We start from the raw sequence: 72089 nt of genomic DNA, 5'->3' as shown, positions 1-72089 counted from the left end.
TGCACCTCCGTCGTGTACCGTATACAAGGATGTTCGCCATTCAGATGGAGCTGGAACTCTTCCATGAAACCAAATGACAAAAGCGTCATCAACATACCGTAGTCAACAGCTTGAGTGGAGAGGAGAGGAGAGGAGGATAGTGCTTTATTTTCAAAATAATTTCTTTGGAATATTGAGGAGGTATTGGACAAACAATGTTTGATGAGCGAATGATAATCTGGCGATGTGGTGACTATTTTCCAAGATAGACAAAGTGTCATCGATGAGGATGTTGGTAAATAAGGAAATAATATCAAAGCTGAAAAGAATATCAGTAGGAGAAATATCGCAACCTTTGAGTAAGTCAATATAATGGCGAGATATTTTGACAAAGTATTGGGATTGTTCAGCAATTGTCTGAAGAATTTCAACAAGATGTCTGGCCGTGAGATCGGTGAGGCAATTTAATGCACTAAATTGGGACGCAGTGGAAGATCGGGTTTGTGAATTTTCGGGATTATTTTCCTCGAGGTATGAGTAAGGTTTTGATGTCGTAAAGAAGTTTGGATTTGTTAATACGAATTTCCGTTGTCTTTTACACTTATGAGGTGGGGTCGTTTATAATGTATTAAAAACATTACTCATCTTATCTAGATAAGGAGAGGTATTGAGGACGACTGTGGAATTGCCCTTGTCGGCTGAAAGGACAACAATATCAGCATTGTTATAAATATCTTTGAGAGCTTGTCGCTCTTTGGAGTTCAGGTTGGAAGGAGGAGGTTTTGATGTTCGGAGAACCTTGGCAAAAATTTTCCTAATAATTTCGGTTTGGTTGGGAGGGAGTTCAGAGATGACATCCTCTGTTTGGGAAATTATGGTTTTGATTTTTATGGATTTGAACGTGATAGTGTAGATAATCCTTTGGCAAGAGCTTGTTTGGCATATAAGAGATAGGGGTGTCGGAATAGTTGTGGACAAGTTCGTCCATATCAATAATTTTTGAAGGAGAATAATAAAGGCTTGACCTGCTTAACATCTAACGATCAAGTCCAAAACGTATTAACATAGTAATAGAATAGTTAATTCCAGTAATATTTCTGAATTTCGTTAGCCACCACAGTTTCTTTGAAATTCGAGTTAATTCAATAGAAAGTTAGTTCAAGTCGCTACGAATGATTTTGAATATTATTGGTATTAAAGCACCAGCTCGCCTTCCACGTTCTCTATGAAAGTGTTTCCATTAATTATGAACCTATCAAAATTTTGACGATGGAGACGTATATTGCTCAAAATTATCAATGCATTAATAAGAAAACTAGTTTAAATAATCTAATCATGCACATATTTAAGGTTTTGAAAAAATAAATTCAACAAAATATATAATTAGACAGTCGAAGTAGGTACTATAAGAGATAGGAAATGGAAAACCCCTTCAAAACCTTATAATGCCATTATAGAATTTCGTTAGCCACCACAGTCTCTTTGAAATTCAAATGAATTCAATAGAAAGTTAGTTTAAGTCGCTACGATTGATTTTGATTACTATTGATATTAAAACACTATGAATCTGTTAAAATTTTTAAACCTCTTCAAAACCCTATGATGCCATTAACCATCAAAAAGAGAAACTATTGAACTTGAATGCCAATCATTTTAACAGTTTTCTTTCCTGACAACAACAAAAAAAATGGGGTAAGTATGATTCAATTAGCAGGTAGCCGGTTTATATAATAAATATTTACAAAACTTGATCTCTCTTTTTCATAATTGATTTTTAATGACGGTTGGTATCAACTATGTATATATTGCAGATATTTGTGATAAAAGTAAAGAATAAATTGTGAATATATAATCCTTTTGCTTTCAATTACCTGCTCTTACCCCACTCTTAGTATAAAAATATGTCTTAGTTGTTCAAATAACTTAATAAAGTATGAGTCGTTATTTTAGTGTTTATTAATTTTTTAAATAACTAATTTTTTAAATTTAAATTATTTCCAAAGTTGAAACAAATATATTCATATATAATTTTTTTGTGCATGTGAAAAGCTTTACATTCAAGGAAAAGGCATCCTGACAAAACATCCATATCAAGCAAATTTATTTTCTATAAGTAATAACAATTCTGATTAATTTCGTTAGGAGACAAACATTTGAATGAATATTATCGATAATCTCGTGGGGCATAGCATAAACAAGGTTGAATAGTTGTAAAGATCTTGAAATCTTTGTTTTTCTATTCAATATTTTAATATGAATATTTTTACTGTTTGGAATTACTAATTTCTCTCCATTCAATCACAAACATTTCGCCGCTTCTAGATATTTGATTCAATTTATGTATTTATTGTTAATGTCTATCTAAAGACAATTTTTCGGAATTATGACAAGATTTATAGTCTAATAGTCTAATCTCAACTAAAACTCCTGTTTCAAATCTTTCTTAATATTTCGCTTCATTAAACTTCATATCATTTTTATTATTCAATGTACTAATTTGGAGATGTACAAGATTTCCATTTAAGTTTAATTCGTGATTATTATGTCAATATATTCGTCAATATTTTTAGCTTTATTTCTAATTTTTCTATTTCATTTTGAATTATTTTAAATATCAATAATTTTATTTTATTTTTATTGTCTATATAGTGTTTATTTGTATATAATTGTGTCGTAGTGTATAGTTATTCACTTTCTTTGAGTTTACTTCATTAAAATATTAGATCAACAAATGAACCACATTTGACAAATTTCAATTCGAATTTCGTTTGCCTAGGTAATCCATCATCAATAACAATGACATTAACTGCGGAAGAAAACGAGTTTCTAAATTCTCTTATGGATTTAGATCTCGAAGTAAATAGATCTTGCAGTGAAAGAAGTGATGAAGTGAGTGGAAAAGACAAGGGACTCATGTGAAAAGGATTCACGGTCACCGAGTCTTCGGATGCCATTATTGACATGCTGAGCCCATTTTTAAAATTTTCCAATGAGCCTGTCACGAATTTATTATATAATAGAGATTCCACTAGAGAGATACAAAGAATTTGTGAATATCAGGTGCAATTGGATATTTCGAGTAAATGATTTAATCACGGCAACGTAGACAAATTCATTTATGAAAATGGAAATATTGATTTAAGTGAATTAACTAGCAAATCAAAAAAGATATCAGAGAAAGTGGTATTATAGAAGAAAATAAAGAAATTGGACGAAAAAATATCAACCTTCGCAAAAAGATGTACTAGAAAAACTCCAAGAAGTTTGTCATAAACAGGAAGTAACCAATATCAATCCGCTTGCTACCTTAGATGATATACAGCATTTTGGTAAGTTTTATTCAGTTTTAATGTTGGTATACATCATTCTCATAAATGCATATACTTTTCAAAATTGAGTTGAAATTTTGAGTGTAAATATTACTTATCGAAATTGATAAAATTTATGTAATTCATTCAAAATTTGTACTGAAAATTATTCATTCTTCCTATTATACTGTTAACATGAGATTTAATTTTCTTTTGAAATTTTCTGGATTCTATAAATGTGGAATTAGACTCTATATCAAAACAGGCTATTTATGAAGACAAAACAACTGTGTGCGGCATATTATCCGATTCGGGACTTAATTATGAGCAACATTCGAAAAATATCAAGTACAACGGAACTTGAAGTGATTTTTCCCAGTCAGGCCCTCAAAAGTCATCGACAAATTTGTAGTATGCTATAAATAATTCATCATCAGAAAAAAAATTTCCTACTAAAATAAAACTTACAGACAGTTCTCAAAGGGAAACCAAAAACGATCTTGAATATTCTGAAGAGATTCAGGCTTCTAACAAGTGGATATGAAACTCCTTCATATAGTTACGATCGAGGCAAGGTAAGAAATTGTTTCTTTGCGTGAATTATTTATTCCTAAAGTATTATTTCGTAATAAGTTGTAGTTTTTTATGGATATAGCTTGGATATGTTGGTTTCCTTCCAAAATTTCATAATATATTTCAATAAGTATGATGTCACTTTTTCTTAAAAAAAACGATTTTTTTGGTACTTTCTTCATTTTATTAAAAAATAACTATTGATATCAATAATTTCGAATCCACGTGATAAACCGGCTTCAGTGACTTAACACTATGTTCTCTATATTTTAAAAAATTCTATGGAATTGAACTAAATAGTATAGAGAAATATGTTATCCAACAGTGAACTTAATCATAAAATATGAATTTCCACCATTATATAAGAAATTAACTCCGCCTGCATGATTGTGGGTGGATTGAGTAGCTCATAGTCATGCTGCCGGTCCTAAGCCCGGGTAAAGGAGGAGGGTTTCTAGGTAGGGGTAGCTTCCTGCTTTAAGTAAAAGAACAATCTAGCTCACAGAAAATAGCCTCGGATGTTGGACGGATTAGGGAACAAACGACAATGGCAAGAGCACAGAAACGGAAAATGTATTAAGATTTGCATGCTGGAATATTAGATCATGGAACAAGAGACACCAAGAAATCATAATCGAACTAAATAACCATACTACCATAAAATAGATATCTGTGCTCTATCGGAAACCAGACGCAAAGGAAAAGGGACCACACAATATGAAAATTACATATTATTATATAGTGGCATAGAGAAAACCGATAAAATAACAAATTCGGGAGTTGGATTAAGTACGTAAATGATAGAATACTAATAGCAACATTGAATATCGAAAGAACATCAACGATCTATCGACTATATCGACCTATGCACCAAATGCCGCCAAACCAGCGGGAGAATATGTAGCCTTCTGCGACCAATTACAAGACGAACTTAATAACATACCATCTAAAGACAGAATAATTATCATGGGAAACCTGAACGCAAGAGTGGAAAACGAAATACTAGATAGAGTTAAAGGAAAATTTAATGAAGATGTAGTAAATGACCGAGGTGAAATGCTAATAGAATAATGTGCACACAACGAACTAAGAATTAACAACACGTTCTACCAACGCAAACCTCAACACACATATACTTGGGCAGATACAAGAGGAAGGAAATCCGTAATAGATTACATGATAACTAATAAAAACACAGCCCAAGAACATACTGGATGTTCGAGTACTATCCTCAGCCAACATAGGATCCGACCTTCAATTAGTGTTAAGCAAAATAAGACTACAGAAAACTAATATAGAATCACTAGAAACCGAAAGTACAAAAATCCTGTATCAAAATAGACTACTTAGAATTAAAAATAGAAAACGAAACGATGATGTAGAACAATGCTGAGAAAGAATAATCAACAACAGAATAACAGCTTCAAGAGAAGCACTTGGAACAAGAAAGATAAATGTAAATAATAAAAAAAGGCAACAAACCCTGGTTTACAGAAGGGGTAAAAATCATATGCAAAGAAAAAAGAGACGCACACTTAAAATATAGAATTAACAAAATACCCGAAGAGCACGCAAATTATATAGCAACAAGAAATAGGGTGAATGCAAGGATAAAAACCATCAAAGAGGAATATTGGGAAAGATTCACGAAAGACATCGAGCACGATTTTTATCGAAGTCAAAAAAGAGTGTGGAAACTATTACGATCAACTAAAATGAATACATAAAGATTAACTCAAAAAAAATGGAAGAATGCACAAAATACTTTGAAAATCTATATAATTCAAAAGAAAATAATGCTCAAGACAAAACAGAAACAATAGGCTCAAATTGGGTAATAGCATAAAACCACGTGAAAAAAGCAATACGTGAACTGAAAAATCGAAAAGCACCAGGAGAAAATACGATCACAAACCAACAAACTAAATATGGAGGACCAAAGCTAATAAAGGAAATAACAAAAAATTTTCAATAAAATCATTGAAGAAGAAAAGATACCTCTAGAGTGGAATAAAAGTTTGACTACATTAATATTTAAAAAAGGAGATTAGAACAAGTCATCAAACTATAGGGGAATATCACTGCTAGATACAATATCGAAAATTTTCACCAAAATCATAGCCGAAGAACTAAGAGCAACAATCCCAATATGCGAAGAACAGCAAGGTCTTGGAAAGAACAGATCAACAACAGATGCCAACAATTTGCCAATTAGTGGAAAAGTCAATAGAATACAACAAGCCTATCTTCATGTGTTTCGTGGACCTAACAAAAGCATTCGATAAAATACGACTCAATGACATAGTATACTTACTTAAAGAAAAAAATGAATCTCCTAAAATAATAAAAATTATAGATGAGCTCAATTACAACTGCTCTACTAAAATAAAAGCTGAGGGAAAGCTATCTGAAGAAATAAAGGTGAGCACAGATATAAGACAAGGAGACAGCTTAAGTCCATTTCTATTTTACCTGATTATGGACAAAATGACGTATGCCATAGAAACCAGAGCCGATACAAAGAAAACAAAACAAACACTAAGAACAACTGAGATGAAAACATTAAGATGCATAATAGGAAAGACTAGACGAGACCATGTAAGAAACGAAGATATCCGGCAACAATGTAAATATTCAGGATATAGTAAGAAGGGGACGAGAGAGAAGAAGAAATTGGAATCAACGAGTAACGAGAATGGAGGAGCACAGACTAGCAAAGAGCATAAGAGATAGAAAACCCGAAGGGAAAACATCAAGAGGAAGACCACAAAAAAGATGGCAAGATAGCTGGTCATCAGAATCACAAATAAGATTAAACATCACCCAGTAAACACAAGTCATTGGACTTAACGCAGGAATAAGAAGAAGATATAAGAAATTGGGATTGCATTTTTTTGTTATAATTCTCTTTTAATTTCAGGAAATATATCTGAAGGGGAAGAGGAGTCCGGATAATAATCAGATATCAAAAAAGACTAAAATTTCGACGACTTCGAATGAAAAAGTAATTGAAAGACAAATTCCTGTTCTCAAAGTGGAACCTAATAAGCAGTATATGGTGATATCGATAACGCCCAGTAACCAAAATACGGATCAAGATTCTTCCGGTCTGTCTCACAACCACTCCAATTTATTGACTAATTCAAGTGATCAAATATCTTCGAGTAAGTGGAAACTTTCCATTTGTTGTCGAGTAAATTTTATTGATAAAAACATTCGAATTTTGAAGTTAAGGGAAATTTGTTAAGATTTTTCAATATTGAAAGTAACACTGGTCAAAATAAGAAAAATTTATAACATAACGATTGTAACATAAATTCCTACTGTTTTTTATTCATCCTGTAGAGTTTGGAAAATATTCTTGTGTAAAAGTTGATCTCAATTATCCAAAATATTTTCAATTATATATTTTTAAATATTGTGAGAAAAAGAGTATTGAACGTATGTGTTATAAATATAATTTTGACCAGTGTAACTTTTAATTCGTATCAATTTGTAATTGAATGATGTCTTCTCCAATTGGGATATTCGACACCTACGATTTCTAAGGGTAGACAATTACAGCATTACCCCAGTAGTCGTTCGAGGTATGTAAATTTTTACGTATCAGATTTCTTGAATTATTCTTATTCCTCCTTCTCCTACCGCTTCCACAATTTTTTCCAATGTATTTTCAATGCTTTTTCGGTCTTTTGCCATTATTTGTTTTGTTTGGATAATTATGAATATTACATCACATTCCCTTAGATATTATGTCCATCACCACCTCACTATATTCCAAAGTTTATTCCCAATTTTATTTTTCCTTTTGATTTTTTCCTCATTTTAACCATTATTATTTTTTTGTCTGGTTTTTTCATGACCTTGCTAATCGGCCTGCCTTTCAAACAGTTTATTTAGTGTTTGAAAATGATATTCATGGCTAATTTACAAATTCAATACTGATATTGAGCTTTTCACTAATATACTTACGAGACTTTTTGAAATCATACTTGATAAAGCTTCAAAATTGCTCTAAAAACTGAAAAAGAATTCAAGGATAGGGGTGGTAGCGGACAAGGTTGATACGTTCAGTTGAATAGAAAAATGTTTATGAGAGGATATAACGTGTACTATTCTGGAGAAAGACAAAATTTGAACGTGCATACTTTTGGTTTTGTTATAATAAATTGTTGATATTTTTTTTTAATTCTATTATTACCAAATTCTGACGGCAAATGTACCAACTTTATCGACTACGACCCATATAATGTCCTTATTTTCCACTATTCAGTGTACTTTTAAATTTTTATAAAGGGTGATTTTGAAAAAAAATTTTATGAAATCTGCTTCTAACACTATTTGTCTTGTTGTTATTATTACTGTTTTCATCATTTATTGTTTAATCTTTTCCTCCTTATGTCAATTATTTGAATTGATATACTCATTTTGTACCTCCTTCTACTTACTTCAATAATTGTTTGTGCAGTATTTGAGTTCCATGTTCCGATTTTTTTATAATATAGGCATTTCTGTTTTTTATTACATATTTTTCCACCAGTATCATCAGAAGTCCGATTCTTCACTGATATGTATTATAACTAAAAACAATCTACTGCCCGAAGAAAAGAAAAATAAAATAATGGAAGATCTGAGGATTTTCGTCCGAATGCAAGTGGGTAGGGCCAGAAAATATTACAAATCTGATATCGATTGGTTCCAGAAAATGGAACCATACGTTTCTGACGAAAACTTATTTTGAAATAGAAATGACCAGAGATTATAATCGTATAATTATAAAAAAATGAATCTGTAATGTTTTGATTAGAGTTGAGAAAAAGTACCACGAGTGAAAACTCACTAACTTTATTAATTAAAAAAAAAACAATTCGAAATTAATATTACAATGAGTTCAATCTGACAACAATGTAATCGATGTTAACAGTTCAACGATTCGAAGAAGAGAGCAGGCGAACTCCTACTACAATAAGGAAACCGTACATGCATACAATAAAAAATAACTCTTAAACGCCTGCGTTAAATATTCGAAATATCGTAAATATAAAATTAAGAAGAAGTAATAAGGGTTGCCTATGCTTATTGGAACAAATTTAATATTTAATGTGTGATACATTACAGAATTGAACTTCAATTTACTGCAAATATCACCAAGAAGATTCATTCGAATTTTTAGAACTCTGTACCTTGGAGGTACAAGGCGGGAGTATAATTGTATAATTCGTTTTTATGTCATTTATTATTCAATTTGACGAAGCTATGTGAAATATACAAAGACCAGTGTAGCTTTCAATTCATATCAATTTGTAATTGAATGATGTCTTCTCCAATTAGGATATTCGACACCTACGATTTCTAATGGTAGACAATTACACCATTTTCCCAGTAGTCGTTCGAGGTATGTAAATTTTTACGTATCAGATTTCTTGAATTATTTGTTTTAATTTAATGCTGATGAATATCACATTACTTTCCCTTATTATGCCTTCCACTGCAATGTTAAACAATACCGCTGGGAGTAGATACCCTCGTGTTGTACGTTACCATATTCCAGCGTTTCTTTCAAATTCAATTTTTCCTTTTGAATTTCTCATCATCTTAAGCATTATTATTTTTTGGTCTGGTTGTTTCATGTCCTCGATAATTGATCCATATTCCAAACAGTTTATTTATTGTTTGAAAATGATATTCATGGCCAATTTACATATTCGCCCTCCAATATTAATAATATTCTCATTAACTGTAGATTCCCTCCTGGCATTCTTCAAATAGATTTCTTATCCTATTTTTGCGTTCACATCCTTAATGTTTTTTTAGATATGTATAATTTTTTGCGACTTGTTCATTTTTTCAATACTTTTTTTGTCATAAAACTCATATCACTATTTTCTGGTCTCCCTTCTCCAATATAAAATCAAATATATTTTTATTTCGGTATTTGTCTTTCTCCTCTCTATCATATTTTTAACTGGCCAATACATCTATTTAGTATTGCACATTTCTTCTGCAATTTCCTCATCCGTCTGTTCTTCTTAATCATAATCCATACCATTGCATAATCGACTCTGTTGGTCTTTCTACGTGTTAGTACGTGCTGTTTTCTTATCATATTTTTCTCTCAGTTTTCCCCATTAATGCTTCTATTCCATGAATTTTATTGTTGACAATTTAATCTATGAATGTTTTCTTTTCATATACATATTTTTCTAGTAATTGTCATCAGACTTTATCAAATCGCATTGTTAGTCTAAATTTGGTATTCATATTCAACTACCTTCCCTGTTACCCAATCAATTGAATATGAAATTTTGCATGCTAACTTACTCCCGATTAAAAGACCCAAACCAATTGAAAAATCTACCAATTAATTGACCTATTAATGGAATTTATAAAGTTGATATATCATATGGACAAATTTGTTCGTGGTTCAACCACCTCATTGCGCTAGTAACAATTGTACTTTCTAAATAGATCGCAATAGATGGCATTATTGATATAAACAATCAAAATTCGAATTCTAGTTGAAAAATTTACAATAATTACTTACTTCATATATATGTAACTGCAATTGATTTTTGGAGCTACCTATTTGAAAAAAATAGAATTAGCCATTGTACAATAATTATAATACTTAATTTAAATAAGAATTTTTCCAAACAAAAATTTAGGAGAAAAAGCTCTTCATGGACGAAAAGAACTGAATGCTTGCTATTTGTGGCAGAGCTTTGGCTCATTTTTTATAAAGCAAGCAAGTTCATGGCCCTTTAATTTTTTTGTTGACATGAACATAAACCCTTTTGTGTTATAGCATTTCCTTGCTAACACGATATTTTGAATGTCCTCGACACTAAGACTATAGCGCCCATTATTCATGCTCCTCCTATCCTTCCTAGTTTGAAGTTACTGCCCAAACTGATCTTTTTTTGTTTTTAGATCCCATTTTGTTGCATAGCATCTTCGAATATAAAAAAATGCATTTGAAGAAAACATGATAGACCCTTACATCCAATTATATTTGAATATCTCATGGAAGCAAATAACTTTATGAGTTTTTCCAAACTGCGGTCAAACATTCAATATTCTTTGATTGATTTGACTATGTTATAAAAGAAATCTTTAGGAGTTATTTTAAGTTAATGCTTTCTTATAGAGATGGCGCTTGATTTGTAGAAATAGTAGTTTAATGTTCTATGTACATAGTTTTGTTTTTTGTAGTTGATTATTATTGAGAAAAGTAAGGTTAAGTGAATATATTGTTTTACCGGGTTTTTTAGCACATGGTTGGTTTTATAAGATATTAGTGATAGATGATGTATATATATGAAGATGTAAATAAAATGTATATAAAGACCTAGATTGATTTTAATCAACACTGCTGTGTAACAAATAACCACAGACCAAAATACAGCATTCTCCTGAAGAAAGAAAATAACCAGAATACGATGTTATGTTTGATCCTTTTCCTTGTTTTATTTTAAATATATTACTTCGATTATTTATATCAATACAATTTTCCTCTTTTGTTCTTTTAATTTCCCTTTTCAACGTTCCAAAGTTTCTGTAGTTGGTCCAATTTCATCTCTTGTTCATTATACTTAGTTACTTCTGTTAGTTTTTGACATCTGAAGCAAATTATATATACCTGTCCAGATATTGTACTTAGTAAGTACCTGTTTTGATAACGTCTCGTCTTTTCTCGTGGATTCTGTTATAATTACTAATTGATTCCTTCGTTTTGTTACTTTCTCTTCTTTATTATCGATGCTTTTTATATACCAGATCCTTATCTGGGTATCTTTAGTTTATTTTTTTTATTTCTTCAGTGACTTCCAATTCGTTCTCATTCTTTCTTTTTCATCACAGACATTTGCTGTCTGTGTAATCAGTTTACATTTTCTCTTCTATATCCAATGTTTATTCGCTTAATCTCTCAAGTTCTACAGCACATACGATACTGTAGGTAAGTTTTCCGTTAGTTTAACCAAATTTCTGTTAAACTGGAATCTGTCTTCAAAATTGACTCGAACAAAATCTTGATAAGCATCTATCTATACTACTCGTTAAAAATATTCGCTTTCTATTTGAATACAATGATCACTTACTGAAATTTTAATTTCAAATAAACAAAATGGCTGTATTAAAATGTTTAGTCATAGGCTACTACAGACGACCAATAAATGAATGCAACAGATCATTTAGATGGTCAGAGCACGCCTCCAATATAATGGCTGCGATCGTGGGGCGTGAAACAGGGCGTTCCACTAATGAGCAGGCCAGAGGTGGGCCATGACGAAATTTTTGAAAATGTCTCCCGGGTCGGATGACTAAACTGCATATTTGGTTTGGGTGGAGATTTTCCTTTGCAAAAAAAATTTTTTGACAAAAGTTTTGTCATGGGTCTACCAGAGCACAAGTTTTGTGCAGTAAAATATATTTTTGAAAGGATATATTTCATTACGTTCGGAATATATGGCTGTTGGAAATAATATACAGTAATATCCGCCAGATAGTGTGTTGTTACGATCACATTGCTTCGTATAAGTAGTGAAATATTGCGCAAAAATAAATAAAAATATAAGTAAACGAGCTTTCAATTTATACGGTGCTGCTAAAATTTTATAAGTACTATAGTCTATTTCAGAAATGTGTAGAGTAATAATATGGGTATTTCCGTCCAGTTCGGCTCAATTTGGGTGTCGGCCATAGGCGTAGGTCTTGAAATAGTATTATTTGTAATATTAAAATTTGAAGTAATTGCATAAGAGAATTAGGAAAAGTATATTTTCTGGCCTGAAGTGTCAATATCGGAATATTGTGTAAGGGTTACTTAGGTAGCAGATTATACTGTTACGATTTACGGTTAACAGGGGTACCGTTTAACCTTCTATTAGTGCCTCATTCTAATTCCAATCCTATACCTACCAGATTCGGCTTAACCATGCGCCGTAAGGGCAATAGTGCCTCACCCAAAAGTTTTAGACCTTTATAAGTATATTTGTTCAATTTAACGCATCACTATTTGCTGTAAAGCCGTAAATAGTATTATAAGATTAAGTAATAAAATGGCGACATTTGCACCGGCGAAAAGATGTTCCAATAATTCTCCACTATCAGTGAATGAAAAACTTATTATTTTAAATGTACACGATTGTATAAAATACGATTACCCGAAATTTACTGTACAAGAAACTGTCGACCGATGTTCCCGAATGATTGGAGTTGGAAGGTCCACCGTTTCCAAATTATTGCGAGGGGGAAAAATAGCAATAGCAATAGCCAAGTGGAACCTCCCAAAAAAAGTTCAGGTAGACCCAGAGCCGGACTTAGAGTCATGGTGGCCCCCGGGCCAAAATACTTAAGGGGCCTATGTAAGGCGGGCGTTTTACGTGAATTCTTATATCAAGTTGATTTTTCATTATAGTCAATTTATTCATTATTTCTAACTAAAAATAGTACAAAATTACGTTCATAAATTAAAAACATTTTTTTCTTATTTTACTACCTACAAATTCTTCAATAACACTAGTGCAGTCAATCGATTTCATTGATGCGAGTAGAGCTCGGCAAAATAAAACACGATCACTTGTTCCGAGAATGCAGTGTTTCCTATGTTTCGCAATGTGCGAGGTGATTTCAAGAAAGCCTAAAAAACAAGCGCTCGCGTACAGTCGTAAATATGTAATAAAATATCTACAGCTCATCCGGGGGAAGCGTAGTTTCTAACTCGTCGTTGTGATTTTAAAAAATAAATCAGCGATACCATGCATTGGACGCAACTTCGAGCTTTCATTTTTTTAAATATGATTTTTCGGAACTTTTAAAATGATTGCGCATAAAAAAATTTATGTTGATTCTGAACATTGGCTATGGATGTATTTTTTCGCTTGCATTCATATGTTTAAAAATCAATCATATGGCCCGCCGCACGCCCGGGTTGGCCCATGCCTAAGTCCGGTTCTGGGCAGACCAGTAAAAGTCCTTGATGAAGACAACAAAAGTGTAATTCGAAGAAAAGTTCACTCTTTTTATTTTAAAATAGAAAGATTTTAATGGAGCTTGGCCAGGATGACAGTATTCCGTTGATAACTAAAAAACTTTTATGGACCACTTTGAGAAATATGGATTTTGCCTGGGAAAAACATAACCGTAAAGCCCTTTTACTAGAAAGCGATGAAATTTTTCGCTTGCGACAAAAATACTTAAGAAGTATAAAGCAATACAGAACAGAGCAAAAGAAAATCTTTTATATTGATGAGACGTGGATTAATGAACGTTATACAGTACTAAAAATGTGGCAAGTCAAATTTATATCCAGTGCTCGCCAAGCTTTCATGAAAGGCCTGTCAACGGGTATTGAGGTGCCTTCAGGTAAAGGGAAAAGATTAACAATCGTCCATATTGGAAGCGAAGAGGGATTTTTAAAAGAAGATCTGCTAACCTTTCAGTCGTGCCATACGGGAAATTACCACGAGGTGGATTCGGATGTTTTTGAAGTGGTGGTTATGGATAACGCAAGTTATCATTCTCGACGCATAGAGAAGATTCCAACTTCATCTTGGTGAAAACAAGAAATTATTGACTGGTTAACCACCAAAAGTATTGAATTTGAAGATAATTTGATGAAAAAAGAACTTTTAGCTATAGGAAATGTACACAAACATCGTTTTATGAAATACGCCGTGGAAGATATAGCAGAAAAACATAGTATAACTTAGTTGCGCACACCGCCATATCGTTGCGATCTAAATCCTATAGAACTTATATGGGCGCAAGTGAAAGGATTTGTAGCAAGACATAACACGACATTCAAAATGAAAGACGTTGAGCTACTGTTCGATCTAGTCATTAAAGAGGTGACACCAGAGAACTGGTGAAAAGCAGTCCAGCATGTCATTAAAGAAGAGGAGAAAACGTGGGAGCTTGATCGATCTGACCGTCGACCCATTAATTATAACGCGTCAAGAGAAGATGAAAGTTCCTCAGATGATGAAGAATATTATGATGTTTTGTAATTTGATTTCTGTATAATGTATTTTTTTGTACAAGGTTCAATAAAAAATAAGTGCACCTTTTACTATGTACATAATGCCTAATTTTTATTCTGTTAAAATAAAATTCTTCCCTTTTCACGACTATCCTACCGGCACGCATTTGGAACAATATTTTCAGTGTTTGTGAATGGTCAACAATAGGTTAAATCCATATATTGATCCAACCCAGGTGGCACTGATGCTCGTTAAAAAAAATTCCAACCATTTTAAAATTATGCAAGAAAGAGATTTTCCGTTAACAATGAAGGCCTTTCAGTTTTCCGAACAGTTAAATATACAACACAAATTTAGTAAGTTGGAGATATGATTTACTTATGAATGCTTCTAAGTAAAAATCTCGACATCGTTTTGAGAGTATCTGAGGAGTATTAAAAGGCTTGATGTCAATGTATGAACCGGATGAAATGAACTTCCGTTTTATCTAGAAAAGAATTTTCTAGAAAATGATTCAAAAACCGATTGCATATTTAATAAGGACGAGACAGGCTCACAATTAACTAATCGTGCAGGACATGTGCTCGTCGAAAGAGGCTCGAAAGCTGTATCCGTAACGACATCTACTGGTTATATGTAAGATCACTTCATCAATATTCTTATCCTGGCTTAAAACTCATTTTATACCAAGGAAACCAGCTGATGAAGTTTTATTGTTGCTCGCTGGACATTCCACTCATTGTAATTCGGTGGAAATGCTTTGCTGATCAAAACGAAATCATTTCATTTTCTATGCCTAGCCACACCTTGCATCTTTAATTACCCTTTGACCGGACATGGCTGGATATGGTTTAATCAAAATCAAGATCGCCTTGTAACAATACTGACATTCTCTGCGAAATAATGTTCGGGGTACGGCGAATATACGAATATAAATACGAATTTTTCTTGAATAATACGAGGTGTTATTTAACACAATTAGGTACACTGTGTGTAGTATGTAGTTTTGGTACAAGTTTTTTTTTAAATCAAGGTCTCTTTAATATCTTAGTGGTGATCTAAAGAACTACCCTCAACATGCTTAGAATTTAATGATAACGCATCAATTATCCAAACCCACCGCAATGTAATATGCATATGCGTTTACCTCTTGTACCTAATTTCGTTTTACATTCCTAATTATCATTTGTCCAGCCAAATGATAGATTTGTTTCCCTTCATTACGATACCTACTCCAGAATTTTGGTCATATACTCATTTCTCTACTATATCAAACGACTAATTTCCATTACTAGGTACTTGCTCTTTACTCTTTAAAAAATGTTACCAGTGTTCGTACCGAAAATACCTCAAGGATATGTTTTCTTTCCAGTACTGTAAGAATACCTTGAAGTTCCGAAGCGAAGATATCGTTAATTGTTTCGCATATTGGAATTGATCTAACAGGTTTCATGTTGAAAAAACTTCCTAAAAAATTCCTCATGTTTAGTCAAAGTCTTTGACAGAAACATTTTTTACTATGTAGTACCTTTTCTGGATATTCCTCGACTACATATCAGTTTTTAACCATCTGTTGATAGATATTGCCGTTTTTGTTTAACTGTTTGGCATCTCTTTGTGCTAGTAGCACGTTTTTACCGAATCTGCAAATCTTGAAGCCACGGTTGCCACATATTGTTCACAAAATTTTTAATAAAGAATAATCAGACCTTAAATACACCGCACACTTGCACAGCTAACAACTAACTACTGACTGTGAATCGGAAACCCTACTAAAAGTACCTACCTGAAGGAAATAAAAAATATTCCGTATTATGGATAATACCCTATTTATGTTCATTGTTTTTTCACTTTTTTTGATTTAGGAATTCGAAGGGATTATTTTGTTGTGTAATGAAGTTGTTTATCTATACTTTTAAATGATTCACTTATTCTGAAAATTGAATATTGTAATGCAGTGGCGAAAAAGTTTTTTCAGTTTACAGTAGGGGTTTTTTATCTTTTTTTGCTTAGATAAGATTTTCGCTATTTGATGACCCGCACTATACTCGAGCGGAATTCTCTCGATCTTGCGCGAGCTCCAAGTTTCCTAAATGTTTATCTTCACATGTTTCTGACAAGACTGGTGGCATAAGCTCTTAATGATATGATTCATCGATTTCAGTAGATATGAAGCATATACCTACTTCTAGGTTGGTAAAGAATTATTTCAAATGGACTATACATGCGAATTTTTTTAGCCTTATTTGATTTTTCTGAATCTCTCCATTGCACAAATATAATTTAAATGAATATTATTTATAGAAAATGTATTACAAATATTACGAATTTTGTTTTCCTATTTATGTTGTTAAAGCAAGCAATTGGAAAAAGCAGTATTTTTCATAACGAGCGATTTTCACGCAAATTTTTTTTTTTTTTATTTTGAATCAGATGTGAGGGTTTGTAGATGTATTACTCACATCGCAGTTCTGTAGATTTCCAAGATTATATTTAGATTGAAATCTTGAAATCAGCTGAAAAGGGTGATTCGTTGGATGGAGTGAGAAGATTACGATCACAGATTAGAATCATTTCTTAGATCAACGAATGACTAATCTTCCTCTCTTCAAAATGGAAACCGAAACGTCGAAAAATTTCAAATTGCGACAGTGGAAAATAGTATAGAGAATTAAGAGAAGGAGAATCTTATTTGTGAGAAAAAGGGAACAAGTGTCTAGCTATTTATGATAATGTCACGCCACCCTTATTTAACGTATTTTGACGGCAACTTTTCATATGCACAGATTGTTCTCCTTCTTAATGCTGATCAGAAAAATATGTTGTCAGCTGCAGTCATACTTTGGATTTCTGGATTCATATGTAAATGAAATAAATGAAAGGTCCTGTTTTACACGTAAACGACTTTTAATTTCCAAAGTAATAAAAACTTTCCTATTCAGTAGGTACATTCAGTACATAATACGATATTATATACAAAAATTTTGATAATGAAAAAATTTAACCACGAATTAATTCAACAACATAAGAAAGAAGAATTTGCTCATCATAAGAGCTGGTTACTAAACTATCTTTTGGAACGACCATAATATCCTCTCCTACTTCTTCAGGAATGGGTAGTTCTTTAATTACAGGCAGGTGTGATGAGGAAATTTTTATTTTGAACGTACCCGCAAAAGGATTATTATTAAGTATTAGTTAAATTATTATTATTTTGAGTTTGTTTATTTAATACGCAATTAATGATGTTTTTTAACGCATTTCTTATTGGTACAATGTTGTATTCAATTGTTTTTAAAGACGCTGTTTGCAGTGCAGATTAAGCAGTTTTCATAAATATGAAGATGTGTACAGCAGAACCGGACTTAGGCATGGGCCAACCCGGGCGTGCGGCGGGGGCCCCCGCTGCGGGGGGGCCTCGCGACGAGCCATATGATTGATTTTTAAACATATGAATGCAAGCGAAAAAATACAACCATAGCCAATGTTCAGAATCAACATAAATTTTTTTATGCGCAATCATTTTAAAAGTTCCGAAAAATCATATTTAAAAAAATGAAAGCTCGAAGTTGCGCCCAATACATGGTATCGCTGATTTATTTTTTAAAATCACAACGACGAGTTAGAAACTACGCTTCCCCCGGATGAGCTGTAGATATTTTATTACATATTTACGAGTGTACGCGAGCGCTTGTTTTTTAGGCATTCTTGAAATCACCTCGTACATTGCGAAACATAGGAAACACTGCAAACTAAATCAATATAGCGTATTGTGTATTGAAAATGATCTACTGAAATCGATTGACTGCACTAGTGTTATTGAAGAATTTGTTAGTAGCAAAATAAGAAAAAAATGTTTTTAATTTATGAACGTAATTTTGTACTATTTTTATTTAGAAATAATGAATAAATTGACTATAATGAGAAATCAACTTGATGTAAGAATTCAAGTAAAACGCCCGCCTTACATAGGCCCCTTAAGTATTTTGGCCCGGGGGCCACGATGACTCTAAGTCCGGCTCTGGTGTGTAGAATAGATGAAGTATGATTTTATGTGAATCTGATATATTACTTATAGTTTGTATTTTAATTTTGCACTCTAAATAAATTCTTATTTTTGACAAATAAATTCTAAAAACCAAAAAGGTAATTTATTTCATCACAATTTTGATTTCCACTAGTAACTTTGATATTGACTCCCATTCATAAACAACAAAAAATATGAAAACACTGAAAATGTAATGAGATGTAGTTTCGCAATATTTTTGTGTCAAATATTAACAAAATATTTATTTTTCAATATTGATTCTCGTGGCTTCGAAATAGTAGATCATCAACTTTTAAGAGTGGGAAGAGAAAAGCGAAACACAAAATGAAACACTGCCGTTCCGGTGGCAACAAAAATTACAATTAACCCCTTTTGAAGGATATGTGTCAATTTTTAAATGAAGAAATATAAGACCAAGAAGGTAGTGCAAGTAGTTGATTGATTGATAACGTCATATCACATATTCGATGAAATTAGAGAATCTTCTCAAAGCAAATGATCATCTTATAATCCAACGATTTTTTTCAAATAAAAATAATTCTATATTTCTATAACTAAAACTACTGTCAACATTTGTGGAAGTGGTTAAACGTCGATCCTCTATAAATTATGAGAGAGGTTCATGTTGGGTTTGTCTTTTTTATTGATTTAGAAATGTTTGAGGTAGGATTTGATCAAATTTGGATGGTACAATTCTTTTCCTATACAGAACTTGTATTGGGATGTTGTTTAGCGTGTATGTTCCCGCAGGTTAGTTGCGTTTGATGTACTTTGGTTCTACTTAATTCGCAATCAACAGAAATCTTAATTTATCAAACGAAGTTTACATGAAAAGTGAAACTAGAAAAAGATCAATATTTCATTTATTTGATAATTTCGTCCTCATCATATCTCAACGATTCTCATAACAATTCGTTTATGAAATGAAAAATGACCTCAAATGACATGAATTGACGTCCATTGAATCCAATTGACGTCTATTGTCGTTTGATGTTGATCGATATGTTATGTTGTCAATTCATGTCATTTTGAGTCATTTGACCAATGGAATCAATGGGATCACATTTTAGTTGATTTAGTTCATTTTCTCCTAATCTCCTAATCATGCCCAAATTTTTTTCGCTTCAGCTCATCTACAGCTATACAGGAATTAAATGCAAAATTCCCGAGCTCGATAGATGCTTCTCGTGAGGAGATATCGTGGCTACAGATAGATTTTTTATAAAAAATGAGCTAAAAATATATTAAACGGATAGATAAGGGGGCGGGTAGTCGGACATTTGACTAATGAATGAGTTCATCAAAGAGATTTACAGTATTCTTGGTAAGGTAATTGTATTTATGGTTTTCACTGTGCTTTTGATGTCATCCGTATAAATTTTAGATAAATTTGACTGATAGATTAGTTTTAATACTAATCATTTCCTATGTTGATTTAATGTGGAAAAATAATTAAAGAAATTGTAAGCTACCTATACTTACAGGGTGAGTCGGGAGGAGCGCACCAAGCTCTGGGAGTGTATTATACACGTGAAAATAATGTGAAAAACTCATATGTTAGTGTTGCAAAATGCCAGATACTTATTCAAATTTAGAATATGCAAATATGGTTTTTATTTATGGTTTCTGTAATAGAAATGCTACAGTTGCTGCTAAAGAATATCGTCAACGTTTTCCACACCAAAGATATCCCGATAAAAACGTATTTATTAGAGTTTTTAACAAATTGTGCGAGACTGGTAAGCTTCTCAGTGCTTATATCCTTATCACGTACAGAGAGTACAGTACCTAAGTACAACAAGAGGATTACGCTATTCGCATGGAGTTTTGTCGATGGATAAATAATAATCATCGTGTTGTATCGAGTATACTCTTTACGGATGAAGCTACATTTACTCGTGATGGCATTAATAATACTCGTAACTATCATGTAGGTATGGTCGGACGAAAATCCCCACGCAACAGTCGAAAGCAATTTTCAACATCGGTTTTCTGTAAACGTGTGGTGTGATATGGTTGACAGTTATTCAATTGGCCCTTTCATTTTGGAGAATCGTCTTACAGGAGACGACTACCTAAATTTTTTACAAAATGAATTACAAGGCCTACTAGAGGATGTTCCTGTAAATTTTAGAAGGCAGATGTACTATCAGCACGATGGAGCTCCTGCACATGTCGCTCGTCAGGTCAAGCAATATTTGGACGAACGTTTTCCAGGGCGTTGGATTGGTCGTGGAGGTCCCATTAATTGGCCTACAAGATCTCCAGACCTCACACCATTAGATTTTTGTTTATGGGCCTAGATGAGAAATGAAGTCCACAAAATAAAATGAATTAATTGGAAGAGCAACAAACACTCTTCGTGGACGAAGTAGAAAATGTTTAGAAGTCAATGGCGGTATTTTTGAACATTTATTGAAAGAACGCTACGATTAAGAAAATTTTTATATAATAATTTGTTTTTTTGTTAATATGCTTTAACTTGAAAACAAAAGAAAATCGGATGAGAATATATGAATTTTTTACATTATTTTCATGTATACAATACACAAATAGAGTGTGGTGCGCTCCTCCCGACTCACCCTTATATTATCCCAAAATTACTTTATCTCATAGAATGATGTGTAAGTGCTTATCAACTTTTAGAAGTGGCCTTGTGAACCTCTTTCAGGTAGACTAAACCACACTAAACAGACTATAATATAATCAATTTACGTTAGAATGAACAAATGATATCGGATGGGGTCTTTCCTAACTCGACAAAACTTAAAAAAAAAAATATTAATGAAATCTTATCACAGTAAGTTAGACCAAACAATCTATTTTATTTTAGTTAAAGAACTTAGATAAAGATATTTCTCAATATGCCAAGTCATCAATATTATTTATATAAAATTACCAAACTAAAATTATACAACTCAGTCTCACTTCAGTCTTGGTTTCGTTATATTATTGATAATGTGTACTTTCAAATTACGCCTTCCATAATGAAGATAAAGGGCGTTGAAGAAAAAAATTATACATATATAGCTAATACATCCAATCCAATGAATTTGTTATAATGCCTGACTCTCATAGAGGGCGCTAGTTACAAGGTTCGTACCATGTAGTATTGGACATAACTTTTTCAATATCAGATTTATTAAGCAAAATTTCAAATGAACATCAGTTAATTTTACACCAAAAAGGTATTTTTGATAAAACTCGATACTGTGTACTGTATTCGGATTATTTTGATTTAAAAATTATGAAGTAATGCTAGTATAAAGTATTGATAAAGTTATTAATTATTATTAGTATTATTCAGTAAGCCTTATGTGAATCGAAAATTTTTTGTCGCGTAAATGAGACCTCTTGGATAAAACGGATACATTCTAAAAAATTGGGACTGATGGCTTTTGTTTCTTGTAACTTTTCACAAAAATCCAGTCTAACCAGTATAGGATCTTGTATTTCAAAGTTAAATAAGTATTGGCACTGGGCTATTGGAGGCCTTAGTATGAAACACACAGCAATTTAATGATCACCTATTGCGGTTCTGGGACTCAAACTGTTTAGAGCAAGAGCCCACGACCGCCAGACCTTCTTTTTTTATAAAGGCTGAAAATTTGTCTATTTGTGTCCTCTATACAGGTAAGAACGACCAGCGGCTATAGGGCTCCGGTCGCGGTTACTTGGGCAGGTAACAGGTAATAAAGGTGTATAAAATAGTATCTTACTTTCCACTAAGTATAAAGCTTAATTTTTTTTAATTTTCTTCGGGATAGCTGTAGAAAATTCGTCATCCACCGCCGGAAACTTATGACAGTTGCTACCCCTGCCAACGATAGGAATAATCTTAATAACCGAGGCAATTTTAATAATAGAAATCCAGTCCACAATCAAGGTCATAATTTACAAATCCTGAGTAATAATAATTTTCCAAATAATAATTCCTTTCAAACCCAAAACACTTTCCCGACGAGTCCCGTAAATATTCAACCACGGTCTCCAAGAAACTAAATATTTTCAACCAACTCTCAAACTTCTCATCAAAATGGAAATGTAGACGTTTTCAGATCTGATCAAATACCAAAACAAAATTCACCGAATCCAACGTCAATGTCTATTCTAAACGTAACACATTTCAAATAGGTACACCAAGTACCTATTTGTATCAAGAAACTTTGTATCCAAAAAATTATTCAATATAGAATGTCAGAATACTGATTTTTATCCTCAAAATTCCAATTCAGATGTCTATAATACACATGTAAATAATCCTGCAAATTATGTAATTGATTGTAACGATCCCGAAATAAATTTTCAAGGCCAGCCTAATAACCACATAGATCCACAAATATATAATATCTCTTGATAATGTATATAAAAGTGAATTACGCTATATCTTCATAAATAAATTAAAATTATTAATAGATTCCAGACGTTAAAATCGTTCGTTGACCCAAATATAGCACTGAAGTTATTTTCTAAGCATACTGAAGATCAATCCATTTATCGTTTCAAGTGCACTCCAAAAATATGCTCGTAGATATAGTACTTCAATACCTATGTCGAAAATATTCAAGTTACCAGAATCATCATATCAAAATTTTTTTTTGCTTAAATTTCATAGTATATTAGACGGCTTAATAGGAATGTTTATCTTGAAATTTTCACAATTCAACATAGATATTAATGAAGGATACTTGTCAACCCCTTACACATCTCACTACCAACGTAGTAAATTTGATAAGCATAGCGCCTCGTTGTGTACGACATCTGGATGATATTCTAAAAGATGTAAACTCACACTAAGAACATGACCTAGAACTTTTCAATTACTAATGTACTAATGACAATAACCTCATTGACTAATACATAGAAAATATACCAAATCCTAATATATCATTAACAAACGACAACACAGACAATACTTGAAATTATTGAAAACGGTAATAATGATAATGATAACGATACTATACAGTCTAATAAAACATACAAACCCACTTTTGAAATACTTACAATAAATACAGCAGTAAATTACAGGCAAAATCAAATAATTATTAATGACGTATGTACCTACTTCATCTATCAGCTACACCTAAAATAAAAATTTTGTTTGGAAAGAAAAAAACGTACAATTACTCAAACTTCTAACAACAACTTCGAATCAGATTCCATTTACATTATAAAAAATTATCCTGACAGCATTTCTTATATTTATTTCGAAAACCCCCACATATTTAAAAAATTTCTAGTAACCAAAATATTTTCAACATTCTTCTATAATATTTAATAGGTGTACCAAAAAACTAATAGATATTAAAAACGAAAACGACGTAAAAGAAATTACACAAAGGTAAGACAAAGCATAAAGCGATAGACGAAACCTACTTACATGAGACTTAAAAACAAATACTTCTGGCCTTACATTGAAACTCACATTTTTCCTCGTTATAAAAGACGATATAAAATAAATAATCACCCCATTAACACACTCGCATCCAGACCTTTCGTTAGGGTACGAACAGGGTAGAGTGAAAACCAAAAAATATGTTTTTCCCATTCACCCTTGTTATAGAAAAGCGTGTCGAACCAATAATTACTCCATTAACACCCACCTCATTAAAACCTTTCTTTAGTGTACAAACAACGTAGGGCTAAAACCAAAACAATGGTTTTTCCTATTTTTCCACGTTATAAAAGACTATATCAAACAAATAAACACCTCATGAGCAAACCCTTATGAAGACCATTCATTACAAGACAAATAAAGTAGGGTTTAAACAAAAAAAAACGTTTCCACAATTTCCGCGTTATGAAAAACGATACTATTTATCACTCCAGTGACATCTCCCAATGAAAGTCATTAGAGTATGGTTAAAACCAAAAAGCACGTTTTTTTAATTTTTTCACGTTATAAAAGACAATACTAAACGAATACTACCCCACTGATACACCCGCGCCAAAACCTTCCATTAGGAGACAAACAAGGTAGGGTTAAAACCAAAAAACACGTTTTTGCCTAAAAACACGATTTTTCCATTTTTCCACGTTGAAGACGATGTCCTATTGATACTCCCTCATCAAGAACTTTAATTACAATACAAACAATGTAGAGTTACCAAATAAAATTAAAAAAAAAAAATAAAATAAAATCAACCAGAGCATTATTGATATTTTTTCGGTTATTTACCTATGCAAGTTATACCGGTTTTTTTACTATATACCTCCATAACTAATTATCAATTTCCAGTCCATATCAGCGTCAGTCCACTATGTTCTTTCGTGCACATCCTCAAAAAAGCGTATTTTTCTTATTCGGTAGAAGGTTCCCTGATTAGTGGAACTTCATCTGAAACTGGGGCGGCTGTTAAAGAAGTAAAAAAGAGCAAGAGAAAAGTGAGTATCTTGTAGGTTCTGCAACACTCACAAAAACGATTGTTTCGATTTCGATTTTCGAGAACTTGCGACAACGATCACCAGAAGGTTTTTTAATCTAGTCCGTTCTTGGAACGGTAGCTTTCGTCTAGACCAGAACGGCCGGCAATTCCGGTCTAAGGTAGGTAAGGTTTAAGGCAGAACTGCCGGCAAAAGTGTTACTGGACGGAGCTATTACTCGCAATCATGATGATTTCTGTTAAAATGTTCATTTACTGTGCTACGGTTACTGATGTGGTTGCAAAATGAAAACTCAACTTTTGAACGTGGATAAAATAATTGTGGTCGTTTATTGCAGGTGGAAATTTTGCGAGTGAACGAGATCAGCTGTGATGATGGATGAGATGTATGCCAGTTGGAAAACAACTTTTGTAGAAGTGGTGATCATTATAAAGTCTTTAATGCTGAACAGTATCAAAAGCTGATAAAAGAAGTAGAAGATGCAGCAGTGGCTAGGCCAAAGAATAAACACCAAAGTAGACTGTTCAAGCATTTCAAAGTATACAAAGTAACTGGATTGCCTACTAAGCTCATTGATGCAACTAGTAATGAAGTGAGATATTATGAACCTGCTGAAATTTTATTTGACGAAATTCACAACATACATCTTGCTACTGGACATGGTGGTCGAGACTGGATTATACATAAGGGAAATAAAGAGTTTACAAATATGACAAAAGAGATCGTGCATAAATATTTGAGTATGTGCCAGTCTTGCCCAGTCTTGCCATCAGAAGAAAGCTAAGGTGAAGCGTGGTTTTGTTTTGGAACCAATTTTACACGAGTAAATGAACAGTCGTTGCCAAATGGATCTTATTGATATTCAATCCCAAGCAGATGATAATTACAAGTTTATTCTGGTCTACCAAGATCATCTTACAAAATTCGTTTTTTTGCGGACACTGCAAAGTAAAACAGCATCTGATAAGGATAATAAAACGACACAATGGACTCGAGGCCTTAAACTAGTTCAATTTCAGAAGAACACGACTTTGAATTCTGGTATTCAAGAATCTCCTTACAAAACTATGTTTGGTATGGAGCCCAGGGGGGGATTATCGAGTACTCGTCTTCCACGAGAAGTTCTTAGTTCGATGCGCCATGAAAGTGATTTGGAAAAGTTCATAACCACAGTATCTGTAAATATTTATCCTTCTGAAAACCAGTTAATGAACTTTGCTGACTCTGTTGAGCCTACTCTTCACTCCAGCACGGATTCTCTTCCTATCGTTCTCCCTTCTTCACATCAGATCACTGAAATTATCGAGCCTGCGTCATCTTCTCCGTTAATTTGAGATATTTACTATCGAAGTACCCTTAATTTGAAGCGTAGAATCCAATGGTACAAGGAAAATGAGGGATGCCATTTGAAAAGCTTTCGAAGTTTTTAGAAAGCTAAATTTTTGTCAAGGTTTTCACAGATTTTGAAAGCTGTGAGTGTTATTTGTCCGAATTCCAAAAATATTAGACCTGACTCACTCAAACTTAGAAATATAATTTTTTCAGTGGAGGGCCTGCATTTGTCTAAAAATTTCTAAAATGTGGAATAATTAAAAAATAGTGGATTTTAGGCATACTATGCCTTGTATAAAGTTATATTAAAATTTTGCGTGGATTCCAAAAATTTTATAAAAACTATAGTATTCCGCTTAATATAACGAAGTTTGGATACACTTTCGGTATAACAGGAAGTTTCAGAAAACTGAAATTATTTGAGCTAAAACGAGCATTTCGGATAACCAATATACATATCAATACAGCTCTTCGTGAAGGACCCTGTGGGTACTGTAGGTACCTCTAATAAAAGTGAATCCAGAAATATTAAAACAACTTCAGTTTAGTCTCCACAATCTTCCAAAATATTAGTAAAACTTTAATTTGCGGTTTTTTCAAAACATCTGAATTGTAGTTACCTCTTTGTAGTATTGAAGAGAAAGAGAGAGAGAGAGAGCTTGTGATAAGAATTAAAATAAAATTTCAATATAAAGGATAAAACCAAAAAGTGCCAAAAAGTTACGAGTCTCTCAAAAATATGGTGATTAGTGCATTGGACTCAGAATTTAATTCTGAGAATGGAGATTTTTGAATTTATCCGCTATTAAAAATTTAATTTGTTATAAACAAAACACGGAGAGAAAAAAAGGGAGTCTCCATTTCTTAGCTATATTTTCAAAACTATAAGGAATAAATGAAATTTGAAAAAAGATCCTAAAAGAGAAAATTTGAAAATTTTAGTTAAAAATGTCCTGACTCCCGGAGTTGTAACTCCATTATTTATAATTTTAATTTAACGTTGAAAATTGTGCTTCGCGCGGCCGTTTCGGTGCCTAGGTGCCTCCGCCAGGTAAAGCATGCATTACAAAATATTTTTTTTATAAACTTCAATATTAATTTAGAATTATTTTTTTATATTTTTTATAGGTACCATTTGTTTATCAGTTTTTTTAGTATCTAATTCAAAAACCCTCAATTGGGAACTATTTAAATTAAAATTAGAAAATATAAAATAATAATAATAATAATAATTTAAAAAAGAATCAAATAAGAAATATAATAATATAATAATTACAATCCCTCTTATCAACACTATCAGCAATATGATAATAATCATAATAGAAATCAATTTTATAATAATGAAAGATATGATAATAATAATAATAATAATATAATATAAATAATAATATAAATTCCATGCCACAAAGAAGGCAAAACAATGTTTTCCGGCCAAATCAAATACCTGTAAATCGACTACCAAGACCAGAACCGATCGATGTCTACAACATCGAGAAACTTCACAGATAAACCCAGTAGACATGTAAATATTAATCGCAATAACAACAATAATAATAATTATAAACATTTCCAATCAAGAAATGAAAAACCAAATTTTACATCTGAGGAATTATACAATAATAATTTTAACGATAACGAAGAAGAAGAAGAAATAATTGATTTTCAGAATTTATTTGAACCAGATGAAAATAATGATCGAATCGTAAATTTTCGAAAAAAGCCTCGGAAAAAGAATCAAAAATAGAAGAAATCAATTTTACTCCTAATGATCTATTAGCATACTTTGAAAATTTTATAGAAACTAACGAACCAGAATTCAGTGAACAAATAATTGAAATAAATTTTACATCTAATAATTCATCACCAAAAATTCAAAAATTCATTAAAATGAAAGAATCGGAATTAAATTATTGTAAAGAAATAAATGAACAAGTAGAAATAGATCTCTGTAAATTATTTGATGAAGAAGAAGATAAATTGAATGTAACAGAAAAGAATTCAGAAGAAAATATTATAGTGGTAGGAGAAATGGATAATGATACAAAAGGAGAATTAGAATTATTTGATAAAGTGGAATTAAATGTGAAATTACAATATACAGGATTAGATGAATTAAAAATGAATGAAAATGATAATGAAATTGAAGTAAAAGAAAATGTAATAGAATTAAACAGAGAAATAAATGAAATAAATAATGATGAGACAATGAAAGAAAAAGATATAAATGATGTTATAAAAATAGATAATGATATATTAGAAGAAGAATGTTATGTTATAAAGCCTGAATTAAATACAAATATTTGGATATATAAAATCAAAATAATATGATTAATAAAAGGACATGAATAATGAAAATGAGAAAATGGTTATTAATTATGAAATAATTAACAAACAAATTGATAAGAATAATAGTAATATAAGTTTAAAATATTTCAATAGAAAATTAAATGCGATACTAAATGACAAAATAATAGAAGAACAATTTTGGAAAAATTAATATTATCATTCATTAAAATGGTACGCAATTCAAGGAATTACACAATGGATTTTTATACAAATACCTTACTTTCATTTTTATTATTATGTTATAAGAATAGATAAGATTTAGAATCAATACAAATTAAAATAAGTAAAATATAAAAAAATTAGTAAACTTTTAGAAACTAGAATAATAAAAAGTTATTATTAATTAGAATATATATAAGAAATTTAATAATATAATTCATAACTTTGTGTATTTAACTAATGGAAAAAGAAGAAAACAATATAAAAATTTAAATTATAATCAGTGTAACACAAATGAAACGTTTAAGACAATTTATATAATTTTAAATGAGCCTCTTAATATTTGTCCTTTAGAAATAAGCTAATAAGAAATTCATAATTTTAATTATTTGAAACAGGACGAAAAAATAATTAGCGAAAATATAATTGGCGATATATGATAGAAATCCCCCAGTACTTAATTGAATTTAATTTAACCCCAACAACTAGCAAACCATTCGAACATATACATATAGACACTTTTAAAATAGCTAATCACTCATATTTAACTATAATCGACGCATTCTCTCGTTACGGTCAGGCATATTCAATGTCAAGTGTGAATGGAACCTCAGTCGTTGATAATATATTCAATTATGTTACTCATCACAGCTGATTGTGGTTCAGAGTTTAAGAATAACGACCTTCAAGATTTTTGCAAATTGCACAAAATTGAACTACATTATACGACATCTAAAAATAGTAATTCTAATTCACCTGTGGAACGATTCCATTCCAGTCTAATTGAACTGATCAATTAATTAAACACTCATTATTGGCATATAATAACTCTATTCACACTTTTATATATTATATAGATTTAGAATTTATTCATAAACAAACTAATAATTTGAAACAATATTATTATAGCTTAAAAAATAATTTATCTCAAGCGAACGCTACAAATCCCATTTCATATCATAATTTAGCTGAACAATGAGTAAGCAGAATAGAAATTTTGATTAATACTTTAGATAAAAATCAGAAAACATTTATCTGCATTTAAGATTAAAAAGAGAATTAATAAATGCAGTAGGTAAAATTGGTAAATGGCTTTTTGGAACTCTAGATTCAGATGATGAAGAAAGATATGATAATGCTATAAATGTTTTACAACAAAACCAAAAAACAGATAATTCATAAAGTAAATTTGCAAATATCGTTACATAAAAAATTAATTGATCATTATAATGAATCAATTACGACTCTATGGACTAATCAGCAGAAACTCTCAGATAATTTGGAAAAATTTCACATTTCAATAGAAAATAAAATAATAACTTTGAATAATTTTATAACATTTCACAGTACAATTTCACAGATTAATCTGGATTGTCAAAGTTTAATTACATTGATTGATAATATTGAAAATGCGATAACATTTTCCAAATTAAATACAATTCATAGTTCTGTTATATCGAGTCAAGAAATTTTAGAAATGATTAAATATTTAACCACTATTTATAAAAAACAACAAATCCCAAAATTTAATAATATTTTAACGTAGTATCTCTTTTTGGGCTCACAAGTAACCTTTTCCAAATCCAAAATAATTTATGTTACCCATGTTCCAATCTTGAAACCTAGAACTTATGAATTTTTCAATTTATATCCTGTAATCCTAAATCATACGATATTCATCCCTCCTCAATCTTACTTGGCCAGGCCAAGTCAAAAAGAAGTTATTTTTATCAAAGAAGAATGTCCAGTGTTAGAAGAAAAATATTATTACAAAGAAACATTCAAGTTAAAAGACAATTGTACCTACTATTGAATTGTTAAACGGACGCTGTGCTGAAAATTGTGTTGTTAGTAAAATTAATCTTCAAGAAACTATATTAGAACAAGTAACAAATAACGAGAACTTTTAGTAATTCCAAATTCAGAAACTGAAGTGATTTCTAAATGTGTTTCGGACCGTTATTTGAAAATAAGTTATCCATCAATTGTAAAAATTCCAAAGAACTGCAGTATTCAAATTGAAAGTGAAATTTTTTCAACTAATATACAAATAAAAAAAGGAAAATTGATAATATTACCGAAATTGAACTTCAAATTTTTAAATAATCACATTTATAAATCTCCATATTTAATCAATATAGATTTTGACAAATTATATGAAATAAATAAAATTGCTAGAAATATAAAGCCAATTCATGAAATTTACAATTCACAAAACCATGTATCAATATGTCTATTTACAATAATTATAATCATTTGTATAATTTTAATAATGGTATGGTTAATTCGAAAATATAAAAGAAAATTTGTGAGAATACAGAAGTTCCAAGAAATTGAAGAAAAGAAAAACGAAAAAATCGATTTAGAAGAAAAAAGAAAGATACCTCCGTCATTTTTCATTCTTAGGGATAGAGGAGTTACATGGAGAAAATCCTAGAAGGTTATTTTAAACAATACGTAATAACATTAAATATCGTAAATAATTTGTCAGCAATAATTTTATTATATATATATATATATATATATATATATATATATATATATATATATATGAAAAATTGTAAACAGCTTTTAATGTATTATAGTTAGTTCGCTTAAGATATTAATTGTAATCATTCAATAATATAAAATTAATTGTAATTTTGTATTAAATAAATTTTTAAAAACATATTTTCGGCCAACGAAAATATAATTCGTTTTAATTTTTTGCAAAACCTAATGTGCCAAGGTTGTGACCGACAATGAAAAAATAATAAAATACAGTAAAAACATTGCAAATATGCACGCGCAGCGTGTATTCTGATATGTAAGTGGATTTGAATTGTCATGATTGCTAGTGGTAAATTTTATTTAGCGTCCCGTTATTTTTTTTATGATTTACAAAATGTTGTCAATACTCAAGTAATTTTTGCAGAATTCAGTTGCTATATTTGTGTTTTAGGAACTTGTTCCGAAATTCATTTTGTGTTTTTAACTTTTATATTTTTGTGAATATTGGTACATATATTGGTAGGTTTATAATTTTTCTTGGATTGTATACAATTTCTTTAGTGTATACAGATTGACATTTAAGCAATAACGACTCAATGGAAAAAGCTTACAGAAGAGGATATAAAAGAGCGATTGTAGCTGACTCAGACAATAAAAATTTAGAAGTAAATAATTTTGATTTGATGGATTTGAGGAGCTGATGAGGACGATGATGCCAACATTATACGAGGTCAATTGGATAAAGTTGTTTTACCTCGTGAAAAATATATTGACGACATAAGCGCTGCATTTGAACTTATTTTTGATAGTGAAATTAATGGTCTCATTGTGAAATTTACGAATGGCAATGGTGCAGAAAAAGAAGGCCAAAATTGGAAGACCACTGACCCCATTGAAATAGAAAGTTACATTGGGCTACTTATTTATGCAGGCACTAAAAAAGAGGGCATTTTTCATTTTACAGACTTTTAGGATAAAATTTACGGAAATTCAGTGTTCAGGGCAACAATGTCAAAGAATCGGTTCGCTAAAATTTCTCAACATTTAGGTACGTTTCGATGATGCATCAACAAGATCTGATAGACGACAGAGAAACAAGTTTGCACCAATAAGGGATCTTTGGAATTTCGTTATGACAAATTTGAAAAAGTTGTATGTGTCTGGAATGAACCTCACGACTGATGAACAATTGGTCCCTTTTAGAGGTAGCGTTCAATTTAACCAATACATTCCTTCAAAGCCGGATAAATATGGCATTAAAATCTGGTGGATTTGTGATAGCTTCACATCTTACCACCCCTTATAAGGCATTCCTTACCTTGGAAAGCAAGGAAACAAAAGAGATTTCAACCAAGTGGAGAATGTAGTTTTGACTCTTTCCGACTTTTATTCTGATTCAAATCGAAATCTCACGTTTGACAATTTTTTCACATCATACAATCTTGCAAATCAATTATTGAGCAGGTATCTGACTTGCATTCCAAAAGAATTTCTTCCCACTAAAACCAGGGATCCGGAGTTTAGTTTATTTGGATTCAGAAAAAAATATCATTAGTGAGCTACGTCCCGAAAAAAAAAAACAAATCAGTTTTACCTGGAGAGAAAGCACTGTTTTCACTTAACTTGAAACCATAAATCAAAGACTACTGTGAGTGCACCTTGGATAACGTTCAGCGTTTATAATTTTTGAATCTATTTTTTTCAACTCAAGTGAAGTTACCTTGTTATTTTTTATTGTCGAAATTAAGAAAAACATGGTGGTTTTACATTTAAAAAACACGCTAGATGTGATTTAAATTTTTTTCAACTGATGTTTTATAATAAAAGTTCTCTCTTTTCAATTTGATTCAAATCTCATTCCTGTTAGATTAGCATGCTTAGAGTGGTAAGAACCACTTTCCATTTAAATCCAGCTTTTTAAGCAAAAAAATGAAAAAATTGATTTTTGTTATTAAAAAAGCTATCTTTTGGATGGGGTTACTTTATTACAAACCACCGAAACAGTCGTTTTAGATAGAGGAATCACGTTGTTACAAAGTAACCCCGGATGGTGGGGTAACATTAATACAAAAACCAAATGACCCCCCTCCCTCCCTATTCAATATATCGAAGAATTCCAGCAATTTAAAGCTGAGATGCTAAGCTATCGTTTGGTTCAAGAATTGTTGTAATATCTTGAAAAATAAAAATGAAGGAGCTACAATACAAAATATGCGAACAACACTCCAACAACAAGTTATAAGAAATCTGTTTTTCTTAATGCCTATTTATACCTGTTGATTATCTGTCTAATATCGGTGATTTTCAAATTTAGTATTGCGCCCTTAAAAACAAACAGGTTGCCGACCCCTAATCTAGAGCTTTATTATGAAAAACACAAGCTACACGTATGAGGTGACAAATCAGTCTGATATTTCGTACATTTGTATGGTACAGTTACCAGAATTTTTGTTTAAAAACTCCAAAACAATGTTCGATTCGAAACGGCTTCACTAACTATCGTTTGATTTTCATTCGGCCATTTTATTACTTCATCAAACAAATTACTCAAAACAAGGGCGTTTTGAAATTCTATTGATAGAACTAATCGTAACATCAAACCGAGCAGCCACATCCCGAAAGCTTGCAGTTTGGTGACCATTACCATAAGTATATAAGTAACCAGTTAAACTTCATATTAATATTTTTCCAAGCAGTAAGCATAGTATTTTGTCTTCCCCATTTAAAATTATACAAGAAGTAGGGATTACTAGAACTAAGATGAAACCTAAAAAGAGGAAAATGTACTCCATCATAAAACACATTTACAAAAAGTACAAACAATGAAAGCTGTCAACAAAACAGTGAGACGAAATGGTTTGAAGCAGAACCATTTCAGAATAAATGTCAGGAGAGTCCAACAATTCACGAAGGTTTACTTTAGAGGAAAAACTTTTGTCACTGTCCCTGTTTTTAGAGAAGTCAAAAATCCTATTCATTTCTTGCAACATTCCTTGTACTGCCAAGCAAGATAGTCCAAACAAGACTGCTTGAAGAAACTGTTTGTAGGCCAGGTATCCATAAAACGATTTTTGATTCACTACAAGAAGTGGCAAATAATATGGATGACAGTGAAAAATATGTAGCAGTATTGTTTGAGATGGCAATTATGCCTAGATTACACTTCAATGAGCACATTGGTCGTATAGAAGGATTAGAAGATATTGTAGGTGGCATTAGGGAAAGTCTTCCTACAGGCCATGCTTTGGTGTTTATAACAAGATGAATTAAGAAGTCATTGAAAGCTCCCATATCTTTTCATCTAATAGGTAGAGGTGGTGCAAAAATTGCACAAATTAAAAAAGTTGTTAGAGCAGGTGATTACTGAAATTTTATCAATAAAATTGAAACATTTAACAGTTATTTGAGACCAGAACAATGCAAAATCCATGAATGTATTAATAACTGAGACGAGGAAAAAATACTTAAGAAGTATGCTAATGAAATATAGAGAAGGATCATTTGAAATATACATTTACATAACCACCGGTTAGATTTCTGCCTTTGTTGTCACCATGAGATATTATGATCAGAAAAAATGTTCGATCTACAACTAGATAGTTGTTCAACTTAGCAGAACTGCAAGATTAAAGCAACAATTAAATAACTTAACATGTCTAGTTGTAGTATTACAAGACTAGGGCTTGATTTTTATTTCAACAGGTGGCTCTAGTTGTCCTGGTAATGTTAAGATAAGGCTTTCTACATTTTCTAGCTTGTTCAATGTAAACAGTCTGTGATATTTAGTACTTTATTCTTCTAAAATTCCAAGATGTCTTCAAGAACAAGTCGTATATAGTAATATACGTCTATATATTGTAATACGACATCAACATAAGTAAGTATAAACAAGTGCTGGAAAGGATTTTTAGACTAGAACTTTTAGAACGTTGAAATATAATGCCGAAATTAAAATTATCCTAATAGTTGTTCGGTTCCAGACTATTCCAGATCCAGATTATTGAATCATCTGTTCGAAACTGAACCTACAGTTAAAGCAGAAGCATTAGGGCTTGCCAAAAAGTTAGCCTCTTACGAAACTGCCGTCATGACAATTCTATGGAACCGCTTGCTTGAAAGACTGAATAAGACCAGTAAGTGTTTACAAAAAAAAAGATGGTAACATGAAGATGGAAGTACAGCTTCTTGACTCATTGAAAAACTATGTTTTTAATGTACCTGACGATTTCTCAGCAATGGAAAATGAAGTCCGAGTTTATTGACATTGTTAACAGAAAAATTTCAATGTAAAGAAAAAAATGAAATAAAAACGATTGAGGAAAAGAAAGATATTTGATGATGAGACCCCATTCTCAACAGAAAATGAGATAATATTACAGGGAAGAGATAAAGTGAGAGTGGACATGTTGAATGAAGTTTGTGACACAATTTTTTTTGAATTAAAAAAAAATAGACAAGGAAAACTACAGCATATTTTTAACACTTTTGAGAACTTGTTTTGTGTTTAAGACGATCAACTTTCAAGAAGTCACCTGAAGAATCTAGCCGAAATTTATTCAAGTGATATTGACGGGTCATCGTTATTAGATGTGTTAAAACACTTTCGTGAGTTCCTGAAAGTCTTAAAAGGAACGGACCTAAAGGTGAGTAAGAACTGTCCAGGAAAATGGTATAATCGGATAGTGACAAATAACGGCCTCAAAGAAACCTTTCCCAATCTAGAAACTATATTGAAAATATTCCTTACAATCCCAGTATCCATTGGTGAGAGATCCTTTAGTGCTTTGAAGAGAATAAAGAACTATCTTTGCGCGATACTTTCAAAAGATCACCTGAATGACTTGGCAATTCTCTACATAGAAAGTGATTGTTTGAAAAGTATGAGCTATCACAAACTGATAGACACGTTTGCTGCTCAAAAATCCAGAAAATAATTTATTTAGCTGTAATAAGGTGAATATTAAGTGTGAGCTATAGGTTTTGAGAATTTTATTATCATTAAATTATTATTGCTATTTTTTGTAAATATAAAGTATCTTTAAAAACATTTTATAAAACTGCACTTACTAAATAAATGTCATTACGATTTAATTTACAAAAGTCCCCATTGTAAAGTGCCGTTTTTATAAACGTATTTTACACTACGCGAAACGAAAAATTTTAGTATTTAACTGCAGACAAGGGGCCTCTAAAAGCCAAAGTGCGACGGGCCCCCAAATATGTAGTAAATTCGAAACTGTCAGTTCCGAACATTTGGATTTTCATGAACTTAGGTTCAAACGTATTTGGAAAAGACTAAAATAGCGCAGCCAATAGGTTATTCCGGGCAATGAATTCTACCGGGTAAGCATAGAAGCAATCAAGGACACCGTATTAAAATTTAATTGTAATGTATTTACAATTCGATACTGTAATTTTAACATTTGTTTTGATCTCATATCTTAGAAAATTTTGATTTTCAGATGAGACCAGTTGATTTGGTTGATATATGATCACCGCTCGCATAGTTGGTGCAGAGTTGTAGTACCTCTAAGTATTTTTTTTTTTTGTATTTTATTTCAAATCGAATTCGATTCACTGTTTAATTTCCTTTAATTTAAGTTCTATACATTTTTTCCTTGCCCATATCTGTTTTAAATATATCATAATTCACCTTCATTTATATAGATGTAGGCAACGACTGGAGTTTGAAATCAGAAGATCATGTAGTCCATCCTCTTGTCATCACGCAATACCTGAAGATCACAGAGCAAATAAACTTACTGGAGAGATTTGTAATTATCCATCAAACACTTTACTTATGTAGTGATTTACAAACAATTATTCTAATTTTATATTTCTCGTTACTAGCGGTACAACCAACACTAGAGACCAGTTGAGAAACTATACACTCTCAACTTAAATTATGATTCGGATGACGAAGTTAATGAAGAGCCTTTGTTCTCATCAGACCACTCTGAATTTTGCCCAGAGGAAATGTCTACAGACGCAACCTCTGTAAGTGACACTGACTACCTCCATACATATCGGATCCCAAACGTGAAGAACATCAGTGGACGTCTCGATGGAATAGAGGTGTTTCCAGAGTCAACGGCGAAATCTCGAAAACGGCCTATATGTCAAAGCAAATGAGCAAGGACTTTAAGCAAGGAAAAGAGGGCTAGGAGCGAAACCCATGTCTCCTTACGGAAGAAAGTAATTCCTGCTATCCAAATGAAACCCCCGCAGCGTGCCAAAACTGCAGGAACCAATGAAACACAACAATCTCGAAAAAAGGAGCGAAATATGATTTTATCAGCCTATTATGCATCAGGTGGATATAGCAGGCAGAGGGATTTTATTCATGCCAACATTGACAAATTGACTAAAAAGCGTATAACGGCCGATAATTCCAAAGGCAATTTTACCGTCACATTTGATCCTTCCAGCCAGGACAAAAAAGTTGAAGTGTGCAAGACAATGTTCCTCAATACCTTGGACACTGCAAAAAGTAGGAAGACTGGATTAGAGTCTGAACATTAACCGAATGTACAACATTTACATTCAGGTTTGTAATGACAATAGAGAACCTAAGGCAAATGTACCTTTTTATCGAAGAATTTTCAACAAGTGCTACAATTTGGGATTTCTTCATCCAAAAAAGGATCAGTGCCGAGTTTGCTCTCATTACACCAATGCTTCTTCAAACGAGAAAGAAACCTTCAAGGAATACAAAGCACTTACAGCTAAAAGAAAAGAGCTCGTGCCGAAAAAATTAAAGACAAAGAAGAAGCAAAAAATTCTAATTCTGTATGTGCTAATTTCGATTTACAGCAAGTTCTTCTCATAACATCTGATCCAGTTAACAATACTCTATTTTATAAACGAAGACTCGCTACTTTCAATTTTACGATATACATACTGAACTCCCAGTGAGATTTCTGCTACATGTGGGACCATACCCAAGGAGCTAGAGGAAGCTGTGAAATAGTAAGTTGCGTTCACTTGTTTCTAAAAAGCAGACAGATGTGGTGGGCAAAATCTTAACCAGGTCATCGCAACAATGTCCACGATTGCTGTGCAGGAGCTAGAAAATATATCAATCATTGATATATTGATACAGAGATGGAGTGTTACTCTATACATTTTGCTGTAGCCATCGAACTGCAAAGATTAGGCAAAGCGTCGTGGCCGGAAGACTTGAAGCAGATCGCAAGAAGCGCAAGAAGGAAAGAGAACAAACCCTACCAAATGTTCGATCTTCATATCGATAATATCAATGATTACAAGTTTTTTATGACGGAAAATCTTACGAACCGGAAGAAGGGTGAAGACTCAGAGGAAGTGCGGTGGCAAAAATGAGCTGGATGCGTTTAGAAAAGTTCGAACTTTATATGGTGGAATTCTGGGAGAATTTTGATGAACCTTACAAAATCTTAGATTCTAATAAAAGAAGCCGTTGGCACACATTGTTGCAGCTGACTAATCAATTCCTATCACCTCCTTGAAATACAGGGATCTGGTTTCCTTGTTCTCTCTAAAGTCCTCAGCACTCGGAGATAGGTACAATTTTATCTAGATCTGCTTTAATCTGCTTTATGATAGAGATGTCGGCGAGCCCTAATTGCGATTTTGATCATTCTGACAACGGAAATCTATAATTTTTTATCATTATTTTGTTTTTCTCAATTTTTATTTTTAACTTTGTAAATTTAATCAAATAACATCGTTCGATTTTGATTTATTGCTTGTAAAAGAATATTATCACCATTATTGTCAATAAAAAGTTATAAATACTAAATAAACTATTTATTTACTACCCTGCTTGCTAAATGTGTTTGATTTATTTAGTTTGACTCTAACATTGTGCTATAAATGCTTCATAAATTGGATATGAAAAATAATTTGTTAAAATCGACATTGATCATTTGGTTTTTAAGTACTACTACTACTAATACTAACTCAACATCAAAAATACCCTTACTCCTAAAACTAGGTAACTGATTTTTTTTAGGATACATTAAATTTCAAGGACCAATAGGGACCTATTATCTACGACTGGCTTACATCTTACAAAAATTATATTACAGTATATTGTGATCCATTCAAATTGTTCTAAAGATTAGACAGTTCGGAAAGTCGCGAAAAAAATTTACTCGACATCCAACCACCCGGCGAACGCCACACTATTCAGGCCGGTATCCCTTGCATTCAGTTTTGTACAGTGGTATAATTTCGAAAAAATATAAATTTCGGACATAGTATTTTGCATGTCCCAATTTATTCGTTTTTCGTTGAATAAATTATAGTATACTTATCACCCAAAACCTTCGGAGTCTTTGGATTCTTGCGTTGTTCTGTTTATATTTTGATAACAGGAAATATAGAAGTAATATTCGTATTAAATATGTAGCTTTGACGGACCTGCAGCTGTCGATGATTCATATTTATTTCGAATTATTCCAATTTAAAGGGCTGATATCTCAACTCGAAAGAATCATACAAAACAAAAATATCAAATGTATAATAAAAACTTAGGTTACAAACCGTCCGATACCAGAGAAAGTTAAACAAAACAGAATGCATGGGATATTGGCCTGCCTAAGACCGCCGGGATTATAGCGTAGGTTATCGAAAGAGCGCCTAGACCACGTTCTTCAATCACAATCAAATAATACTGCAATGACATGAAAAGGAAGGTAGATGAATTATTCAACTAATCGTCTCTACTAAAACGCTAAAATTTCTGTTACAGTTGTTTATCCAGTTATTATAAGGAAACTGCGTAGTATTGAATATTTTGTTTTGGATCTAGTAATAGTAGAAAATGTTGTATTGGATTATTATTTTCTGCAAGCTCTGCAGCATTACAACGCTTATGTACTAGCCATCTCTAGTGTCTATAAAACGGTGTTAAGTTTGGTGTCTGGTCGGCAGGATATAGGAACTTGTCGAAAAAGATGAATTTTGAAAATTGAATGGAGATGTTTTATATGTAGAAGACGTTCGAGGTGTGTTATATAAAAGTTTTATGAAAATAGTAATAATGATGAAAAACAAGTATTATGAAATTAGATTGCTCTCGATATAGGATGAAAAAAATGAGCTGTGAAAATTGAAAGAGTTGTTTTGGATGTAAAAGCCGTCCGATGTGGATTATATAAAAGTTGTATGAACATATTAATAATGTCGAAAAATATGAATTGTGAAAATTGTATGGAGATAGATGTTTTGGATGTCTACATCCGTCCGAGGTGTTTTATATAAAAGTGTTGTGAAAATAGTAACAATAAGATGCCCACAGAAAAAATGAATGTATAATGGAAATAGTGTGAAGAATGTGTCCTTTAGGGTAAAAAGGGGGACATGATCTAGCTATTCGCTAGAATAATGGAAGTTCAAAAATCTCTCACACGTATATTGATAACGTTACATGTCTGTACTGGACAACGATCATAGTTATAATAATAATAAGCCGTCGACCCGGATGGATCGAACCAACCAAAAATGCTTACATATTAACTCCTCCTATCAATATGCTGACATCTGAAGTAAGGTACCATGCACATTGAAACAGGAAATTATCTTGCAATTATAACAGGCAGTTCAATGTCCATTGCACCTCTTCGGTAAGAGAAAAAAAATTTTTTTTGTTACTGAATACATACATAAAAATTAATAATTAATGAAAAAAAAAATTTTTTTTTAACAATAATACAACTTAACCCTATTTTTATGAACTTCTACAATTTTGTTATCTATCTTAACTACAATATTTGGATCTTTGATATCTACCACTACATATGGACCTTTAAATATTGGCTCAGTTTTAGAACCAGCTGAATTGCGTAATAAAATCCTATCTCCTATTTTGTAATCAAAAGAATTACAACCCTTATCGTAATTTTGTTTTCGTTTAATTTTTGACTTTATTAAATTTTTTCTCGCATCTTCGCAAGCAGTTTGTAATCGAAATTTTAATTCATTTGGATAATCATCAAAATTGTAAATTGGATCAATTCCATTAGACAGATTTGACGGTTGGTGGCAACTTTTCCCTAAAACTAACTCGTATGGTGTGTATTTCGTTTCTGTGTGAACAGTATTATTATACGAAAAGCACCAGTATGGTACCCACGTGCTCCACGTATTTGGATGCTTTCTCGCGTGGATTCGCAAATATGCACCTAGATGTTTATGAGAATTTTCGAGCGCACCTATTGTTTGATGATGATAAGCTGTTGCGTTTAAATGCTTGATTTTAAGTAATTCACATGAATTTTTGAATACCGACGACATAAATTCTGTACCCTGATCGGTTACGACTTCTTTAGGAATCCCGTAACGCAAAATAAAATTATTCACAAAAGATTTCGATACGGTAACAGATTCTTTATTTTCGATTGGATAGGCTTCTACAAATTTAGTTAACTCACACTGGAGCGTTAAAATATACCTATTATTTTCTATATCTTGCTCTAATGGACCAACCAAATCTAGAAAAACTTTTTGGAATGCTGACGTCGCAGTTGTGGTTACTGTCATTGGTTCCGTACGCTGTATCGAATACTTGTACCTTTGGCAATCGTCGCACTTTTTTTACAAAATCTTCAATGTCTCTTTTCATTTTAGACCAAAAGTAGTATTTTTTCACGTTATTGTACATGCGGTTTATACCTGCATGACCTCCCGTAGGTAACATGTGGAAATCGTTTAATATTAATTGTTGCATTTCTCTGCTACAAATTTTTTGACATTTTTTGATAATTGACAATTTTATATCTTTTTCTTTGAATTCTTTAACATTATTTTTTATTTCTTGTACTAGTACTGCGCATTTATCGTTATTTATTATTATTAATTCCGGAATTTTACATTTTACACAAATGTGTCTCAGGTCTCTCAGCGACGCACGTAGTGCTGACGTTGATCGAGTTTCCTGTTTAACGAATATAATATTCGACTCAATGTCATAGACAAATTTTCCTTCATTATAATAATTTTGCATTGTAATTAGTTTATTAAATTCACTTTCTGATATGGGTTTTAATTCAACTGCATCTACAGGCGGTTTCAACAGTTCCACGTCTCCAGGGTGATCAGTCCTTTTGTCAAGCAAAATACTGTCGGAACTTCCTATAGTAGCATCGACCATTTTTCGGTTTTGTGCTCTAGTCACGGCATACAAACTGGCAATAGAAGTATGACTCAGTTCTTTTAGTTCTTTTGACTCAATTTGAATTCTGGACAAAGCGTCTGCTGTGACATTATCTTTACCTCTAACGTATGAAATAGAGAAATCATACTCTTCTAAAATTAATCTAAATTTTGTTAATCTACTTGATGGATTAGTCATTCCGAACAAATAAATTAAGGGTCTATGATCTGTTAGTATATGAAACTTTTTACCAAACAGATATGGTCTGAACTTTTTGACCGACCATACAATAGAAAGAAGCTCTAACTCAACAGTACAATAATTTTTCTCTGATTTATTAAGAGTTCTACTAGCATAAGCAACAGGCATACCATTAGCGTTCGATAGAACTGCTCCTAAGGCTTTACCTGAAGCATCAGTTCTTAGGATAAAATGATTATTTTCTGAAAAATCTGGGTACTGCAAGATTGGCGGATTAATTAAGACATTTTTCAATGTTTCAAAAGCTTTTTGACATTCGTCGTTCCATGAAAATTTTACTCTTTTCTTTGATAAATGATTCAAAGATAAATTTTCGATAATAATTAGCAAATGCTACAAAACGCTTTGTTTCGTTCGCATCTTTAGGGACAGGATACTGTTGCATAACGCGGATTTTTTCCGGATCTGGTGAAATACCATTTGCTGATATCACATGACCTAAATATAAAACTTGTTTTTTCAGAAATTGACATTTATTAGGATTTACTTTTAAATTAACTTGTCTGAGACGATTCAAAACTTTAACTAAATTTTGATTGTGATTTTCTAGTGTACTACCAAAAACAATTAAGTCATCTAAATAAACAAAACAACTCTCATAATTTAAGCCTGACATGGCAATCGTCATTGCTCTAGCAAACGCACTAGGGCTAATTTTTAATCCCATTGGTAATCTAGTTAACTGATACTGTCCTCTGTCTGTCGTAAATGCTGTATACGGTCTGGATTCAGAGTCTAATTCGATTTGATGATATCCTTGTGCCAAATCTAAATGTGAAAAATACATAGCTCCACCTAATGAATCTAAAATTTCATCTATACATGGTAATGGAAATTTATCGTCTTTGATTTGTTTATTTAATAAGCGATAATCATACACCACTCTCCAACTTTTATTACCATTACTGTCTGCTTTTTTCGGAACTAATAAAAGAGCACTATTCCAACTTGATTTACTTTTTTCTACAATACCGTCCGCTAACATTTTGTCAATTTGCTTATGAATCTCTGCTTTCTGTGCGTGCGGCAACCGATACGGTTTCACGTAAACGGGCGTTGCTCCGTCTTGTAACTGGATCTTTTGTTTATAAACATTAGTTACTGTAAGTGTGTCATTGTCCAGGTGAAACACATCGTCATATTTTGCACATATTTTATGAATTGACGTTTTTTCCTCGTTACTTAACCCTTCTACATTTATTTTATTCAATAATTTATCAATACGGTCTACTGAAAATTTACTTTTTTCAAAGTTACAAATATCAAAGTTCGATAATTTCTCAATTCTAGGTTTAAAATTTTTCAGCTTAATCTCTCTATCGGTACTATTTAATAATCTAACCGGAATCATATTTTTAACAGGTCTAACAATTAGTCCCGCTGCATATACACCTTTACAAATTTCTTGGGATACGATTACACTATCGTCATTGTTATCTACCAAAAAATGCTTTATTATTTCACACCTTGGTGGTATTGTTGTACAATAATTGAATTTTGAATCAAGAGGTATTGAAATTTTCTCACCCTTATTCCAAAATAAAAATAAGTATTTTTCGTAATCAATAATAGCTGCATGTTTCAAAAGAAAATCAGCTCCTAAAACTCCATGCATATCGCTACCACATTCATCTACAACATGAAAATCATGACTAACTTTAGTATTTCCTAATAAAAATGTAATATTTGTTTTTCCTTTTGCATATGTTGAACCAGCTATACCGTTGATTTTAATTTTTTCTGAGGAATCAATATACTGGTTGTCACTCAAATGAGATGCAAAAATAATACTTATTGTAGCTCCTGAATCTAATAATAAGTTTAACCCATTCATCCCATACTTAATAGGTACATAACTTAATCCATTTATACATAAACTTAAAATACTATCTTCCTGTTCAATTTTAGGATCGAAAAAACGTATTTACTTCATTCGATTCATTATTGTTACTATTCCTACTGGTACTACCGTTTTCTCTGTTTTCACCACTTCCTATCACGTTACATCTTTGATTATTATTATTTTGATTGTATCTATTATTACCTGATCTTTGATTTCTGTTATTATAACGACCGTTATTTCGTCCTCTAAAGTTATTATTATCACGCTGACGATTGTTTTGGTTATTGTAATTGCTATTCCGGGAATTATAATTATTATTTCTGTTAGTGTGATTGCTATTATTTCTATAACTTCCCCTGTTGTTTCCGTTTGAACGCGAATTACCCCTATACGCGTTATTTTGTCTCGAATCACTCTTGTTACGCGTATGTGCTGAAGATGAAGCTTTCTTTGAAATTTCTTCATCTTTCGCGCCACTAATCGCGTCTTTCAATTTTGCATAATTTCGCGCCTTAATAACTGTTCGCAGTTCATGGTTACGTAGACCATTAGCAAACGCATTAATTGCAATTTTTTCATTAGCCACTCTTAAAATTTTGACTGCGCCACCATCTCCATCTGCTTGTGCTAATGTGAGATTGACCAGTAAATGATTTTCCAAACTCATCTATTGATTTTTCTAATTGTCTCGCGCTATGTAATTCGTTTGACAACGCTGCAGCAGATTTTTTTGTTAATAAATTAGCTTTAATATCTTTAATTAAATCGGCATTAGAATTGTAATTTGATTCTAACCTTAGTTTCGCACTTTGACTAAGTTTCGTTTTTAACACAAAAGTAGTTAACAATTTTTTTCCCGCGACATTTAACAAACCGTCATACAATTTTATAGCATCAATTAATTGTTTAGTAGTATTCTCTGTATCGTCCACAGAAGGCAATAAGTTTGCTGCTGTTCTTAAACTAAATTCTTCAGCCATTTCTGCTGTTTCGACTAAATTACTATTAGAGGTAATATTTTTTTTTTTATTTAAAATTAACGTGCTCGGCTACTATGGCCACTTGCACGGGAGCGGTTATAATACATTAAATATGAAATGGTTCATTGATACAAGTATACAATATGAATACACAGTAACACAATTGTTCTATAGTTGGTGGTACAGCTGTACATCTTTGAGAAACTGAAGTAGAGAGGTAATTTGTTCCGAGTTGTTAAGGACTTCATTGTAGTTCTGGCTAAGCCGAAACTGTTGTCTTTCGACGGTATATTTGCGACACTCGGTCAAAATATGCTTCATGGTTAGGTACGAGTTGCAGCTGGAGCAAAATGGTCTGGCAGTAGTAGTCATAAGATATCCATGAGTAAGTCTTGAATGGCCAATTCTTACTCTTCTAATCGCAGTTAAGTCTTGCCTTGAGAGACCAGCGAAGATAATAGGTTGGTTACCAATTGAACGCTGTATTTGACGTAGGGATGTGTTAATAGTGTCCCAATGCTGCTGCCATGTAACTCTGGATTTTCTTTTGAACTGTGATTTTAAATCCTTTCCAATAATTACATTGTCGGTGACGGTATATGTAGCTGCAATTTTTGCCTGTTTGTCTGCTAGTTCGTTGCCTTCGATGCCAATGTGGGAAGGTATCCAAATTAAAGTAACTGCTATTCCTTGGGATGAGATAAGCTGGTAGGAGTCATGTATTGATTGGACAATAGGATGTTCGGTAAATATATTTTGGATGGATAAAATAGAGGCAAGTGAGTCTGTACATATGGCGACGAGCTTATAAGGTGGAGAGATTGAATTGATGGCCTGTAGAATGCTGAATAGTTCACCTGTGTGAACGTTACAGGTTGATGGGATAAGGGAAGATTTTATTGCAATTTGTGACGTTGTAACAGAGCAGCCTACTCCTGTTTCATTTTTGGATGCATCTGTGTATAACACTAAATCAAAGTGGTTATTCATTATTATGTCATTAAAATCATTTATAATTAATTGTTTGGGTGTTGCATGCTTATTGTATCTCATAAGGGATGTGTTGAATTTAGGAATGTTGATAGTCCATGGGGGAGTAGAGGGGATAGGAAGGGGGCTAGTTTGTTTGAGGTTGACGCCGTCAAGCAGCTGGGATAAAATTAAAGGGATAGGTTTTAATAATGGCAAGGCTGAGGAGTTGTGTAACGTGTTAGAATTTGATGTGAAAAGCGAGTAGACAGGATTGAGGGGGTTAGCCGATGCGGAGGCTGCGTAAGAAAGCAGAATTTGCTGCCGTCTGATCCAAAGAGGGGGCTCATTAGCTTCGCAGTAAATGCTTTCTGCAGGACTAGATCGAAAAGCACCTAAACAGAGGCGTAAAGCTGTATTATGCACCGAGTTCAGGAGATCGAGATCAGATTTTGTGGCCGAGATATATATGTGACAGCCATAATCTAATTTCGAGCGAATGATGGCCCTATAAATTTTGATAAGGGAGTTTTCGTCTGCTCCCCATTGGTAATGCGAAAGGATTTTAATAAGGTTTAATCTTTTGCCGCATTCGCCTTTGATTTCTCGAATATGTTGTTTCCAGGTGAGCCGAGAGTCGAATGTTAGACCAAGTATTTTACAGTGATCAACAACAGGAAGGCGGTCATTGTTAATGAGGATAGTAGGAGATAATGTAGATGGTCGTCTACTAAATTTAATAATTCTGGATTTTGTTTGTGAAAAAGTTAATCCTAAGCGAGTTATATTTTTACTTAGGGTGTTTACTGCTGACTGAATTAGATTAGTTGTAGTAGGAGTAGACGTGCCAGGACAGTAAATAAACAAGTCGTCTGCATATAAAGCATACTTGATGGGAGGCAGGAGATCAGAGCAAATATCGTTTATTGCTAGATTGAATAAATTCCATTAGCAAAGACTTTGAATGTCCTTGAAGTTAAGAAATTCCGAATAAAATGAAATATATGTCCGGAGATATTTAGTGAAGTTAGTTTATTTAGAATTGACTGTCTACTGACAGAATCAAAAGCACCGTCGATATCAAATATAGCTGCAATGACCTCTTGTTTTTTATTAAGGGCAACAGAAATATGGGATTGGAGAAGAACCAGATTGTCTTGGGTCGATCTATGTTTTCTGAATCCCGTCTGTTCTTTTGAGAATAAATTATGTTTATCGAGGAACCATAGAAGCCGCTTATTAACCATCTTTTCTAATAATTTGCACATGGTACAAGTAAGTGATATGGGCCGGAAAGAGTTCGGGGAGGTAACATTTTGCTCAGGCTTTTTAATAGGAATTATCGTAGAAGTACGCCATTGGCTAGGGAATTGATTGGTGATCCATATAAAATTGTAAATTTCTAGAAGCTTGCGTAAACCTGTATTGGAGAGTTTTTTAAGAAATATGTACGGGATGTCATCGGGACCGGAGGCAGTATTTTTGCAGCTACTGAGGGCTGAGGTAAGCTCTAAGAAGGAGAATGCGCAGTTAAGAGAGGTGATATCTTGCGTTATAGTCGTAGAGCATGGGTAGGTAGTTTTGTCTATAGAGGGTGGTGTGATGTTAACTTTACATTTAAATTTTGATTCAAAGGTTTTGGCCAGAATGTTGCTGATTTCTTCATTTTCACTCACTATTTTATTGTTATATAAGAGAGTCGGAATTTTTAAATTGGAATTGTTACCTTGAATTTGTCTTATTTTATTCCAAAGTTGGGTGGGACTTGTATTAACATTTATGGAAGACACATAGTTTCTCCACATTTTTTACTTTGCTTTATAATATATCTAGCCTTGGCTCTGGTTCTCTTCAGATTGATAAGGTTCTCTTGTATTTTATGACTACGATAAAAATTAAGTGCTATTTTTTGTTGTTTTATAGCACTTTCACAGCTGGAGTTCCACCAAGGGACAGTTTTTTGTTTAGGACAGATATTATTTTTACCAATGTGCTGATGAGCAGCTGAAAGTATAGCATCTGTAATCCTCAGTATGTTATTGTTTATATCATCTGTGAGAGATAATTCCGATAGGTTGGACTTCGTTTGAGACGTATAACTAGTCCAGTCGGCAGAGTTTAAGCGCCAATACCTTCTGGATAAAGTATCATTTTGGTTAGGGATACTGGAGGATATGATAATAGGATAATGATTGCTATCATATAGATCATTAGCGGTATGCCAATTTAGTGAAGGGGCAAGTTTGGGGTCACTAAAGCTAAGATCAATACATGAGAAGGTGCCAGATGAGAAATTCAAGTGTGTATTTGATCCAGTATTTAGCAAGCATGAGCCAGTACAATTGATCACGTTTTCGATGGTTTTTCCCTTTCCCATGGTAATATTGGATCCCCACATTGTATTATGGGCGTTAAAGTCACCTACAAGAATGTATGGTTGGGGGAGTTGAGAGATTAGGTTGAAAAGTTCTATTTCTTTTAAAGGATAATTAGGAGGAATATATAAGTTGCAAATAGTAAGATTATTTGGGCACCAGGTGGAAACTGCAATAGCCTCAAGATCTGTAGCGATTTGGAGAGGGGAGGAAAATAGTTCACTAGAAATGAAAATAGAGGTGCCACCGCTAGCTCTCGCGCAGTTGGTGCGAACATAATGATATCCTTCATAGTTTTTTAATTTAGGGAGTTTATCTATTTTAGAGTTGGTTTCTTGTAAACACAAGATTTCAGGGCGTATATCTGATATTAATTGTTGGATTCTTTCCAGGCGAGGAAAAAACCCATCACAATTCCATTGAATAATTTTGAATGGGGACTTAATAGTTTAGGGTATTCATCATCTGTTTGATTATCCGAAGAAACGCTTTTGTTATCAGATAGATCCTCGGGATTAAGTTGTCTCTTAAGTTTTTTCTGGAGTCGAATGAGACGGTTTTTCAGAGATCGCTCTTTTGTTTCAGCATAAAGAAGTGATAAATCATTTAACAGTCCTTGGATATTAGGAGTAAATTCTAAAGCATCGTTGATAGGATCAGAACTACCGTACGAGTTTTCTAAAAATGCCGTGAACTGGATTTCAGAGAGCGTGAGATTGGACGAATTGTTCTTTTAAAGGTTCTGAATAGAGATTTAAGAATTGAGAGTGAGTTTAGGATTTTCGATGACTAGCGTTTTAGGTTTTTTCTTACAAGGCTTAGTTGTGTTGTGTGATGTTTTATATGATGGGGGGGGGCATTTGGTTGTCTGTTGGTAATGGAGATTCTGTGGGGATAGCTGACTGGGGGTGTCAACATTACTGTCAGAGGATATAGCTCTTTTTTGGCCATGAGATGAGTGAGGAAGTGTAGGGTTAGATGGTGATTCAGCATTAGTTTGATCAGATATTGATAAATTATTCGACAGAGGTTCAGAAGATAACAGGGGGGAAGAGGAGGAACCGCTGAGTGAAGTAGAAGCTGGTAATTGTGGTAGTGAAGGAGAATGGGAGGATATGTCATTTTGAGGTTCAGACGATGTGGGATTGGTGCAAGAGTCAGCAGTATGTCCACTCTGTTTACAGAGAAAACACACCAATTTATCAGTAGAGACAAATATATGATACGGGGTACCATCGTGAGTAATCAGAATCGAGGTTTCTATGCTAAAGTTATCATTTTCAGGGATGACGTAAGTAATTTTACGGAAACTCATGATATGAGCGTATTCATCTCCTTGCGCGCCACATTTCACAAATGAAACAGGAGAAGCTATTTGCAGTCCGATGTCCTTGAGAGCATTTTCGATAACAGAGTGTGGGATAGTAGGGGATACATTCGATATTAAAATGCGTTTAGCTGGTGAAATTAGTCTTCGAATAGGAATTATTGTAGAGTTGATGCAAATGTTCTGGTGACTTTTGAGAAGATCATCTAAAATTGCTGTTGAGGAGAGATATATGCAAATACGGTTGTTAGAAATTCTTGATGCGAATGTAATGTTTTTTGGGGAAACGATATCTCCTATAGATTTTATGTATTCGAATAAAACGGTGCTGGGGATAGAATGCATAATAATTGCTTGCTCGCGTCTAGGAAAAGTAAGGGGAGGAGGCTTTGTTAACGTTGCATCAACATATGATTTTGGACCATGAGATGAGTTTTGATAAGATAAAGATGATTGGGTTATTTTATTCAATGTAGTCATTTTTGCTAGTAGCTCTGGATACCAAAGCTACAAGTTTCAGGTTCAGAAAGGAATAGGCGTCCGAGAAGGACCCTGTGGAATAAATAGTAGGAAAAATAACAGTTACCTTTTGCACTCCTACGACACTGGTGGATTTCCTGTTTTATTTGCAGTCAATAGTTTCACAAAATAAAATAAATAAACGGTCGCAAATTGAATTTTAATGATTACATGTTGATATTTGGTTTTTAATAGATTTCAGTATAATAAAAACGTTAATATGAAATTAGCACGAAGATAACAATATTTATCCAGATAGAACAATATGCGTTTGCACTCGTCGGCTACCCGAATGAGAATGAGGACTGTTTAATGAATGATTATATCTAAAATATATACTAAGTTGTGTAATAATTTCTTCTTAAAATTTCTCAATTTACTTGGTAATATAGATAAAGTATCAATGAAATCGTTTTTCAGATAGGTGTTGATGACCCCGTGGGTGCCAGTTCAGTTCACGGTGTAGGTGGAATATGGGGTAATGTATATCTGCTCAAATAAATTCTACTAAGTATTTCACATGTGGTATTATCCGTAACTAAATTCCATAATCAAAGATTGTGGAATAATAACTTGATATCTGCCAATGTCGGTTGCATTATACGATCTTTACTTCTAAATTTTCAGCAGAAAGTGGTAGCTAGTGAATTTCATTCAAATCTTACCGCTGGTGATGTCACATCCTGCATTATATATTTTGAAAATTCCCTTAAAGAGCTTGAGTTAACGGAAATTATGAATTTAGCTCCATATAATTTAGTCTAATGAAATCAGTACGATATCTTCGAAGTTCAGTTTACAATATACCAATATTTTTTATTTTGTTCTGACATTACAATCGAGTGAGCTTCGATGGCTTTTCATAATTGTACAGTAAATTTTATACAACTTAAGCAGTTCCAGTGGAATAGATGCAAGCAACAAATTACTTGGGTTCAGACTAACATCCTTTTATCAAACTTAACTATTTCATAGAAATATTTGAAAATTCCATTTTTGCGTTTGAATTTGAATCATTTGTTACAAAGAGCACATTTTTGTTTTCTCAAAAGAGATAGTTATACAGGTTACTTGTCCACAAAAGATATTTTGTAACTGGAATTTTTAGCACCCTTGGTGATATCTAGATTGAAAACAAACCACATTAAAAATCACAATTACACTGTCTGATACTCTTTTCGATATCCAAATTATCGTCTTCAGAGACTGTAATGTAGAGAGTGTGTTCAGTATTTTGCTGTTATTTAGTGTCGACTTGACGTTTAGTTTATGCTGTTCAGAGCAGAGGAAATAAAAACCCGCCACAAATAGACTAGACATTTGTCTATAGACAGATTATTCTATCAGCCAAGTAGTACAATCGTCAACATACAATCATCTTTTCAATAGGAAGGAGAAATCCGAAGTAATTCAATAAACATTCATAAATCGGTGCGTTGCTATCCTTCTCTCTTGCAGGACCGAATAGTTTGCAAGTAATGAGTTAAGTAGAAGTCCTTGCATTCTGAATCCTTTCATTCCATTTAAATATAAGTTTCTGGACAATCAAATTATTCGTCGGTGAAAAAATTGGACCCTTGAATCCTTTGGAGAATTTTTTGTGATCAAGTTTCTACCCTATAAAAACCGTGGTTTGAGATAATATTTCTATTTGGTTGCTTGAATGCTGCTGTAATGTCTTTAACTGTTAAATTATGGTTTTATAGATGTTAGGAGTGAAACTCAATTAGTCAGGATTACTTGTCTATCAATACCTATCATAAGGCATATACAATAACAAAGTAGCAATACCACAATATATTGCTATAAGTTTTGTGGCGGGCTTTGTCCTAAAGCGCAAACGTGGAATTTAATTGTCACTATACTTTATTTCAGGAATGTATAGAGCAATAAAAACTCATTAGGTATACAAAGGGGCCACAGAGTGATCCAACGAATATTTAAGCCACTTTCATAGTTTGGCATTGATTTCATTGTACAAAATTTTTTTTATCAAGTGCAGGTAGTACCACCCGGGTTAGGGTCAATTTATGGGCTTAGCCTATCGTTATCTATTTACAAACACTGAAAATAAAGTGCAAAAGGCGTGCTGGTAGGATACTCGTAAAGTGTTTTGTTTTAACAGAATAAAAATTAGGCATTATGTACATAGTATTAGGTACACTTATTTTTTATTGAACATTATACAAAAACATACATTATACAGAAATTAAATTATAAAAAATCATGATATTCTTTATCATCTGAGAAACTGTCATCTCTCCTTGACGTTATAATTGATGGGTCGACGGTCCGATCGATCAAGTAGTCAAGCCACATTTTTTCCTCTTCTTTAATAACATGCTGGACTACTTTTCGCCAGTTCTCTGGTGTCACCTCCTTAATGGCTTGATCAAACAGTAGCTTAACGTCTTTGCGCAGCACAGTTACACTATGTTTTTCTGCTATATCTTCCACGGCGTATTTCATAAAACGATGATTGTGTTAATTTGCTATAACTGAAGTTCTTTTTTATCAAATTTCTTGTTTTCTCCAAGATGAAGTTGGAGTCTTCTCTATGCGTCGAGAATAATAACTTACATTATCCATAACTACTATTGAATCAGCCGGAAGATATTTTATCATTTCACCAAAATAGTATTCAAAAACATCGTGGTAATCTCCCGTATTGCGCTACTGAAAGATTAGCAAACCTTCTTTTGAAAATTCCTCTTCGCTTTCAATATGGACGATTATTAGTCTTTTCCCTTTACCTGAAGGTACCTTAATACCCGTTGACAGGCCTTCCATGAAAGCTTTGTGAACACTGGTTATATTTTTGACTTGCCATATTTTTGGTACTGTATAACCTTTATTAATCCACGTCTCATCAAGATAGAGAATTTTCGTCTGCTCTGTTCTGTACTGCTTTATACTTCTTAAGTAATTTCGTCGCCATTTAAAAACGGTGGACTTTCCAACTCCAGTCATTCGGGAACATCGGTCGACAGTTTCTTGTACAGTAAATTTCGAGTTTTAGTATTTCATTCAATAGTGTACATTTAAAATAATAAGTTTCTCATTCACTGATAGTGGAGAATTATTGGAACATCTTTTCGTTGGTGTAAATGTCGCCATTACTAGTCTCATAATACTGTGAACACTTTACGGATTAACAGCAAATGCTGATGCGTTAAACTAAACAAATATACTTATAAAGGTCTAAACATTTTGGGTAAGGCACCATTGCCCATGGTTAAGCTGAATCTGAAATAGGGTTGGACTTAGGCACAGGCACTAAACGGTACCTGTTAATCGCAAAACGTAACTGTATAATCTACTATCTTAGTAGTCCCTACACAATATTTCAGGACCTACACCTATGGTCGACACCGAAATTGAGCCGAACTGGACGGAATTCCCCATTTTATTGCTATATACATTTCTGAAATAGACTATAACAATAGTGACACTAGTTAAACTATTTTCACCACTTATAACTTCATTTGGATCATTTGGAATTGTTAAGAGTATCATATATGACTATGGTGATAACGAAATCATTGAAGTCAAAGGACCAAATTTCACTTGTTTACCTGAATGAGTTATTTGGATATATAAAATAAATACAAATCCAACACGGGTTCTCACTTGAAAGGTGCAGTTTGGTTTTCGGCTGTTGATGCAGATACACTCAATGACCTTCCCATCACAATTCAGTAACTTATATTGGCTTACATGGATCTCTTCCACCGGTTCAGTAAAACAGAGAAATTGCTCTAATTCATATCTTGATGCTGGCTCATAGAGAGCTCCCTCTGCTGCTTTCTCTTGGGAATAATAGCTTCATAGAATACATTCTACATTGAAACTGGCTTATCTTTCTTGTTATACTTGAAAAACATTCTGGTAAAAATATTAACTATTAACGTTGCACACCCTTTCCAGTCAGAACAAAATAAAGAAAATCGTCTAAACATCCACCCCTTAAGTGGTCTTGCCCGTTTATTGAGGTATGTACATCTGTGATGAAATCATCGCATAATCGAAAATCAATTTAAGGTCAAGTATCTTTAATTAGTTCTCTATTGAACGTTCTCGGGTCGGTCCTAGCAAGTCTTCCTACCTTCAATGTTATTTTTCTCGAAAAATATGTTGGCATCCACAGGGGTGTGCTAGATGCTGGTGGCAACTGCAAAGACGAAAAGATTCAGAGCACCTTATTTTGATTACGGAAAGTATTATATTTATTTCAAGTCATAGGTATAGGCCGGGCGTATTCTTTGACTTGTTTTCGAGAAAGCTTTCTGCCAGTTCGACTTTTCAGGTCACAAACAACTGGTATAAGGTCCTGAGTATTTCGGAGAGAGCTTTGGAGTGAAGCCTTTGTCCGTGGCGTTTACGCTCCATAACCTGATCTGCATGATAACGCTATTCCTGGCAAAGAAAGCTCTGACAGGATTGAAGCATACCATTTCGAACGTCTCTTTCAAACATTGCAGTCCATCAGTATACAGAACTACGTTTTTAACGTATTTTTGGCTCTCTCTACAGGGCTGGCCTGTTAGGTGTCGATATGGACTACTTAGTTCAACCAGAACGTATTACACTTTTCTCAAAACTCATGCCGTGACGAATATTGAATTATATCCCCTATCAAGGACGTGATCTCTGTCGACCTTTTTGTCGATATCAATATGCCTAATGGTAAATTATATAAACAAAATGATCTAAACAAGAAACATATCTATTTTTTTTCTCAGATTTGCGTTTAAATAATTTTAGCAAATTCGACCCAATGCAAGTTTCACAGTAATGTGTTTGCACCACAGTCTTATATACAGGTCTGGAAACTAAGCCCAATCCTCTATAGCAGCGTGGGGCTCTTGTTGTCCGAGTTTTAAGTGTTTCAAATAGCCATAGCGCGGCGCTGCTATCTACAGATGGACATGGGTACGGTTGAGATGGAAATGTTGATATAGAGAATACAATCTAAAGTCAGCGAGTGCCTTATTCAGCGTCTCTTGTGCTATAATTAACTGATTTGGGGTTTTCCATATTCATTTCAATTCAAGATATATTCTGAGGAAAAAAATAAAGCATGATTCAAATTGCAAGATCAATATTGAGGTTTATTTCACTGTAATTCATAATTCATATAATTTTTCAAATGCGTTGATGTGCTATCTTTATAAAAATTTTCTTTTCTCTCTATAGTTTATGATTGATACATTATGCTCAACAAGAAAAAAATTATCGTGGTTGATTAACCAATAAAAACAACGTTCGTTTACACAAGATTGGGAAAAAAATTCTGTTGAAAACTATTACTCAAATAATCTTAAGGAATGTTACAAACACACAACATTTCACAAAATAATGTACCTATATTATATATCCAGAAAATGTATCTATTCGAAAGATTCTAGAAAAATTGAATATTTCAACTAATGTATTATTTTTCAAGAGTTGAGTTTTGAATCGCATAGAGAGCAGTTGAGACAAAAGGTACGACTATCGATTAAAAATTGATAATGAATAATAAATTACATCTAAATAAGGGATATCAAGACAAAAGCGATGTGGAAATACTTAAAACATTTACAAAATTTACAAAAGGGATGAAGGTCAGTCCTTCCAAGTATTATTTACTTTCGAGAAAAATAAAGTTGAATATATAAAGTAGTAATAACGAAAAAATCAACCTTCCGAGGGGTGAACCCGGGGTAGATTTATTAGTTGACGAGATAAACAATAGAAAAATAGAAGTTAATACTTATCTAACACAAACTGGGAAAAATTGAAACATGAAAAAGGAACCAAATCGAATAGGTAAAAAAAATTCCTAAGGTCCATAGCAATAAGTGATAAGAAAAATGGCCAGTGGCGGAGCAATAAAGAAAACTGGATGGGAAAAGGGAATAGAAACAAAAAAGTAGCGGAGATGAAAATAGGATAAAAATAGAGATATTGAAGATTTTTTCTGAAGAAGCAAATTAACTAACAGCTAAACAAAAAGAAAATGGATATTTACCCATCATAGTGATAAAAGAATTAATGGATAGAAAAGATAAAATTATGCTCAAAATAAAACAAATATAGAGAAAAGAAGAATTGAGAAGCTTATCATCAAGCGACTTCCCATACAATCATACACTTAAAGAAGAAATAAAAGAATTCAAAAACAAAGAGCTGGGAATTAAGGTAAAAATAAACAATGAGGGAATAATGGGAGATAAGATATGATATATAAAGAGGAAGATGAGAGACACATACAACATAGAGATATATTCAATCTGACATGAAAAAAAGGAAGAAATACACAGAATATTACTAGAAACAAAACAAAGGAGAGATAATGGACAGCAAGTGAATGTCGGATACATGAAAATAAATATAGGGGGAGAGGACTGGAAATGAGATAAAAAGGAAAATAAATTCGTCAGGGTGCCTAAAGACCCAAAAACAAATAACGACAGATAAAACACTGGGAGCATTATGGTTGATGAAATAGGCAATGTATAAGGGCAAGAGCGCAACGAGAAAGATTACTACTGAGAGAAAAAAGAAGAAATTACTCAACAAGATTGGAAGAGAGATCAAAGAATAAAGCAGAAGGTTAATAAAAAGAGAATAGAAATAGAGGAAATGGAATATTAATAGTAATAAGTGAGATAAAAGGAAAAGAAAAAGGGAGCACTATAGAAACATGGAATATGAAAACCATAACGTAAAGGAGACAAAAAATAAGAAGATGAAACATGAAGTATCTAGGATTAACAGAAACGAAGAAGAATGGAAATGGAGTAATAAATTCAAGTGAAGGATACCGGATGATATGGTCGAGAGTGCTAGCGTCGCGCTATTAGTGAAAAGATGAAGTATACAATAAACGAAAATCTCAAACGAAAGAATTGTCACAGTGAACATATAGGAAGAAAGAGAAAATGGGGAAATATTCATGATTATAGCATATGCACCATCTGAAGATGAGAAAATAGGAGTGAAAGAAAAATTATTTGAAGAGTTACAAAAAAATAGTCGTAAGTAACAGTGATTTGATAATATTGGGTAACTTGAGTGGTTAAGTTGGAAAAGAGAAAGGTATCGAATAGTGTATGGGAAAACAGGGACAAGAGACAAATAAGAACTGTGAAAGAATAATAAACTTATGCCTAGAAAATGAGTTTATATAATAATACAATGAGATACCAAGAAATGAGAAAAGAAAAAATTGAATACATTAAAAGCGGAAGAAATGTGGACAGAATTTAGAAACATAATAATATATGTAGCGGAAAAAATATATGGAACGACAAGAATAGTCAAAACGGAACCAAAGAGAACAAATTGATGGCTAGAGACCATAAAACATGCAATTAAAAAGTGAAAACTAAAATGGCGAAAATACCTAACATCCATAGCAGATAAATACAAAAAAAGGATCACTAACTAAAAGGATATAAACGAGACAAAAAACAAAGAGACCATTGATAATATAGGATTAACCGAGACATGAACAACAGAAGATGAAATAAGTTCAAAACCAAGACTAAATAACGACAGACATGACAAGAGTGGCAGAAAGAGAAATAACAGATATACTAAAAATCATACTAAACAAAATATATGACACTGTTTATGCCACCACTAAACTAACACTTATAATTATACTGTTTCACTAACATGACATAGACAAGAATTGAAACATAGAGAAGAGGAATATGAAATTGAAATTCCACTTTTAAATTAAATCTCACAGTTTAAATCATAATATTCCTATAGTAAACGATATAGTGACGATATTGAATTGATCTTGGTGAACTAAAAGAGTGAAAAATGCTATAAATATTCAACAAAAGTATGAATTACTCATTTATTAATATTATGTCCAACAAATTATAACTTTATACATGGAATACAACAAATCAATGCTCACAATAAACGTTGAAAATATTTTCTTATTAAATTACATCCAGCTAGATTGTGCCTAAATAGTGTATATAATACTTTATATCTGTTAGGACGAAATCAAAACGGTTGTTACTTCTTCCATAATTACTGCCATACTTTCATCTATAGGAAGTTCAGGAAGCTCTCATATCAAAAATTTCCACAGTATTTTCTCCAGGTGAGATAATATTTTGATGTGAGCTCAACCTACTGCATATATGCACCTAGGAAAACGGTATATACTGTAAAATTCTTCTTCGCCTTTTGCAGCTGCTGCTCCGTCTCGGGGATTTTATTCATTTCAGGACGAAGTTTTGCTATACAAGTTGATACTTTTTCAATTATTCGACTTGCAGTGGACTTAATACCTATATCACATACATATATCACACATATACATATCTAAAGATATCTTAAAGTTATTAATACCCCTTGACAATTAGTAATTGCATAAATCCTGAAAAGATAAATGATATTGAAAATTTCTAGAAAGGTGTAATGTTTTTGATACTCTTACTATTTTCTCGTGTTCTTCATAACTTCCCCTATATTTGAGTAATAATTTGGATTTTTACTTTATACCTACTATACTTACCTTAATCGAGTTATGAATTTTTCCTCAGTCCATATAAGAAAATAATTATAGAAATAATAATAATTATTATTATTAGGTTAACACAATTTTGTACTATCTTTCGATCACAATGCTGACCTGGCGGCAAGAGAGAGGAAATTTAGCACCCTTGAAATGAACCCACCCCGATAACCTCGATTCCAGACCTGTAAGACCGTGGTTCACGCATAGATTTGTTTAGGTTGGTTATAGATTTACTAATACCTCAGTTTATTGTAATAGTAAGAAAATGGAACGTTTGAAATTCATTGGAATGTTACCATAATCCCCGTACCTTTTCGTATATTTGTAATAATGAAGTATTGAAATATTTGTAGGGATTCTGGCTGTGGGAATTTTTGCTGAAAATCCTGTTCCACTTAAAACAACCTACGGTAGAAAAGGTCTTTTAAAAGGTTTGTATTGCAAAAACGCACTTACCTCAGAAAAAAAAACGGAATTATAAACACAACTAAATAAAAAATCATCATTTTTTGTATCACTGAGCATTCAAAATCAAAAAAGAACTAGAAAGAACTGTTCACTACGGAGGTAACAAATTGTAAAATATTACAGAACACTTGCTTAACAAATTTTTTATTCAGAAAAAATTAATTACGAGAAGCATGTCCAAAATGAAAAAAAAAATCAAAATAATCCAACAATTTAATAAGACTCTACATAAAATGAAATGAAAATAAATATTGATATTTGGCTTGAAAATATTTCCAATTCATGACATAACAGAATTATTGAGTGAAAATTTCCCGTTTCCATATAAAAATAAATTGTATCGAATATACGGCTGATTGATTACTGTGATGAAGTTCAGTGCCTCTTTGTATCAATTTGAAAATTTGGGAGACTATAGTCATATTTAGTTTTCATATTTTTTATACAGGGAGAATCAACATAATGATACATTGTTTTTTCAAACGAATCACTCTGTATTTTATGTAAGTATCGGAGAGCACTACTAACTTTCTTATTTTTTATCCATCATTCCCTATACCTAACATTATTAACTATCAAGATTTTTTTTCTGTACAAAACAATAATTATACGGGGTCTCACTTATCCTGGCACATACATATCACCGCATGTTGACGTGTTACATTATATTTTGTTGTGATATCATGAAATTATTGCAAAAAAGTAAGTTGGTAAAAAAATAGAAATTCATATTCATATATATATATATATATATATATATATATATATATATATATATATATATATATATATATATATATATATATATATATATATATATATTTATATATGTATATATAAATAATATATATATATATATCTTTTGAATTTTGAATCAATAACCCTGAACATGTTCCTTTCAAACTCACACCAGTTTTCAAATTCTCAATCGCTTAATTTATGTGTTAGTTTTCTGTAAAGTGCGTATGCTTCTATTTCAAGAATACTTCGTTTACTGTAGAGATATTTGATTTCACGATCCAGCCATTTCCTTCTTGGAAACCCACGAACTCTGCCCGAAACCATGTTTTTGCTTACGTCAACTTTGATAAAACCTAGAAAAACACTTAACTTACCACATGATTCAAGAAACCAAATAGCAACACTTACTTAATACTAAGTTTTACGTACCTTTCTATTGCGTTGACCGTTGAGTCATTACAACTAAGTTGGAGTTTCTGGAACCGTTGACGGGGGGGGGGGAATCCTTTTTACGGATTCCAGGCATAGGTAGTACGCCTGGATATGTGAGACTCGACTCTGCGGCGCTATTGCCCCTACTCACTAAACCCTAAACCTCTTATCATCTATCCTCTCATCCCCCACGGGCCCGCCTTTTAAGCATTACATCGCAGAGGGAGGAATTAGCTGCTGCTCTTCTTTCTGGTTGCTAAGATATTATATCTTCTTTCTTCTAGTGGACGTCATTCGCTCTTCTTCTTTCAATGGAACGCAGTTCCGTAAGGACTTCCGTGACAAACGAATTGATAGCGTTCCAGGCAGCTTCTGATGACAGCATTTCTTCTACTATTGTCTCTGGCTGGGTTCTCTTCTTTAGGATCGTCTCCAGGTCATCTCGTTGTGGATAGAATCGTGGGCAGTCAAAGAAAACGTGCTCTGCGTCTTCATTGATTTCTGAGCAGGACGGCCACTCCGGTGAATCATCTTGCTTGAAGCGGTGAAGATATGTCCGAAAACAACCAAGTCCTGACAACATCTGCGTCAGCCGGTATGTCCATCTTCCTTTTGTTGCGGCATCCCACTGCGATTGCCATCGTGTGATGCTGTTCTGCCGTTCTTCAGCTCTGAGTTCCTCGGCACTTAGTGTAGTTGACCTCTTTCGTTGGTAAAGGTTCCTTCTTTCCTCAGCTAGAACTCTGAGTAGCAAAGTTCCGGAAATGACACAGACTGCTTCCTCCGATATTGTGCGGAAGGCGCTGGCTACTCTTGCAGCATTTAGACGATATACTGGTCCAACCTTTCTCCATGACTCTTGCAGCTCCAGCGCATCTGCCCAAATGGATATTCCATAAGTGAGCACCGATGTGACAACTGATGATAATAGTAGTCTTCTGCTCTGCTTTGGGCCGCCGACGTTAGGCATCAGTCTTGCGCGACTAGCTCTTACTACCGATCCTTTGGCACTGACGTGTTCTACCTGCTGCTTGAAGTTGAGTCGGGCATCAAGCATCACTCCCAGATATCGGATATACGGTTGTGATGTGATTTCTTGTGTACCGACTTTCAGCTTGATGGTCTTTACTGCTTTTCTGCTGCTAATAAGCACTGCCTCAGTCTTGTACTTCGCCAGTTGGAGATTCATTTCGTCCATCCATTGGTTGACTTTGTCAAAGGTGATGTCGAACATATGGCTTATCTCATCAAGATGTTTGGCAATGATCACGACCGCTACATCATCAGCGTACGCTATCAGTTTGACGTTACTTGGTAGTTTCAGTCTTAACAGTCCGTCGTACATGACATTCCACAGGAGTGGGCCTAGAACAGAGCCCTGAGGTACACCTCCTGTAATATCGTACTCCTTAGGACCATTCTTCGTGTCATATTTGAGAACTCTATCGGTAAAGTAGCTGGCTACTATCCTACACAGATATTCTGGAACGCTTTTCTCTCGTAGAGCTTGCATGATGCAGTTCCAGTTGGCGGAATTGAAGCCGTTTTTGATGTCTAATGTCGTCACCAGGCAATACTTCTTTGTGCCGCCTTTCCATCTGGTTCCTGCGATCGCTTCCTTAGCGATATTAACAACCAGATTAATCGCGTCCAGTGTTGATCGTCCTTTCCGAAATCCATACTGGTTGTCTGCTAGGAGTTGATCGACTACTTCTTCTATTCGTTGATGAATTATACGCTCTAAAATCTTACCTGCTGTATCTAACATGCAAAGTGGACGGTAAGATGACGGTTCATCCGGAGGCTTTTTTCCTTTCGAAAGCAGTACCAGTCGTTGCTGTTTCCACTTCTTTGGGAAGGTCCCTTCTTTGAAGCAGATGTTGTACACGTCTAGGAACAATGTCGGTGCTGTCTTTAAGATGGTTTTCAATGCAATATTAGGGATTCCGTCCAATCCCGGCGCTTTATTATTTCCTACACGGTTACAGGCCTCCATCAGCTCCTCTTCAGTGACAGATGGTATGTGATCCAGTTCACTTGGAGCCAACTGGTAATCGAAATTTCTTTGCTGTGGGAACAGGGCAGTGACGATTTTTTGAAGGAGATGAGGACACGTAGGTGATGGCATTTGTTGCTTTTTCAAGTGGGTCATGACCACTTTATAAGGTCTACCCCACACGTCTTTGTTTACCTCGTATATAAGTTCTTTCCAGCATCTTCTTTTGCTCTCTTTGATAGCTTTATTCAGCTCATGACGCGCTTTTTTGTACTCTGCGATTAACTCCGCTGAGCTGGGCCGTTGATAGCCGCGCTGAGAGATTCTTCTCTTCCTGTGACACTCTTTACGAAGGCTGCTGATGTGGTCGTTCCACCCATGTACTGAAGATCTTGAGTTCATGCCACGTTTACGAGACATACTTGCATCACAAGCATGTGTTACTCTCCTCATCAGGTCCTTAGTCTGTTCTTCCACACATCCAAAGTTGATCGGATCACTGTCGAGAGCTATTAACAATAATTCTGGGTCAAAAGACTTTACTTTCCAACCAACGTTGTTAGAAAGCTTGATATGCCTCCTGAAATTCTGGTTGCTTGATATTTCCCAGAATATTGCATGATGGTCGCTGGCGGTGTAGATATCCAATACTTCCCATTTGTCGTTACCTTTAGCAAGGCTACTACTGACAAAAGTGAGATCTACAATCGAGCTTGCGTCGCCCTTGGTGTAGGTCGGCGTGTCACCGCTGTTGAGCAAGACTACATCTAGTGTAATAAAAACCTCCAGCAGTGCCTTCCCTCGTGCGTTGGTATGTTTGCTACCCCAGTCGACTGCCCAGGAGTTGAAGTCTCCGGCTATCGCTACTGGATGGTATTGCTTCGCATCTTCGATTAGTCGATACAGGAAATCAGTGAAGTCACCAATAGAGAGGCTAGGTGGTGCATAGCAGCTATAGAAGCGGATGCCCTCTACTGATGCTGCTACAAAGCCGGCATTGTTGTTGTCGACTGCGTTCTGGAAAGGGAGCTTGCCACATGACCAGATGACAGCCTTGGATGTGCTGTCCGATTCCCAGGGTTGGGTGCTTAGGTGTTTATATGGCTCCGCTATCAGTACCAAGTCAAGCTCTAATTCGCGCACCATCTGCATGAGCAAGTCATGCGCAGCCTCACAATGATTGAGGTAGTATCTTCATGTTCTTTTGCTTGTCATCCTCTGAAGTGCCTCTTGGAATACCGGGCATTTGTGACTGCCGGCATTGTGAGCAGCATTCTCTGCGCTTTGGTTCTCGGCGCATAATGCACATTTGGCTGGATTTTTACACCCGGCAATCTTGTGCCCTTCTTGTCCGCACCTGATGCAAAGCTTAGAACGATCTACTTTGCTTTTGCATTGAGATCCATGATGCCCAAAGTGCCAGCACTTGAAGCATTGGATCGGTCTCTTCGTTGCTCTAATTCGGCAGTTTACCCAGCCGATTCGGATTTTACCGCTTCCTTCCAGGATCTTCTTCGCTGCAGCTGCTGGTAGAGTCACAACAGCAATCTGAGTACCTCTGTAGGCTTTTCGGATCCTAATTGTCTCCAGTGGTATCTTGCAGGACTCTCCAATTTCCATCTGTAGGGCGGCTTGGATATCCTCCCTGGTTGTGGTATCGTCAAGATCTCGAAATTCGACATCTTCCTGTGGGCCTTTACAGATTATTTTGGCGTCTTCCTGTAGGATGTCCACGATAGTTTTTTGCAAGGCCTAGCCTTTGTCGGTACTTTTCCTAGAGAGCGTTATCAGCATATTTCCGGCCCTGGTTTTGTGGATCTTATCCACGGTGGTACTGACCTGCTCTTCGGGGACGTCCATCTTTATTCGACGCAAAATCTGTGCGTACTTCGCCGGCTCAGATGGGCGGATGATTAGTGCATCTGGCTTGATCCGCTGACGCGGTTTTTTGCGCTTAGGCTCCGGCCGGGGCTTTTTCGTTGGCTTTCCTTCCGTAGCTGTTCTTTCTTCTGCTTCTTCAAGTCTTTCTTGAACTGAACAAGCTTCCAAGCCGTTTTGGTCTGATTCTTCTCAGCGTCGAGCGTCGCTAGTTTCGTCGGCGGACTTTGTTTCGCGTCCAGCTTCTTCGTCACTTGCGTGTCCACAGGATCAGGTGAACTCCATGCCCTTTTGTTATTCTTCTTGGGGACATTTTTATTGAGGTCACCAGCAACTGACTCAGTGTCAGCTTCTGCTCCGGTGTCCATCGCTTCAACAGGTGGTAGTTCCGCTTGTTTTGGCGTCGCCGTCTGCAGTGACTCGCTTGGTTTTAGGGTGACGTGGCCATGCCGCTGTTGCATTTCCTGCCATTGTTGATCCTGATTTTTGAACCTTCTAAGGGCACTGCAGAGGTTCATTGACGTCGTTTTGATTTCCTTGTGGTCATTTAGCTTATTTTGAAGGAAATCTTGCAGTCCATTGACTAGCTTTTCCAAATGTTCTAGCGCATCTGTTCTCTTCTTCTTCACACTGAGTAGTAGTGCGTCTTGCTGAGCATGAGGCCCATTTCCTCCATTCTTTTGTGTTTGTTGATTAAACATAAACTATGATATGACTCCAAAGCAAAAGGTCGTCTCCGAACGCGATGCCTCCGGAAGTGGGGGGGAAATCCCTCCTACAGCTACCCCCATTGCTGTGAGAGTTTCTGGCCCTGAAGCGGGAAAATTCAACCGCTTCGACCCTGCACCTGCTACCTTCATCGGCTTCCTCTTGCTTCCATGGGTGCGGCACGTAGATGCCGGGAGTTACCATATACACCGCGCTATAGGGATCATATCGCACATCTCTTTCGAGCAGCGTCACCCGTATCCGCTTGTGTATGTGACCCGCTGGCCAGATGTATTTCTGGCCCTCCTCGGTCCGATGGTGATGACCGACCCTTTAAAAGGGGAGTTTTGTCCACGGGAGCGTATTTTATTTGGCTCCTACCTTCTGCCCTCGTCAGCTATGGAAAATAAGCTTCATCCAAGGACATAGGGCATCTTCCCATCCGCTCGGTGAGACGCGCCTGCTAGCAGTTTCTCCTCTGCTGTAGGTGTGTGTGTGTGTGTGTGTATGTGTGTATGTGATTATTTTTTCTTACGGGGGGAATCCTTTTTACGATTTCTGGGTATAGCTGTTTGGCCTGGATAAGTGGCGACTCGACGCAGCGTCATACTAAAACTCGACACTGACGCCCCTACCCACTAAACCCTAAACCTCTTTCTCTTCTATACTCTGATCTCTCATGGTACCTCCATGAGGCATTTCTTCGCGGGGAGAGGAATTAGCTGCCGCTCTTCCTTCTGGTGGCTAAGATATTATTTCTTCCTTCTAGATTCTGTCTTTCGCTCTTTTCTTCTCAATGGATCACAAGTGCTGGAATAACGGTTTAGTATATATTTTTTAATATAATACTCACCTGGTTTGATTTGCTCCTTCGTGTGGCCACAACCTCTGCCAAAAATTTCGCTTCATTGAACCATACCAACTTTGGCGTGTATACTTCCTCAATACCACATCTACTTTTCTTGGATTTTTCAATTGTTTTTCGTTAAGTTTAACTAAGAGATTTTTGAAACTTTCATCCTTTACTTTTGTGTTAAAATAGTCTTCGTTTTTTATATTCCATAAAATTGGGTACTGCTCGTAGATGTTGAGAAACTCTATTATATCACGAGTGTTCCACTTCATTTTTCAGCTTAAAATTAAAAGGAAAAATGCAGACAGCACCCCACACGGTTACACAAAACAACACGTGATTTCAACTCGGCGAGTAGAAAAATTTTCGGGTCATCGACAGTCGCTTACTCGCTCACTCGCTGGCTTTTAAACTCGCCGACTAGCAACTTGTAAACTAGCCCAGTGTCATCGAGGCTATAAGAAGGATTATCTAGAACTATCAAACCCTGACAAGTTAAGACATTAGTTTCATCAACTTCTATATAACGAAATGTTTACAATCCTGAATTTCTAATATCTCCTAGTTATTTTTCTACTCTCCTAGTGGCTGTCATTTTGTTGAATCTTTAAGCAACTCACGCCTATGAAATATTTACAAACTAATGACAAATTGAAGAAGAAATCGGAAAATTAACTGTTAATTTATGCATTAACTATAAACAACATTCATATTAAGTTTAGTATTAAGTAGTAATCGAAAATTGATTATTTTCGATTTATCGTTTATTATGGATTGTTCGATTATTTTCGATTAATCAAAAATAATAGATTATTTTATATGATCGATGATCGATTATATTTTTTGATAATTGCCCAGCCCTACTGACAATACCATTAACAACCAACTAACCTCACTTAACCAATAAATATACAGCTATACTCATAACGACCTAACCTATTGAAATTTAATGTTATCCATAAATTAACCAATCAATATTGAACATTATTCACTACAAATTATTGTTATACATTTTTTTTTATATTGTATTTGACCATAATTTCAGTCCCAGACGAAGAATACATAAGTATTTTTCGAAAGCTGTGTATATTTTGATAAAGACTTGCAGAAAAGTCAAAACGTCAAAAATTATCTAAAAAAACTAATTTTAAAACCTAAAGAGACCTAAAATCAACATTTAGACGCATTAATATATCAAAAGGTCTAAGAAATAATTTGTCACTAGCTATTAATGGGCTTGTTTAAAAATAAACTCTTTAGTCTTAGATTTAGGCTTGCAACTAAAAGCAACAAAAAATTATTATCTTGAAAGATATTTATTAGGCAAATAAGGTGAAAGTAAATAATAAGTAAAATTTGTGCTCTTAGAAGAAAAAATGTTTATCTCATAAACTAACCACTTTAACCTACAAGTATTATACATTTTTGAAATCAGCTCAAAGAGGAGTATCCAAATTTTACATAAAAAATATGAAAAGTAATTTAAAAAAATAAAGGGGATGCTGCTAGGGGCGAGGGGGTGGCTTTTCCAGTAAGTTTAAATAAGCCATAATGCTTGCCCCTTCCAACATAAATTGACGTGTTTTTGGATTTTTTCTAAATACCAGTATTACAAAATTTATTAAAGGTGGATAATTTTATCTGAAAAGCACTGTATATATATATATATATATATATATATATATATATATATATATATCTGATCTCCAGTTAGTGAGTTAGTGACACTCTTAAGTCAGTTACTATTTGGTATCCTTTGCTAAATACTCGCTTAGATGGAACACTGAATACAGAGAAACTTTTTTGTAAATTGAGAAAGGAAAGGAAATACATGTGCGTTATATTTCCACCATATCAGTGGATTTTCTTCAACATCAATGACTGGCATATTCATATATTTAATTTTAAATTTTTACATTTTAACTCACAGCATTACTACCTTCAACAGTTTTCATAGATTTAAAAATTAATGTAAGTCCGCTCTTCTTTTTTCCTAATGACGCAGCTATATTCTCAGAAATTGGAATTTTTTCTAATTCGCTACTAAGTTGTAATATTATATCTTCAATTATCTGGTTTTCTGCAAAACTAAAAAAGGATCTTTTAATGCGTGGGTCTATGAAGGTGGCAGTCTGCAATAGTTTATGAGTTTTCTCGTTGCTTTCATATCTGTTTTTAAGTGTGTTTAAAATTAATGAAGCTATTTCCCTTTTTAGTTCTACAATGTCTTCATCAATTTTAGTTTCATCGTATTCATCTACCAATGTTCCAAAGAAATAGGTAGAATGATAGGTCCCATTACATAATTTTCTCTAGGCAAAGTTTCTAAAATCTTGATTAAATTTAAGAGAGACCACTATCGCGTTTTAGAAAAGGAAGGAATTTTTTTTCCTTAGTGTAGTATTTTTTCTGAATTATTTTCAAATCTCTAACAGCTTTTCAACTATGTGCAAAAATATTCTGATTTTTTTAATTTTACCTATAGTTTTGCTTACTTTTGCATTTTCAAAACATTTACTGCAATATTAATTGCATGTCCAAAGCAACATATATGGGCTATTCCCATCATTACTTCCTTAATCTGCTATTTCTTCAATACTCCAATAGTTTAAAATAAGATTTAAGTATTCAAAAACTCAAAAGAAAGAAGGTGTTTCAGCGAGTGTTCTTAAACCAAAACGAAGTCTCTATCTTGAATAGAACCTGAGATATTGAGGATAGAACGTGTGTATGTGAAAAACTCCCATAAGTAATGTACAGGGGGAAATCGCATTTGAGTAAATCATCAATTTTTTCAATATATAAGATTATTACATACGTAGTAGCAGCAGCAGTATGATCTTCATCCATTTCATAACAGCCCAAACAAACGCTTACTAACTGATAATTTTCGTCAACAAAATGGCATGTAAAGGCGATATAGGACCTGTTTGCAATGGAAGTCCAGCAATCGGTGGTACAAGATATAAATTTGACTTGTTTTAAAATGGCTTCAAAAATCGGTGCGTTTCATTGTACAAATACAAACTTTTGTGACAATTTGTTTCTGCTGGGTAATTTAGAGCTTCCATTTATAACTTGTACAAATTTTTTGAAGCCGTCTTTTTCTACTATATTATAAGAAATCATTTCTGTACCTACGAAAAAAGCCAAAGCCATGTCGGTTTTGGTTTGCAACTTTTTTGTCATCGTAAAGCTTTATATGGACGATTGTTTGTAAGTTGGAGGGACTTGTATTAATGGAGGTATCTGTGATGAAGAAGAAGTCGATTCTGTCGATACTACTGAGATTTCGTCTACATCAGTAGTTTGGGTCACGATATTGCTTGGCGACAAAAGATCTTCCATTTCCTCTTTATAACTCGACATTCTAAAAACAAATTCATTTATTAGTGATTTTATTTTATACCAGTTAATACTTGATTTATTATTCATAATTAGTTAGAGTAGCTCGTATATCAAGGAATATAGCTATTTTGTTTATACGCAGAATTATTTGTTGGCCCCAATTTTGCCTTCTCTTTATATGGATGGTTCAAATATCTCCATTTTAATGTAAGTATTCTTTGTTTTTATGCTCAACAATTATTTTTTAATTTTACCTCAGTTAGAAATAATTTATTGGCCGAAAAATCAAAATATATATATATATATATATATATATATATATATATATATACATATTAATCGATCACCCGATTAATCGATTATTTTGCCCACCCCTAATTGTCAGCTCTCAAAGAAATCTACAAAAGGCGTCTATTTTTAGAAACAACATATATTACCCATAATGATTAATGCTTTAACAAGAAAATGGTTTAAATAACCTCAGTGTAGTTTATGCATATCTTTTGGATTCTGAATACACAAATTATATGAAAATTCAACATTCATTGAAATCTGTTTTGATAAAAGGAATGAATATATATATATATATATATATATATATATATTTAATGTAAATATGTCTGCCAGCTATATTATGAGTGGTTTTTGTATTGGGAACGTGGCAAGGAAACACCAAAGTGGACTAACTTCAATATATTTTCCGAGCTTTCGAATACTTATTCATTCATAGTCCGGAAAATAATTAAGATTTTCGGTAATTTTTGATATTGTTAATGCTTTTAAATTTTGACTAAATCTTATGATCATCACAATGATTATTATATAAAAGACTACCTTAAAATTAAAGAAACTTTTAATAATATGACATAACCACCAAATTATGTATTGTTAGGATTGGATGTAATATCCCTATTTAGTAATGCAAACTTAATAAAGAAACTCTATTAGAATTGAAAACATCCATTTTTATAATGATAAAAAATTACAAATAAATTTTTGGAACACTAATGGGGGATAATAATAGCCCCTATATTAGCAGATTATGTAATGGATTATATCTTGGACATTGTAATATCTGTTTTACTTTTCAAATTATTCTTCATTAAAAAGTATGTAGATGATATAATTCTATTATATTATCAAAATAAAAACTTAAAGAAAAGTCGAAACGTCAAAATTTATATTTCTCTTGAAAATTATCGAAAAAAACTAACTTTAAAACAGAAGAGACCTAAAATCAAGAAGAATTTTTAAACTCAATATAACTCAATATAACAAGCATTAATTCCACAGTCGAGTTCTAACACTACTACGAGTAAGATCGTTTACATAGTGTTGGTGCCAAAAAAAGTTTTGGTAGTTTTTTCTCTAAAAGATAAGTACACCCATCTAATTAGTATATATTTTTCAATTTTATTAAATAGAATTTCAATTCTTCGAATCAAATAAAAGTCCGAACCCAAGGACGGCCCACAGGGGCCGCCCGACAAAAATTTCAATGAATCTCAACCGATATATTGTTTTAACAATAGATATCAAAACACTGACAAAGGACCTTATTTCGTTTATCTTGAACATGTAGATAAGAACCTATGTAGGTTATTTCCTATCAAAGTGGGCTATTTTTTGAGGAAATCATAAGAATTTAAAAATGATATTTCAGATATCAAATCCATAGGTATTAAAAGAGTCAGAATACAATTCAAATTATATCATATTACTAATTCTTTAATCAACCACAATTTGATAAAACATAATAACCTAATCGCAATTATACCTAAATTCTTTACGCAAAAAGGAGTCATTCGAATGGTCGATAGTTTTTTCTCAGAAAATTTTTTAAAAACTGAAATTGAATCTGATACGCCAGTTGTTGAGCTATGTAGATATGATAATGATAATGATAATTGTCACCATTTTACAACAAAATTCCAGACACAGTCAAAATTAACTTAGTAAGATTCAATGTAGAGCCATATGAACACCCTGTGGTGCAATGTAACAAGTGTTTACGTTATGGTCACACGTCAACTCAATGTAAAAGTAAAAAGCGTTGTTAATCTTGCACTGACCAACATTACGAAAGTGATGAGAATAAAAAATGCGAATCAGAAATATTATGC

At 33.4% G+C, this 72089-nt stretch overlaps 1 protein-coding gene across 1 annotated transcript; it reads right to left on the bottom strand.

Moving 5' to 3' along the window:
• Positions 1-45990: 45990 nt before the first annotated feature.
• On the bottom strand, positions 45991-49189 carry LOC130449197 (uncharacterized). The gene is made up of 2 exons (XM_056786879.1): positions 48604-49189; positions 45991-47720 (listed from the first exon to the last, which is right to left on the bottom strand). Exons 1-2 carry the CDS (start codon positions 49187-49189, stop codon positions 45991-45993), a joined length of 2316 nt encoding a protein of 771 aa, XP_056642857.1.
• Between the last annotated feature and the right edge of the window lie 22900 nt (positions 49190-72089).

This window comes from Diorhabda sublineata, chromosome 10 (assembly GCF_026230105.1).
Source record: "Diorhabda sublineata isolate icDioSubl1.1 chromosome 10, icDioSubl1.1, whole genome shotgun sequence".
Taxonomy (NCBI): domain Eukaryota; kingdom Metazoa; phylum Arthropoda; class Insecta; order Coleoptera; family Chrysomelidae; genus Diorhabda; species Diorhabda sublineata.
This window is presented reverse-complemented; position numbering and strand designations above follow the sequence as displayed.

Bases quoted from the DNA above. Each gene is read 5' to 3' on its own strand.
- LOC130449197 (XM_056786879.1), bottom strand. From the start codon at position 49,189: ATGTGGGGATCCAATATTACCATGGGAAAGGGAAAAACCATCGAAAAC. The intron at 47,721-48,603 runs GTAAAAAATGTG...TATTCAATCTAG, and splicing joins TAGATATATTATAAAGCAAA to CAATAAACGATATTTGCTCT.